The following is a 71,116-nucleotide window of genomic DNA, read 5'->3' as shown; positions in this document are numbered from 1 at the left end:
AGCTAATTTTTTTGTATTTTTAGTAGAGACAGGGTTTCACCATGTTGACCAGGATGGTCTTGATCTCTTGACCTCGTGATCCACCCGCCTCGGCCTCCCAAAGTGCTGGGATTACAGGCTTGAGCCACCGCGCCCGGCCCAAGTTTACTATTTTTATGATATCTAGATGAAAGCTACTTCGGTGGGGCTCGGAGATTCACGCCTGTAATCTAAGCAATTTGGGAGGCCAAAGTAGGAGGATCTCGTAAGCCCAGGAGTTTGAGACCAGCCTGAGCAGCATGGTGAAACCTAGTCTCTATAAAAAATACAAAAATTAGCCAGGCTTGCTGGTGCTTGCCTTTAGTCCCAACAAGGCAGGAGGCTGAGGTGGGCGGATCACTTGAGCACAGGAAGTTGAGGCTACAGTGATCTATAATTGTGCCAATGCACTCCACCCTGGGCAACAGAGTGAGACCCTATCTCAAAAAATAAATAAATAAATAATTTTTTTAAAAAAAGAGAAATTATGGCCAGGTGAGGTGGCTCACACCTGTAATCCCAGCACTTTGGGAGGCCGAGGGAGGTGGATCACCTGTGGTTGGGATTTCAAGAATAGTATGACCAACATGGAGAAATCCCATCTCTACTAAAAATACAAAATTAGCTGGTCGGGGTGGTGCATGACCCTAATTTTAGCTACTTGGGAGGCTGAGGCAGGAGAATCGCTTGAACCCAGGAGGCGGAGGTTGCAGTGCGCTGAGATCGTGCCATTGCACTCCAGCCTGGGCAACAAGAGTGAAACTCCATCTCAAAATAAGAAAAAAAGAATTATCCCATATAAATCATTAGCTCTAGATGAATTAAAATATGTACTTCAAAATAACTTAGAAATTTATCCCAATGTTGTCATAGTTTGTAAAATCCTTTTTTTTTTTTTTTTTTTTTAAATGACAGAGTCTCACTCTGTCACCCAGGCTGGAGTGCAGTGGTGGCACCATCCTGGCTTACTGCAACCTCTGCCTCCTGGGTTCAAGAGATTCTCCTACCGCAGCCTCCCCAGCAGCTGGTCATAGTCTGTAAAATGCTCTTAATAGCTCCAGTAACCATTGTATCAGCGGAAAGATGATTCTTACAATTACAAATTATATAGTTAGGCTGGGCGCGGTGGCTCATGCCTATAATCCCAGTACTTTGGGAGCCGAGTCAGGTGGATTACGAAGTCAAGAGATCCAGACCATCCTGGTCAACATGGTGAAACCCTGTCTCTACTAAAAATACAAAAAATAGCTGGGCATGGTGGTATGCACCTGTAGTCCCAGCTACTTGGGAGGCTGAGGCAGGAGAATTGCTTGAACCCAGGAGGCAGAGGTTGCGGTGAGCCGAGATCGCACCATTGCACCCAGCCCGGGGAACAAGAGCAAAACTCTGTCTTTTATACAGCTGGGCAAAGTGGCTCATGCCTGTAATCCCAACACTTTGGGAGGCCAAGGCTGGTGGATCACCTGAGGTCAGGAGTTCGAGACTAACCTGCCAAACATAGTGAAACCCTGCGTCTACTAAAAATACAAAAATTAGCTGGGCCTAGGCAGGTGCCTGTAATCCCAGCTATTCTGGAAGCTGAGGCAGGAGAATTGCTTGAACCTGGGAGGGAGAGATTGCAGTGATCCAAGATTGTGCCTCTGTACTCCAGCCTGGGCAACAGAGTGAGACTCCATCTCACAAATAAAATAAAATAAAAATTATTAAAAATTATTCACATTCTTGCATTTGCTGGAGTTGAGGTTGCTTTCAATTACATCGATTGAAACTGAAGTTGCTAAAAGTAAACATTTTGATGACCTAATAAATGAATTTGAAGAAAAGCAAGCCAGAAAAATCTTATGATCACATCAAGGTATTACATTAATAAAGTATTATTTGTTGTTATTCTATAAAATTATGACACCAAATATGTTTTTGCAATAAATTTCTATTTTTCGTCAGGTATCACTACTTATCTGATTATGTTTTATGAGTAATAAAATATTTTTAAAGAAAAATGCTGGCCGGGTGTGGTGGCTCATGCCTATAATCCCAGCACTTTGGGAGGCTGAGGTGGGTGGATCACAAGGTCAGGGGTTCGAGACAAGCCTGGCCAAAATGGTGAAACCCTCTCTCTACTAAAAATACAAAAATTAGCTGGGCATGGTGGTGCGTGCCTGTAGTCTCAGCTACTCAGGAGGCTGAGGCAGGAGAATTGCTTGAACTCAGAGGCAGAGGTTGCAGTGAGCCGAGATCATGCCACTGCACTCCAGCCTGGGTGATAGAACAAGACTCTGTCTCAATAAAAAAAAAGAAAAGAAAAAGAAAAATTGTTTTTTGTACAAGATCCTTACATTTTCTTTTCTTTTTTCTGTTTGTAAACGTTTTTTATTTTTTAAATTTTCTTTTCTTTCTTTCTTTTTTTTTTTTTTTAGATGGAGTCTCAGTCAGTCAGTCAGGCTGGAGTGCAGTGGTGCTATCTTGGCTCACTGCAACCTCCGCCTCCCAAGTTTAAGCGATTCTCCTGCCTCAGCCTCTTGAATAGCTGAAACTACAGGCACATGCCACCATGCCCAGCTAATTTTTGTATTTTTAGTAGAGATGGGGTTTCACTATGTTGTCCAGCCTGGTCTCAAACTCCTGACCTCAGGTGACCCACTCGCCTCAGCCTCCCAAAGTGCTGGGATTACAGCCATGAGCCACCTTGCCCAGCCAATCTTCACATTTTCACTTTGCAATGCACCAAGGAAATTACGTAGCTATCTCTGAATGCATGGCATGCATACCAATCACGATTCTACCAGAAAAAGAACCAGTAGTGTGTGTGTGTGTGTGTGTGTGTGTGTGTGTGTGTGTCTGTGTGTGTAAGTTTATAAACTTATTGCAAGGAATTGTTTGTTACCTTTCATAATTGTGGGGGCTGGTTAAGCAAGTCTGAAACCTTGAGCAGGTCCTTAGTCTGGAAACTCAGGCAAAAGCTAAAACTGTAGCCCAAGGTTAGAATTTCTCCTTCCTTAGAGAAACTTCCATTTTGCTCTTAGGCCATTCAACTGGTTGAATAAAGTCCACCCAGATAATTAATGGATGATAGTCACCTTTACTTAAAGTCAACTGTAGATGCTTATCCTATCTATAAAATTTCTCCAGCAATTTTTTTTCTAGCAACACCTAAATCAGTGTTTGATTAAACTGGGTACTATAGCCTCGGGAGGTCAACACAATTAACCATTACAGCATGGGATGATGACATGATGATTCCTGAAAATATGAGCTATGTTGTTTTGGATGAAAGAGCTTGAAAAGGGCAAGGCTTTGAGAATTCAAGAACTTGCCTGATGTGATAATAAAGATAGCCAAAGACAAGATAATTTCAGCTGGGTGCACTGGCTCATGCCTGTAACCCGGCACTTTAGGAGGCTGAGGTGGGTGGACTATAAGGTCAGGGGTTCGAGACCAGCCTGGTCAAAATGGCAAGATCTTGCCTCTACTAAAAATTCAAAAATTAGCCAGGTATGGTGGCAAGCACCTGTAATCTTAGCTACTCGGAATGCTGAGGCAGGAGAATCACTTGAACACGAGAGGCAGAGGTTGCAGTGGGCCAAAATCGTGCCACTGTACTCCAGCTTGGGCTACAGAGTAAGACTCTATCTCAAAAACACACACACACACACACACACACACACACACACAAGATGATTCCTTCTAGTACTTCTAGTAGCACTGGAGAATAGAAGAATATTTCAGTAAGAGTAAGAAAATGTTGCCAACCATTGTCATTAATTCCTGTATCCTCGCACTTTGGGAGGCCAAGGCAAGAAGATTGCTTGAGCCTATGAGTTTAAAACCAGCCTGGGCAACATGGCAAGACCCCATCTCTACAAAAAATTTAAAATGTTAGCCAGGCATGGTGGTTCACCTGTAGCCACAGCTACTTGGGAAACAGGTGGGGGTGATTGCTTGAGCCTGAGAGATTGAGGTTGCACTGAACCATGATCATGCCACTGAACTCTAGCCTGGTGACAGAGCAAAATATTGTTAAAAGAAGAAGAAGGAGGAGGAGGAGGGAGGAAGAGGAGGAGAAGGAGGAGAAAGGAGGAGGAAGAGGAGGAAGGAGGAGAGGGAGGAGGAAGGAGGGAGGAGGAGGAAGGAGGAAGAAGAAGAAGGAGGAGGAAGGAGGAAGTAGAAGAAGAAGGAGGAGGAAGGAAGAAGAGGAGGAGGAGGAAGGAGGACGAGGAGGAAGGAGAAGGAGAAAATGACAGTGAATTGAACTCTCAAAGAATAGAGATCCAGAGAAGTTCCACAATAACCATAAAAGAACTGATCTGTTCATACATACAACCATAAATCATTAATTTACAATAAAATTAAACTAAAAAAAAAAAAAACAAAGAAGAACTGCTCTCTTGCAACCGCCTGGCAGACAAAGCCCCAAATTTAATTTTGCAGATTATAGAATTACAACACAACACACAACTTCATCAAATCTTTCATGTTTTTTTTTGTTTGTTTGTTTGTTTGTTTCTTTTTTTTTTTTTTTTTTGAGACGGAGTTTCGCTCTTGTTACCCAGGCTGGAGTGCAATGGCGCGATCTCGGCTCACCGCAACCTCCGCCTCCTGGGTTCAGGCAATTCTCCTGCCTCAGCCTCCTGAATAGCTGGGATTACAGGCACGCGCCACCATGCCCAGCTAATTTTTTGTATTTTTAGTAGAGACGGGGTTTCGCCATGTTGACCAGGATGGTCTCGATCTCTCGACCTCGTGATCCACCCGCCTCAGCCTCCCAAAGTGCTGGGATTACAGGCTTGAGCCACCGCGCCCGGCTAAATCTTTCATGTTAAGATGAGGGTATTGGAAAGGAAGTAAACTCTTAGACGTGGGTTGGGGATATTTGCGTGGACTCAGGCGAAGCTGGGGATCTTATACCCCCAAGTTCCTCTGACCCTCCCTTGCCAGTGAAGACAGAACTCCCTCACTGTCTCAGGAAACTGGTTTCCCTTGTTTAAACGTCTCCCAAGGCTGTAACCTTGCAAGGGGATGCCTGTTCTCCTGAAGACCATCCCTGCCTGCCTCCATAAACCAGTGCACTCCCCGAGTGCCCTGAGGAGAAAATTAAAACATGTGTTCCAAGTAGATAAGGCTTTACATACCGAAATAATTGCTAAATCTTGCAAGTTGGTATTAACAGGAACCTGAGAAACTTGTGGGAATGCATTGAAGTGTTAAAGGAATATGCAATGTAACACTGACTGGCAAATCTTACCAGTACAAGCCTTTGACTAAAGATCCTGAGTTTAATGGTCAAACTGGAGCAGCTGGAGATGGCTCTAAGTATTTGCTTAATTAGTTCACAGAAACCTTGACTGAGGATTGAGCGTGGTGATTACTTGGAAAGAAGGCATCTTGGTTCTAATTCTATTTGAGATTAATTTTTAAATATTCAGAAATGATTTTTGAAATATAGACATAACATGATTATTATAAATAATACCAGGTTATATATTATTTAGAAGATACTTTATTTTATTTTTTGAGATGGAATCTAGTTCTGTTGCCCAGCTGGAGTGCAGTAATGTGATCTTAATTTACTGCAACCTCCACCTCTCAGATTCAAGCAGTTCTTCCTGCCTCAGCCTCCCGAGTAGCTGGGATTACAGGCGCCCACCACCATGCCCAGCTAATTATTGTATTTTTTAGTAAAGATGGGATTTCAGCATGTTTGCCAGGCTGATCTTGAACTCCTGACCTCAGGTAATCCAGCTGCCTCAGCCTCCCAAAGTGCTGGGATTACAGGCATGAGCCACCATGCCCAGGCCTTTTCTTTTCTTTTTTAATAGAGAAGGGGTCTCACTGTGTTGCCCAAGCATGTCTCAAACTCCTGGATTCAAGCAACTGTCCAGCCTTGGCCTCCCAAAATATTGGGATTACAGGTGTGAACCACCATGCCAAGCCATAAGTACTTTTTTGAGAAATCTTTTTTTTTTTTTTTTTTTTTTCTTGAGACAGAGTCTTGTTCTGTCACCCAGGCTGGAGTGCAGTGGCACAATCTTGGCCCTCTGCAACCTCCACCGTCCAGGTTCAAGTGATTCTCTTGCCTCAGCCTCTCTAAGTAGCTGGGATCACAGCTGCCTAACAACACACCCAGCTAATTTTTTTGTATTTTTAGTAGAGACAGAGTTTTGCCATGTTGGCCAGGCTGGTCCCGATCTCCTGACCTCAGGTGATCTGCCCACCTTGGCCTCCCAAAATGTTAGGATTACAGGTGTGAGCCACTGTGCCTAGCCAATAAATCTTTTTTAATTGCCAAAGATTATAAAGAATAACGGATATTGGCCAGGTGCAGTGGTTCATGCGTGTAATCCCAGCACTTTGGGAGGCCAAGGGGGGTGGATCACAAGGTCAGGAGATGGAGATCATCCTGGTTACTACTAAAAAAAAAAAAAAAATTAGCTGGACATGGTGGTGTGCACCTGTAGTCTCAGCTACTCAGGAGGCTGAGGCATGAGAATCACTTGAACCCAGGAGGCAGAGATTGCAGTGAGCCAAGATCATCCCACTGCACTACAGCCTGGGCAACAGAGTGAGATTCCAACTCAAAAATAATAATAATAATAATAATAATAATGGGTATTGTTGATTTATCTCTCACTATGCTATCAAACTATCACAAGTTTGATCTATTTTTTTAGGCTTTTGATTTATTACTCAAAAAACTTTGCTTTTTAAATTTAACTTTCTGACTCTGTGCTCAAGCACAACACCTTCGTGATTTTCTGCTCCTTGATAAGGAAAACAAGCTAGATCCTGTTGTAGACACATTTAGCACACATGAAACCACGGTTGGCCCTCCTGACATTATTTTGTTTTAGACAATCTCATAAGAACTTTAGGTCTTATAGCATGAACCCCTGGAAGTCAGCCTGGGCACATGCCACATGTGGATTTTGGTGCTTTCCCAACCTTCTTGGTATCAAGGTAAACAAGCCTATTATCAGAGGGTTCAAGAGAGACCAACAGAAAACTTTCCCTTTGCCCTCTGAAAAATCAACTCACAAAAGGAAGTTTAACAGTATATTTTGCCGGGTGTGGTGGCGCATGCCTGTAATCCCAGCTACTCGGGAGGCTGAGGTGGGAGGATCGCTTGAGCCCAGGAGTTCTGGGTTGTAGTGCATTATGCTGGGTGTCCACATTAAGTTTGGCATCAATATGGTGACCTCCCGGGAGTGGGGGACCCCCAGCTTGCCTAAGGAAGGGTGAACCGGCCCAGGTCAGAAACAGAGCAGGTCAAAACTCCTGTGCTGATCAGTAGTGGGATCGCAGGCCTGTGAATAGCCACTGCACTCTAGCCTAGGCAACATAGCGAGACACCGTCTCTAAAAAAAAAAAAAAAAAAAAGTATATTTCGTGCTGCTTGTAATGTAATATCACAGACAGACTGGGTAACCCATCATGAACACAAATCTATTGGTCACGGCCCTGATACTGGGAAGTACAAGACTGAGGGGCTGGCATTTGGCAAGAGGTTTCCTACTCCATCATTCCATAGTGGAAAGGCAAGAGTGGGAGTGTAATATTGTATATATTAATAGATAGGTTTACATTCAAAGCTCCTGGATCATGACTCCCATAGCTCTTGTTACTATGCTGAGGCATTTTGGGCCTCCGAAAACAGAATCTCTCTCTCTCTCTCTCACCCTCTGTTGCCCTCCTTTCACTTACTTCATTCTTGCCCCAAGCCAAGACTCTTCTCTTGCCTTTTTGTCTTGAAGCTGATCATAAAGAAATTATCAAACCTACCTGGTCTGCCTGTAGGTCATAATACCCTCAATTCAGAAGGGGTTCTGCTCCATACCCTGGAGGAAGGAATGCTGCTCAGGAACCCCAAGATGAATCTGAACAGGCAGGCCTTGCTGAGTGTCCCTAAGTCTGTTAGTGTTAGATCATATACTTTTTGTCCAATCACATTTCCAAATGGTGGCCAGTCATGGCTATCAAGTGAAGTTTCCATAAAGGTCCAAGAGGGCAGGGTTTGCGGAGCTTCCAGAAAGCTGAACACACAGAGGTTCCCGGAGGGTGGTGCACTCCGGGAGGGGATGGAGGCTCTGTGCGCCTTCCCCAGTACCTCAACTGATATGTCTCTCCATCTGTATTCTTCGTAATATTCTTTATAATAAACTGGTAAACATAAGTGTCTCCCTGAGTCCTGAGAGCCATTCTAGCAAATTAATCACGCCCAAAGAGAGGGTTGTGGGAGCCCAGAGCTGGTCAGTCAGAAGTTCTGGAGGCCCAGGCTAGTGACTGGTGTCTGAAGTGAGGGAAGTCTTGGGGACTGAGCCCTCGCCTGTGGGATCTGAACTATCTCCAAGCAGATAGTGTCCGAATTGAATTGGAGGACACCCAGATGGTGTCTGCTGCAAACGTGATTGCTTACTTGGTGTGTGGGAAAAAACATCCACACATTTGATCACAAAAGTCTTCTGTGTTGATGATTGTTGTGGTGTGAGAGCACAGAAAAAACAGTTTGAGTTTTTCCACACTTGGAGAGGCAGGGGAGAGAGAGAGAGAGACTCAGGGAGAGGGAGAGAGGGAAGGAGAGAGAGAGAGAGATTCAGTGAGAGGGAGAGGGAGAGGGGGAGGGGGAGAGAGAGAGAGAGAGAGAGAAAGAGAGAGAGAGGAGGTAAAAATTTTTTTTTTTAATAATAAGGAACCCACTCCCATGGTAGCGGCATTAATCCATTTTTGAGTGTGGTGCCCTTATGACCCAAATACTTCCCATAAAGGCGCACCTCCCAACAGCATTGATTTGGTGCATAAAGTTGTAGGGTTCAGCCTTACAGTGTCCTTTGAGCCCCTCTCTGCTGGTGTGGAGAAGAGAAACCATAGAAATAAAAGACACAAGACACAGAGACAGAGAAAAGAGAGTTTGGGCTCAGGGGTCCACTGCTAACCAAAGCTCGGAGTCCAGCAGTGGCCCCGAGTGTCTGCACACTCTGACTTTCATTGAGTACAAAACTGGGGGCAGGGTAGGTAGGGCGTGGCATTGGTGGTCAGTGGTAGGGTCAAGTACATCATGTGGCATATAGGTAGGGGCCAAGGCCTTCTAGTAGCCGAGATGAGGTAAGGAGCATAATGCGTCAGCACTTTTCCATACTTGTCAAAAAAGAACGAAGACATTAAGATTTATATTACTTTTACTGATTATCTCTTCTAAGAAAAAAGGAACCAGGTGCAGAAGCAGAACATGAGAGTGGACATGGGACGTGACCACTGAAGCACAGCATCATATAGAGACAATGAAGCCCCTGGGTGTCTGTGGGCTTCCCTGACAGCCGTCAGGCTTATTGTGGGAGCTTGAAGGAACAGAGTTTTCTCTTAACTCGCCCTAGGAAGGCAACGTCTCAGCCATCTTGGACATCTCCTTCCCTAGCTGGCTAAACAGCGGGCGCTTTCCCAGCGCTGGTGCTGCCACACAGCCGAGGCGCCCTCCAGCAGCCCTTACAATGGTGTGACAGAGGACTTAAAGTGTCTTGCCTTGGGATCATTCCTTTCACAATGTCACCCCAGGTTCACACTTCGACACCTGAAAGGCATTGGTAAAACAACTAAGATCATCTATGAATAACTAAGATCTCATATGAATAAGATCACCTATGAATAATTACTATGATTATATCTCTAGTTATTTTCTTCTTCATTATTCATAGGAGAATGTAATATTGGGGTTCAGGGGTGCTCCCTCAGTTTCCCTGAGAGGACATTTCTCCAGGTTCTTGGTCAATCACTCCCCAGGAATGGGTGAGGAGACTACAGCGCAGTGCGCAATAAATACCGGACTTAAGAAGTGTTATAGAAAGTGATTTTATGGCCGGGTGCGGTGGCTTAAGCCTGTAATCCCAGCACTTTGGGAGGCTGAGGTGGGTGGATCACGAGGTCAAGAGATGGAGACCACCCTGGTCAACATGGTGAAACCCCGTCTCTACTAAAATACAAAAAAAATTAGCTGGTCATGGTGGTGCATGCCTGTAATCCCAGCTATTCATGAGGCTGAGGCAGGAGAATTGCCTGAACCCACGAGGCGGAGGTTGCGGTGAGCCGAGATCGCGCCATTGCACTCCAGCCTGGGTAACAAGAGCGAAACTCCATCTCAAAAAAAAAAAACAAAGCGATTTTATTTTATTTTATTTTTTAGTTTTTAGTTTTTTGAGACAGAGTTTCGCTCTTGTTACCCAGGCTGGAGTGCAATGGCGCGATCTCGGCTCACCACAACCTCCGCCTCCTGGGTTCAGGCAATTCTCCTGCCTCAGCCTCATGAGTAGCTGGGATTACAGGCACGCGCCACCATGCCCAGCTAATTTTTTTTGTATTTTAGTAGAGACGGGGTTTCACCATGTTGACCAGGATGGTCTCTATCTCTCGACCTCATGATCCACCTACCTTGGCCTCCCAAAGTGCTGGGATTACAGGCTTGAGCCACCACGCCTGGCCCACGAAAGTGATTTTACTTATTTAGAGAGAGAGAACCCAGAGAAGGAGAGAGAAAGAAACAGCTAACTCTCACACTGAGTGAGAACAAGAAAAGCCGCTCTCACACTGAGTGAGAAGGGTTCCCAGAGGGGGAAAACCCGAGAAGGAAAACTCCTCTCACACGGAGTGAGAGAATCCAGAAAGATGGAATCCAGGAGCGGAAACGATATCTTGGGGTTTAAAAGGAGAAGACAGGCTTCCACGAGAGAGTGTGGAAGGGGGCTCCAGAGGGAAAATCCTGGATAGAGAAAAACAGTTTCCACGAGAGTGTTCCTGGAAGGGGATCCAAACATGGAGTCCGAAGGCGTGTGGAAGAAGGGGACTTTTAACCTGGGAGGAACCCCCACCTTCTCTAAGACCCCTGGCCAATAAAAGGAGTTCCTTTAAACTTCCCCTGGGGTGACTGACTCTTAGTTTCTTTTTGTGCCCCCGAAATTCAAACATAAACCATTACATCTCCCGGATGGAGAGAGATGGGAGGGGAAGCGTGGGGCTAGGAAGTTCTTGCTCTTAAAACTAGGCCGCATGGTAGACCCGGAAAGAGAACACATTCCCTCAAGAAAAGGCTGAGGCTTCTGGCTCCTGCCTTAGCACTTATGGGGTCTTCTCCCCACAACAAGTTTCCAACACACAACTTTGGGGGACACATTCAAACCACAGCAAAAACATAGGTGAAATTTAATTTCACATCATGGTGTTGAAAACAGATTAAAACCAAAGAATCAAGCTCGCTCTTATGTTCTGATATATGAATGTGTTCATTTTATCCTTAAAAAGTAATGTAGTTGGTGCAGTGGCTCATGCCTGTAATCCCAGAACGTTGGGAGGCCAAGACAGACAGATCACCTGAGGTCAGGAGTTCGAGACCAGCCTGACCAACATGGAGAAACCTCATCTTTACCAAAAATACAAAATTAGCTGGGCATGGTGGCACATGCCTGTAATCTCAGCTACTTGGGAGGCTGAGGCACGAGAATCGCTTGAACCCGGGAGGCAGAGGTTGCAGTGAGCCTAGATCACGCCATTGCACTCCAGCCTGAGCTGCAGAGGGAGACTCTGTTCCAAAAAAAAAAGAAAGAAAGTACACATGCATATCAAAACACTTTCACTGAACATAGATGCCATTACATTCTCTTAGTTACATTACAAAGTAAACAGTAGGTTCATAAACATTGTCTTATTACATATCAACTGAAAAAAAAAATATATATATATATCCAAAAAAAAAGTCTTTGAATACACATGGGAATAGAATGTGCCTGCATTAAGAGCAGAGCTTTTATAGGACTGCCTGTCTCCAGCTGGCTCCTGGAACTACTGAAAGCAGCTGCTACCCTCAGAAAGACAAGATGGTCTTGTTAATTATTTCAGTGGACTCATGAATCTCATTGTCCTTGATCAACAGCAGAGCTACATGGTGATGCTGCCATGGGTTGGCTTGGCCAGAAGTCCATTATCTCGAAGTCATAGACACCTTCCAAGCATCACAATCTTGGTTTCTTTAACAATAGCGTTTAATAATCCTTTTCCTCTTACAGCAGTTACAACATCAGAAGGTAGCTTCATGAGTTCATTTCTCAATACCCATTTTTTCTGCGTTTTCAGCAAAGTTTTCTTCTTCCAAAATCTCAAGGGCTCCAACAGCCACTTGAGAGCCTAGCGGGTTGCCACCATAAGTGGACCCATGTTCCCCTGGCTTAATGGTCAGCATTATGTCATCATCACACAGCACCGCAGACACAGGGGATAAGCCCCCAGGAAGGGCCTTTCCAAGGAAGACTATATCAGGTCCGACATTTTCATGACCAACAGCCAGCCATCTACCAGTTCCGGCCAATTTCATCAGTATTTCATCAGCAATAAACAGAATCTAGTGCCTGGTACGGAGCTCTCGCACTCCCATTAGGTAACCTGGATCCAGAACAACAATACCTGTACTTGCTTCACCCTGAATTGGACCTGAAAAGCATGCTCCAGCGCAGGCAGATCAGCATGGGGAATGGTGCCAAATCCCAGCATAAACGGTCCAAAACCATCGCAATTCGTCGGCTCCGTGAAACTGAACGTAGCAAATAACGTCCTACCCCAAAAGTTTCCAGCTGCAAAAACAACCTTTGCTTTGTATTTCTAAATGCCCTTCATGGTATAACCCCACCTATGAGCTAGTTTACAGGCAGTCTCTGCAGCTTCCATGCCTATATTCATAGGAAGAACTTTGTGGTAGTTGAAATGTTTAGTAATATACTCCTCGTATTCACCAAGCATGTTATTATAGAAAGCTCTAGAGGTTAAGGTCAGTTTTTCCACTTGATTCTTTAGAGCATTCACAATCTTGGGGTAACAATGCCCTTGGCTGACAGCACTGTAAGAACTCGGGAAGTCAAAATATTTTCTGCCTTCTACATCTCATAAGTAAATACTATCTATTTTTCCTTCCCACGGTTCAGACTAGAATACATATATATATACATATATATATGTGTGTGTGTATATATATATGTATATATATGTGTGTGTATATATATATATATATATATTTTTTTTTTTTTTTTTTTTTGAGGCTGAGTTTCTCTTGTTGCCAGGCAATGACACGATTTCCGCTCACTGCAACTTCCGCCTCCCAGACTCAAGCAGTTCTCCTGAGTAGCTGGGATGACAGACATGAGCCACCATGCCCAGCTAATTTTGTATTTTTAGCAGAAACAGGATTTCTCCATGTTGGTCAGGTTGGTCTCAGACTCCTGACATCAGGTGATCTGCTTGCCTGAGCCTCCCAAAATGCTGAGATTACAGATGTGAGCCACTGTGCCCCACCTAGAATACAGATTTTTAACCCAAGATACAGGGATGGTCTTCAGAGGGTCCAAAATCTCATGACAGCACCTGACCATCCAGGACACACGGCGGCTACAAAGCACAGCCTATTTTTTTTCTTATTTCAAAGCTGGTTCGTTCTTTCTTTCTTTCTTTTTTTTTTTTTTTTTTTTTTTTTGAGACAAAGTTTTGCTTTTTCACCAAGGCTGGAGTGCATCTTAGCTCACTGCAACATCTGCCTCCTGGATTCAAACAATTCTCTTGCCTGAGCCTCCTGAGTAGCTGGGACTACAGGCATGTGCTACCATGCCTGGCTAATTTTTGTATTTTTAGTAGAGATGGGATTTCACCATGTTAGCCAGGCTTGTCTCAAACTCCTGACCTCAAGTGATTTGTCCATCACACCCTCCTAAAGTGCTGAGATTACAGGCATCAGCCACGTGCCCAGCCCTAAGTTGGTTCTTTTTTTTTTTATGGACACGAAGGCTCACTCTGTTGCCCAGGCTGAAGTGCAATGGCGCCATCTTGGCTCACTGCAACCTCTGCCTCCAGGTTCAAGGGATTATCTTGCCTCAGCGTCCTAACAACACCCGGCTGATTTTTGTATTTTTAGTAGAGACAGGATTTCACCACGTTGGCCAGGCTGGTCTTGAACTCCTGAGCTTAAGCAATCCTCCTGCCTTGGCCTCCCAAAGTGCTTGGATTACAGGCATGAGCCAATACACCTGACAACCTCTCTTTTTTTTAATCATCTTATATTTCATTTCAAAATTTCTTTTCTGGCCGGGCATGGTGGCTCACACCTGTAATTCCAGCACTTTGGGAGGACAAGGCAGGTTGGTCACTTGAGGTCAGGAGTTCAAGGCTAGCCTGATCAACATGATGAAACCCCTTCCCTACTAAAAATACAAAAATTAGCCAGCCTAGTGGCAGGAGCCTGTAGTCCAAGCTACTTGGGAGGCTGAGGCAGGAGAATCACTTGAACATAGGAGGCAAGGTTGCAGTGAGCTGAGATTGTGCCACTGCACTCCATTCTGGGCAACATGGCGAGACTCTCAAACAAAAACATAATCTCTTTTCTGAATGAAAATTGAAATAAGCATCAGCTTGATAGTGGAACAAATCAACTTTGTTTTTGTTTTGTAGCACATTGTATTTATTATCTTTTTAAAGACATCCAATATTTTCCCACACAGGATCTACTAAAAATGACAATAAAGAAGTCTCGTAATTTGTCAACAGAAAACACTAGCCTTATTTTAAAGATTGAAATTTTTCTACCACGATATATTTTTGTTATTAGAGTAATACCACTAAAAGATGGAGAGGGAGTGTTCTAGTAACATTTTTGTAGTTAGACTCTCCTTTGCAGAAAGAACACATGAGAACAAGGTGCAGTGACTCATGCCTATAATCTTAGCACTTTGGGAAGCTGAAGCAGGAGGAATGCTTGACCCCAGGAGTTAGAGACCAGGGCAACACAGGGAAACTCCTGTCTTTAAAAAAAAAAAAAAGATAAAAATTGGCTGGTTTGGTGGCTCACACTTGAAATCTCAGCACATTGAGAGGCCAAGGTGGGCAAATAACTTGAGGCCAGAAGTTTGAAACCAGTCTGGCCAAACATGGGAAACCTCGTCTCTATTAAAAATACAAAAATTAGCCGGGTGTGGTGGTGCACACCTGTAGTCTCAGCTACTCAGGAGGCTGAGGCACAAGAATCACTTGAATCCAGGAGGTGGAGGCTGCAGTGAGCCAGATCACACCACTGTACTCCAGCCTGAGTGACAGAGTGAGACTCTGTCTCAGAAAAAAAAAAAAAAAAAACTAAACAAAGAAAGCAAAATATGAATAAGTAAGTCCTGTCCATGGATATCAAAGATGTCCTCCATCTCCCACTGAATGGCATTTTCAGGATGGCCCTTCATTCAGTGACAGAGTCAAAGCTTGGACATAGCACTGGGTTAAATGCTGTCCCCATAACATTTATGTTTATCTGGAACCTGTGAATTCGACCTTTTTGGGAATAGGCTATTTGCAGATGTACTCAAGTTAAACTGAGGTTATGCTGGACTAGGGTGGACCCTAAATCCATTATGACTAGTGTCTGTGGAATAAGACGGAAGTTTGTTTACACAGATGCAGAGGGAAGACGGCCGCGTGGAGACAGAGATTTGAGTTATGCTGCCATAAAGCAAGGACTGCCGAGCCTGCAGGCAACACCAGAACCTGGAATCTGCACAGAAGGACTCTCCCCTGTGGGCTGCAGAGAGATCACCGCCCTCCAGACATCTTGATTTCAGACTTCTGGCCTCCAGGACTGTGAGCTAATCAGTTCCTGTTGTTAGAAGCCACCCGGTTTGTGGCAATTTGTGACAGCAGCCTGAAGAAACTGCCACAGGCATCAATCAGGCTTTTCTCATACCGTATCAGGAGGAGGCAGGCAACCCTTCCTTAGTCTGCCTGCATTCTCATCCAACAGAGAGAAGTTTGATAGTTTTTATTTATTTATTTTGAAATGAGACAAGGTCTCTTTGCCCAGGCTGTAGTGCAGTGGTGCAACCATAGCTCCCTGCAGCCTCAAACTCCTAGGCTAAAGGCCTTGAGCGCTTCCAGCCTCATCCTCCTGAGTAATAGGGATCAGGGAGCATGTCACCATGCCTGGCTAATTTTATAATTTTTGTAGAGACAGGGTCTCAATCTGTTGCCCAAGCTGGTCTCAAACTCCTTCCTCAAGCAGTTCTTTTACATTGGCCTCCCAAAATGTTGAGATTACAGGCTTGAGCCCCTGTGCCTTTCTAGAAGTCTGATTTTGTTTGTTTGCTGGGGTGCAGTAGCACAATCTCAGCTCATTGCAACCTCCTCCTTCTGGGTTCAAGTGATCGTTGTGCCTCAACCACTCCAGTAGCTGGGATTACAGGCACCCACCACCATATCCAGGTAATTTTTGCTTTTTTTTTTTTTTTTTTTTTTTTTTTTGCTTAGAGTTCTTATAATTTTTTTTTTATTTTTTTTTTTATGTTTTTATTGAGACGGAGTGTCGCTCTTGTTATCCAGGCTGGAGTGCAATGGCGCGGTCTCAGCTCACTGCAACCTCTGCCTCCTGGGTTCAGGCAATTCTCCTGCCTCAGCCTCCTGAGTAGCTGGGATTACAGGCATGTGCCACCATGCCCAGCTAATTTTTTGTATTTTTAGTAGAGACAGGGTTTCACCATGTTGACCAGGATGGTCTCGATCTCTTGACCTCGTGATCCACCCGCCTCAGCCTCCCAAAGCTGAGATTACAGGCTTGAGTCACCGTGCCTGGCCCAAGAGCTTTTTTTAAAACAGAACTCTAGCAATCTTTTTTTTTTATTATTCATTTTTATTTTTTTATTTTTTGAGAAGGAGTTTCGCTCTTGTTACCCAGGCTGGAGTGCAATGGCGCGATCTCGGCTCACCGCAACCTCCGCCTCCTGGGCTCAGGCATTTCTCCTGCCTCAGCCTCCTAAGTATCTGGGATTACAGGCACGCGCCACCACGCCCAGCTAGTTTTTTTTGTATTTTTAGTAGAGATGGGGTTTCACCATGTTGACCAGGATGGTCTCAATCTCTCGACCTTGTGATCCACCCGCCTCGGCCTCCCAAAGTGCTGGGATTACAGGCTTGAGCCACCGCGCCAGGCAAACTTTTTTTTTTTTTTTTTTTTTTTTTTTTTTTTTAAGACAGAGTCTCACTCTGCCATCAGGCTGGAGTGCAATGGCGCCATCTCGGCTCACTCTGACTCTGGCAACCTCTGACTCCCTAGTTCAAGGGATTCTCCTGTCTCAGCCCACCTCTAGTAGCTGGATTACAGGCACGTACCACCATGCCCAGGTGATCCGCCTGCCTCGGCCTCCCAAAAGGCTGAGATTACAGGTTTGAGCCACCATGGCTGGCTTTGTTTTTTTTTTTTTGATGGAGTTTTATTTTTTTTGCCCAGGCTGGAGTGCAATGGCCCGATCTCGTCTCACTGCAACCGCCGTTTCCCGGGTTCAAGTTATTCTCCTGCCTCAGCCTCCGGAGTAGGATTACAGGCATGTGCCACCATGCCTGACTAATTTTGTATTTTTAGTAGAGATGGGGTTTCTCCATGTTGGACAGGCTGGTCTCCAACCCCTGACCCCAGGTAATCCGCCCATCTCGGCCTCCCAAAGTGTTGGGATTACAGGCATGAGCCACTGCGCCTGGCTTGCAAACTTCTATAACATAATAATTTTTTTTTTTTTTTTTTTTTTTTTTAAGACAGGGTCTCTCTTTGTTACCCAGGCTGGAGTGCAGTTTCAGGAACATGACTCACTGCATCTTCAACCTCTACAGACTCAGATGATCCTCCCTACCAACTACAGGCCTGCGCCACTAGGCCTGGCTAATTTGTTTTTGTTTTTGGAGATGGAGTCTCACTCTGTTGCCCAGTCTCACTCTGTCTCACTCTGTTACCCAGGCTGGAGTGCAGTGGTGCCATCTAGGCTCACCACAACCTTCACCTCCAGGGTTCAAGCAATTCTGCCTCGGCCTCCTGAGTTGCTGGGACTACAGGCACATGTCATAAAGCCTGGCTAATTTTTCGTATTTTTCTAGAGTCAGAGTTTCACAGTGTTGCCCAGGCTGATGTCGAACTCCCCTGAGCTCAGGAAATCTGCCCGCCTCTGCCTCCCAAAGTGCTAGGATTACAGGTGTGAGCCACCACGCTCAGCCTATGCCTGACTAATTTTTATATTTTGGGCAGAGATGGGCTCTCTCCATGTTGCCCAGGCTGGTCTTGAGCTTCTGAGTTCTAGTTATCTAGAACTCAGCCTGCCTCGGCCTGCCAAAGTGCTGGGATTACAGGCATGACCCATAATGATTTTTGTTGTTGTTGTTGTTTTGTTTTGAGAGGGAGTCTGGCTCTGTCCACGAGGCTGGAGTTTAGTGGCTCAATCTCAGCTCAGTGCAATCTCCACCTCTGGGGTTGAAGCCATTCTCTGTCTCAGCCTCCCAAGTAGCTGGGATTACAGGTGCCTGCCACCACACACGGCTAATTTTTTGTGTGTATTTTTAGTAGAGTCGGGGTTTCACCATCTTCGCCAGGCTGGTCTTGAACTCCTGACCTCATGATCCACCCACCTTGGCCTCCCAAAATGCTGGGATTACAGGCATAAGCCACCGTGCCTGGCCCATAATGAATTTTTAATATGTATTGCATAGCTATTCATGTTTAGACTTCCTGGTCACCTCCTTCAACAACTGGGAAATAATCGGTTTTGGAACCCATAGTCATATCAAATAAAGGCTCATTCTCTTGCCTTATCTTAGAAATAAAATAAAGAGCTGGGCGCAGTGGCTCACATCTGTAATCCTAGCACTTTGGGAGGCTGAGGTGGATGGATCACCTGAGGTCCAGAGTTCAAGACCAGCCTGGCCATCATGGTGAAAGCCCATCTTTAAAAAAAAAAGAAGAAGAAGAAGAAACAAAATAAAATAATAATAAATACAAAGAATTTCTAGCTTTGATCGCCATACTTATTCATTTTTACACCATACTTCTTATGTAAATTTCATAATGTCAGTGTAAGAGTTGATTTTCATACTTCGGCCTAACACTCTGCCTTATAGTTTCTCAATAAATATTTTTTGAATGAACAAAAGTTTTAATTAATTAATTAGTTCTAAACCTAAGCTTATTCTGGGATGTGGAAGGAAGTAACGAGAAAATTCAGATACAAGTAACCTTATCAGTCTTTCTTTTTTTTTGAACTTGCATCACTGGCTAATTAAGCACATCTTTTTTTTTTTTTTTTTAAGTGTCTGTGTGATTCACTTTATTGCAATATTCACTTTATTGTGGGGTGGTCTGAAATTGAATCTGCAATATATTTGAGGTATGCCTGTGTACAACAGCATTTCTATTTTTCCTTCTCTCTCTCTCTTTTTTTTTTTTTTCTCGAGACAGTCTCACTCTGCAACCCAAGCTCGAGTTCAGTGGTATGATCTCAACTCACTGCAACCTCCACCTCCCAGGTACAAGCAGTTCTCCTGCTTGAAAACAGGTGGCGTGCACCACCACATTCAGCTAATTTTTGGTTTTGTTTTGTTTTAAGATGGAGTCTCGCTCTGTCGCCAGGCTGGAGTGCAGTGGCGCAATCTCGGCTCACTGCAACCTCCACCTCCTGAGTTCAAGTGATTCTCCTGCCTCAGCCTCCTGAGTAGCTGGGACTACAGGCATGTGCCACCATGCCCAGCTAATTTTTGTATTTTTAGTAGAGACAGGGTTTCACCCTATTGGCCAGGATGTTCTTCATCTCTTGACCTTGTGATCCACCCGCCTTGGCCTCCCACAGTGCTGGAATTACAGGTGTGAGCCACTGTGCCTAGCCATTTTTGTATTTTTTTAGTCGAGATAGGGTTTCACTGTGTTAGGCCAGGTTGGTCTTGAACTCCTCACCTCAAGGGATCCTCTTGCCTCAGCCTCCTAAAGTGTTGGGATTACAGGCGTGAGCCACTGCACTGGCCTAATCACATCATTCTTAAACTACCTGACCTTTTGGAACTAACAATTGCAGCTAGGAATTTTCTATTTTGCCTCTCTGTCCACAATACTGCATTATCTACATAATATTGCAGCTCTTCCATTATATTGTGGAATGGCTGTAAAGCAGCCCAAAGTTCAATGTCAAGTGTCATCTGATACCGCATCGCACAACTAAACCCCATGTTACTTAGCAGCATTTCCCTGCCCTGCTCTCCCAGCTCCTGTTGGGAAGCCTGCTCTGAAACTGTGGAACCTGGGAGGGGTGAAGGAAAATGCAGGAATTTTCAAAGGCGGTAGATGGCTTTTGGTTTTGAAGAGTGGTTTTTGTTTTTCTTTCTTCCTCTTTTTCTTTATTAATGGATTAGAATGTATAAATTGGCTTACTGCACAATGAAGATTCAGAACAGAAACACGTTTAACTAGAATAGTATCCTTCAGCACTGATGGTGCCACACCTTTATTGCTAAAGACTTGCTGTTGGGAAATGCGGATACTTCCCTTCTTACACTTCGGGTTACAGCCCTGTCCAGTTAAGCAATACAGTACTGCACACTGGAGACCTGAATTTAAATGAGTTACAACTAACTTTTATATAGGGCAGCAAGGTCCATGAAAGGAAAAATAAATGAGTACAAAGGATAAAAGAATCACTGCTTTTTTTTTTTTTTTTTTTTTTCTTGAGACAGAGTCTCACTCTGTCACCTAGGCTGGAATGCAGTGGCGCAATCTCCACTCACTGCAACCTCCACATCCTGGGTTCAAGTGATTCTCCTGCTTCAGCCTCCTGAGTAGCTGAGATTACAGACACCCACCATTATCCCTGGCTAATCTTTGCATTTTTGTGGAGATGGGATTTCACCATGTTGGTCAGGCCGGTCTTGAATGCCTGACCTCAGGTGATCCACCCATCTCAGCCTTCCAAAGTGCTGGGATTACAGGTATGAGCCATGGTGCCCGGCCCTTTCTTTTTTGAGTCAGAGTCTCGGTCTTTCACTCAGACTGGAATGCAGTGGCGCCATCTCGGTTCACTGAAACCTCCACCTCCCTAGTTCAAGAGAGCATCACTCCTCTCTATATAACATCTGGTATAATTATAATTCTGAGGGGATGAAGCAAATATATAAACACCAGCCTATTTGGACAAAGCTAAGCTAAAATTACTGTAACACCTTGTTCACGTAATTGAGTTCTTTAAAAAATTAAGCTATAAAATATCTATTGGTTAATAATTAAAATAGAAATTATAACAATTAGTCATATGTAATTAAATTCATAGTAAAATACTTGAATTTTTTGTTGTTGTTGCCCAGGCTGGAGTGCAATGGTGTGATCTCGGCTCACCACAACCTCCACCTCCTGGGTTTAAGTGATTCTCCTGCCTCATCCTCCTGAGTAGCTGAGATTACAGGTGCCTGCCACCACACCTTGCTAATTTCTGTATTTTAGTAGAGATGGGGTTTCACCATGTTGGTCAGGCTGGTCCCACACTGCCGACCTCAAGTGATCCGCCTACCTCAGCCTCCCAAAGTGTTGGGATTACAGGTGTAAGCCACGGCACCTGGCCAATACTTGAATTTTTTTTTTTTTTTTTTAAGTCGGGGAAAGCGAGAGTGCAGTCCGCACTACCACATATTGTGCAGTCTAGTTTCCCACATTTAAAGAAATCACAGGGGTCAACACACTGGAGTGCAATGGATAAGCCTTACCCTAGGAAAACCACTTTGTGATCACGGTATCTTCCCTACCAGGTAACAATACTTGAATTTTTAACTGCTAAAGGCAGAAATGATTTATTTCCTTTCATCCAAAATGATTTTTATTTTTCATCTACCTTTTTACATAATGTTTTTTTTACATCTCTTAGTAGCTGGTATGTAGCTAGTATTTAATAATTGTAAACAGTGTTGGAAATAGTTGTTGGAAATAGATGCTTGGTGCCACAAAAAAAAATTAGCACTGAGACGAAGGATCTTTCAGCAACGCAATTCTTACTTCCTGGACTGCAGGAAGGGTACTCTCACTAGCCATCTTGCCACGAGAGTACAAAGAACAAAAGGAATCCGCACAAACTTATTCCTCTTACCCATTTGGGGTCGTCCTTACTGCTGTGTCTGCTCTCCGTCGGCTGGAGCCAAACCTCACAATCTAAACTAAAATCCAATTAACTAACAACTTAAAACTTTTCTAAACAGGTAAAAGCAATGGAGAGCTGGAACATGCCTGTGAGCATGTCCAGCATAGATCTCTTGGTTAAAGTACAAGAACATAGAGTGCACTATGTGCCTGTAAGCACAGCATGTCTAACAGCTACATAGGATAGGGCTTAACAAAGTTATTAGCATACTTATTATTTAACAAGAAAGAAAACTTTAAAAAGGAACTTTGTTACTTCCCACAACAGTATAACCAATACCTATAAATAAATGCATGTTTTTATGATGTTGGAATGGAATTGAACATCATTTTTTCTTCTTTTTTTTCTTTTTTCATACCTCCTTCACAGAAGAAAGTCATTTTTTTAAAAGCTACTTTAGCGTTTTTGATGTGCTCTTGTGAGATTTGGGTCTTTTCCTAAGTTGGCACTCAACAAGGAGAAAGTCATGTTCAGTTCGAGCCCCAAGATTGTGAAGCCCAATGGCCAGAAGCCAGACGAATTCGAGTCCGGCATCTCCCAGGCTCTTCTGGAGCTGGAGATGAACTCGGACCTCAAGGCTCAGCTCAAGGAGCTGAATATTACAGCATCCAAGGAAATTGAAGTTGGTGGTGGCTGGAAAGCTATCATAATCTTTGTTCCTGTTCCTCAACTAAAATCTTTCCAGGAAATCCAAGTCCGGCTAGTACGCGAATTGGAGAAAAAATTCAGTGGGAAGCATGTTGTCTTTATCACTCAGAGGAGAATTCTGCTGAAGCCAACTCAAAAAAGCCATATAAAAAATAAGTAAAAGCGTCCCAGGAGCCTTACACTGACAGTTGTACATGATGCAATCCTTGAGGACCTAGTCTTCCCAAGCAAAACTGTGGGCAAGAGAATCCATGTGAAACGGGATGGCAGCCGGCTCATAAAGGTTCATTTGGACAAAGCACCGCCGAACAATGTGGAACACAAGGCTGAAACTTTTTCTGGTGTCTGTAAGAAACTCACGAGCAAGGATGTTAATTTTGAATTCCCAGAGTTTCATTTGTAAACAGAATGACTAAATAAAAAATATATTCACAGTAAAAAAAAAAAAAAAAGACTGGGCACAGTGGCTCACGCCTGTAATTCTAGCACTTTGGGAGGCCGAGGTGGGTGGATCACCTGAGGTCAGGAGTTCAAGACCAGCCTGGCCATCATGGTGAAACCCCATCTTTAAAAAAAAAAAAAAGCTACTTTGAAAGTATATGTGTTGTGGCCGGGTGTGGTGGCTCATGCTGGTAATCCCAGCACTTTGGGAGGCTGAGGTGGATGTATCACCTGAGGTCGGAAGTTCAAGACCAGCCTGACCAACAAGGTAAAATCCTATCTCTATTAAAATAAAAAAAAATTAGCGAGGCATGGTGGCAGGTACCTGTAATCCTGCTACTCTGGAGGCTGAAGCAGGAAAATCGCTTGAACCTGGGATGCAGAGGTTGCAGTGAGCCAAGATCATGCCATTGCACTCCAGCCTGGGTGATAGAGCAAGACTGTGTCTCGATAAAAAAGAAGTATAAGTGTTGTAATATGACCAGATACCAAAGTACCCACAATTTTCTGACATGTGCCCATTAAAAAAAGGTATCTTAGTGCTAAGGTACCACCTGATTCCAGAAGAAAAAAAAAAGGTTTCTACTTTTATACTGGTGACAATAGTGACATTCTCTTTCAATGTTTGTAATTCTTGCATTCTGTGGAATAATACTCATTAGTTGAGTTTCTATTGAAATGTAGAAATTCCTGGTTTCAAGAAGTTTATGTATTTAGTATTCAAAGGATCCTGATTTTTGTGCTTTCTTATTTCATAGTGTAAATACACAGTATATATGAGATTTTGCCAAGTTGAAAACTACAGTTGTGGATTGCAAATAAATAATGCTAAACAAGTTACATGTAAAATGAGAAGGTCAGGTGTATTTATGAATATCTACTTGGGTAGATTCTGTTCACATTCTCTAATTGCATGACTTAAAGTTCTCTCTCTCTCTTTTTTAACTGAGAAAAAGACAGGGCAGATGGGGGGTATTACTATGTTGTCCAGGCTGTTCTTGAATTCCCGGCCTCAAGGGATCCTCTGGCCTTGGCCTCCCAAATTGCTAGGACTACAAGCATGAGCTACCATGCGTGACCTTTGTCAGCTTTTTAAGAACCTTGAGATCAAAGAAATGAAAAATTTCTGAAAATTTCCATATGTACTTAAAACTCTGTAACTATATACTATATATTAAATCTACCAAAAAATTGATGGTTAGAAACCTGCAACCAAGAATTAATAGCCTTATTTTATTAAAATGTACCAAAACAATTAGAAAAACATGGTAAATAGCTTTTAAACAAAATTTTCTCATAAATTATAGTTTAATACAATTATAAATTAATAAATGGCATAAGTTACATAGATTATTCATCACGTGGCTGATTATCTGGTTTCTTCCAAAGGCTGCCACAATTGCTGCAGGCCAGGCTGAGGCTTGAAGAACCCCCAAATTCCTATATCTAGAAGGATCTGGTTGTCTCTTGTCTAGGACATTTTAAGGAAATGTATTCTCCCTATTTCCCTGCTCCTAGCAATTTACACAGATTACAGGGAATCCATAGGATCTGGAGGCTGAGAGAGAGGTGCTAAAAGGTAGAATGACAAGAATGGACTTTTAAAAACTGTTGAATCAGGTATTTTTTGGTTACGAGTAAAGAAAGCTATCCTAACCCAATTTAAAAAGGGGACGATCAGCCAGGCGCAGTGATGCATGCCTATAATCCTAACACTTTGAGAGGCCAAGGAGAGTGGATCACTTGAGTCCAGGAGTTGGAGACCAGACCTGGCAACATAGCAAGACCCCAACTCCAAAAAAATTTAAAAATTAGTCAAGTGCGATAGTGCACACCTATAGCCCCAGCTACTCTGGTGACTGAGGTAGGAGGATCGTTTGAGCCTGGGAGGTTGAGGTTGCACTGAGCCATGATTACACCACTGAACTCTAGCCTGGGCAACAGAGCAAGACCTTGTCTCAAAAGATAAATAAAAAATAATTAATTATTTAAAAGAGGATGGTAAGAAATCCAGAATGGAAGCTCACAGATCCCAAGTAGAAGTCATAAAAGTCAAAGTTGTCAGATCACCACCCTCTCCACCTTTCTCTGGGCTTGTGTGGTTTCTGCATCTGTTGGCACATCCAGCCTATGGCTTATCTCTGATGACTGGATTTCTCCATTTACGAGCACGCATACACCAAAAAATGGCTGCCCCTCCTCACACTACCTGACTCTCCAGTTCTAGTGTCTTCCACTGAGCTACTGACTCAAAGTCAAAGTCTCTAGGTTCAAATTAGCAAGCAAAAGAATCAGATTGGTGCTCATGAAAGCAACACATATACTAAAATTGGACAAATACAGAGAAGATTAACATAGTCACTGAGCAACAATGACACCCAAATTTGTAAGGCATCCCATGTGAAGGGGGAAGAAAGCATCTGAATGGATTAGGTGTTCTTCTGTGATCCAATCAGCTGTGGCTATGGAGACAAGGTCTAAAGGTGGGTAGCGTAACTGTCTCTGCCAGGGACTCTACGGTAGGGCAAATTTTCTATGATGGGGAAGTGGATAGAAATTAGTATCTCAAATTCCTAGACATCAGATAAGTTGAAATGGACTTTCTGAGTTGGACTTTTCAGGCTCTGTCTCTCGAGTTGGAAGTTCAGGCTCTGGAGGGAAGAAGGGGTCAAATCATATCAATTTATTCTCCTTATTCCAAAAAGAGGGCAGGATTTTGGTGTGTGGCAAATACAGCCTGGTTTATTAAAAATTACAGTGGTCGCTGGGCGCAGTGGCTCACTCCTGTAATCCCAACAGTTTGGGAGGCCAAGGCAGGCAGATAACGAGGTTAGGAGTTCAAGACCAGCCTGGCCAACATAGTGAAACCTAGTCTCTACTAAAAATACAAAAAAGTATCTGAGCATGGTGAGGCAGGAGAATCGCTTGAACCTGGGAGGTGGAGGTTGCAGTGAGCCAAGATCGAGCCATTGCACTCCATCCCAGGCAACAGAGCGAGACTCGGTCTCAAAAAAAAAAAAGAAAAAAAAATTGGAGTGATCTGGCCAGGCACGGTGGTTTATGCCTGTAATCTTAGCACTTTGGAGGGCCAAGGCATGTGGATCACTTGAGGTCAGGAGTTCAAGACCAGCCTGGCCAATATGGTGAAATCCTGTCTGTACTAAAAATGGGAAAGTTAGCTGGGCATGGTGAGAGCACACATGTAATTCCAGCTACTCAGGAGGCTGAGGCAGGAGAATTGCTTGAAGCCAGGAGGCGAAGGTTGCAGTGAGCTGAGACTGCCTGCCACAGCATTCCAGCCTGGGCAACAAAGTGAGATTCTGTCTTTGAAAAAAAAAAAAAAAAGAAAGAAAGAAAGGAAAAAAAAAGGAGTGGTCCAAGATCAGTGCATTGGTAGAAAAAAAAAATTGGGGTGGGGGGTAAGTGTTCCCAACTACCCCTGTAGCTTCTAGAATGATTGGAAGTTTTAAGTACCAACTAAAACCTGTGTCCAGATAGCAGAAAACCTTCTTCAGCTCCACATAAAAATATCAGATAGACAGACAGATAGATAGACAGATAGAGTTAGACAGGTTCTTCCTCTGTCACCCAGACTGGAAAGCAGTAGACTGACCACAGCTCACTATAGCCTGGAACTTCTGTACTCAAGCTATCCATCAGCCTCATCCTCCCAAGTAGCTGGGATTACAAGCGCTTGCCACCATGCCCTGACGATTTTTTTTTTTTTTTTTTTTTTTTTTTTCCTTTTTAGTAGAGACTTGGTTTTGCTATGTTGCCCAGGCTGGTTTTAAACTCCTGGACTCAAGTGATCCTCCCATCTTGACATCCCAAAATGCTGGGATTACAGCTGCGAACCACCATGCCCAGACCACATAAAAGTATCCTGAAAGGGCCCAGTGCAGTGGTTCACGCCTGTAATCCCAGCACTTTGGAAGGCCGAGGCGGGCGGATCCTGAGGTCAGGAGTTCGAGACCAGCTGGATCAACATGGTGAAACCCCGTCTCAACTAAAATACAGAAATTAGCTGTGCATCGCCGGCCTGTAATCCCAGCTATTCAGGAGGCTGAGGCAGGAGAATCGCTTGAACCCGGGAGTAAGAAGTTGCAGTGAGCCGAGATCAGGCCACAGCACTCCAGCCTGGGCGACAAAGTGACACCCCGTCTCTCTCTCTCTCTTTCTCTTTCTCTTTCTTTCTCTCTCTCTCTCTCTCTCTCTCGCTCTCGCTCTCTCTCTCTCTCTGTCTGTCTCTTTCTGTCTTCTGAGAGGAGTGCATCCCAGCCCCCGCGCCCACCAGCCATAAGCTCCACGCAGCTCAACAAGGACCCCTTGTACCGGCTGTCAGCTGAGGTCAAGAACCGCTCCTGTCCAAATATGACCCCCAGAAGGAGGCAGAGCTTCGCAGCTGGATCGAGGAACTCGCCAGCTTCTCCATGGGCCCCGACTTAGGGCCTGAAGGACGTGATTATCTTATGTACGCTCATAAACAAGCTATAGCCGGGCTCAGTCCCTAGGATCAACCGCTCCATGCAGAACTGGCACCAGCTAGAAAACCTCTCCAACTTCATCAAGGCCGTGGTCAGCTACGGCAAGAACCCCATGGACGCATTCGAGGCCAGTGACCTGTTGGAGAGTGGGAACTCGACGCAGGTGCCGGTGTCTCTTCCCGCCCTAAGGGGGAAGGCCAAGACTCAGGGTCTGCATCGTGGGGTGGACATTGTCATCAAGTACCCGGAGAAGCAGGAGCCAAACTTCCACGACGCTGCCTTGAAGGCCGGCCAGTAAGTCACCGGGCTCCAGATGGACACCAACAAATGCACCAGCCAGTCAGGTGTGACCGCCTACCGCCTACTGCGCAAGAAGGCAGCTCTACGACCCCCCATGGACCACTGGACCATCAGCCTCCGGATGGATACAAACAAGTATGTCAGTCAAGTGGGCATGACGGCTCCCGGGACCCAGGGTCACATCCACGACACCAAGCTGGGAACCTACAAGTGTGACAACTCCTCCATGTTCCTTGCAGATGGGCTACGTGCAGGGTGCCAACGAGAGCGGCCAGGTCTTTGGCCTGGGCCGGCAGATAGATGATCCCAAGTACTGCCTGCAAGGCACAGTGGCCGGCCGGGATCCCTCTGGCAACTGCGGGAGGTCCCTGAATATCCCCCTTACTATCAGGAGGAGGCGAGTTACTGAGGCTCCCAGCACGCTCTCTCCCCACATCGTCTCCCCATCGGGGTTTTTTGGTTTATCTGTGTTTTCATCTTTTTTTTTTTTTTTTTTTTTAAGCCTGTTCAGTGCTGCCAATCAACCGAGGGTCTGTGAGTGGCGGCATTGGATCAGGCAGCAAGGCTTTGTTCCCCCTTGCCTTGGTCCTTCGCAGGACTGAGCCACCGGGCTGTAGGGGAAGGGGTCGAGGCCGTATCCGGATACGTGTAGGGTGAGGGTCTCTGCTGGCATGTCCAGGTTGCGGGGCAAGCTGTGCTGGGGAGAAGAGACCTGGGCTTGGAGGGAACTGGTCCGCAAAGGTTTCCGGTTGCCTGCTTCTTCCCCTTTTGTCAGCTGATCAGTTTGTGGTTTCTGTATCTGCAAAAGTTTCAGGAAGTATTAACACAAGAAAAATACATTTTTTTCCCCGAAGTAGGAGCCAGGGACAGTGGAGACAGTGCTAGGAAATGAGTCCCCTGGGAAAGGGGACCTGGACACGATGCTAAATATCTCAGGCTCCCAAGTGGCTGGGTTTCCCTAGGACCCTCCGACCAACAGACCTCAGACCCTCCGACCTGTGCCGGGCCGGGTGGGGAAAGTGAGGCCGGTACAAGGAAGTGGAATTCTGAGTTGTTGGGGCTAAGCCTGACCCTCTCCACTCTAACGCCCCCCACCCCCAACCCCAACTGTGGCCTCAGTAGGTTTTTGTTGTTGTTGTTGTTGTCCAGGCTAGAGTGCAGTGGCCGATCTTGGCCTCCACCTCCTGGGCTCAAGCGACTCTCCTGCCTCAGCCTCCCAAGTAGTTGGGACTACAGGTGCTCCACCATGCCTGGCTAAGTTTTGCATTTTTAGTAGAGATGGGGTTTCACCATGTTGGTCAGGCTGGTCTCAAACTCCTGTCCTCCGGTGATCTTCGCGTCTTGGCTTCCCCAAGTGCTGGAATTGCAGGCGTAAGTCACTGCACCCAGCCCCTCAGTAGGTTTTAAGAAGCCCCCAGCCTGCCTTCTCCCCTTCTGGGCTGACTAGCTATACTGCTGTCTCCCCCGGCCACATGCCCTGCCAAGTACTGCACAGGGACACCCACCCAGAGTCCCTGCTCTATGAGATGATGTGAAATACAACTGTCGACCAAACACAATAAAACTTGTTTATAAGAAGGAAAAAACCAATATCCTGAGAGAAAATATATTTATAGTCATAGTTTATTGTTCCAATTATTCCAGTTTTTCTCCTTCTCAAATAAGAAGAGTGTAGAATAAGCCATGAACAGAAGTTAACTATTTAATATTTTCATTCTAGTGTCCTAATAATAATATCATTCTATGTGATTAAAAAAAAACACAGCACTTTGGGAGCAAATCACTTGAGGTCAGGAGTTTGAGACCAGTGTGGCCAACATGGTGAAACCCCATCTCTACTAAAAATACAAAAATGAGCCAGGCATTGTGGCGTGTACGCATAAGTTCCAGCTACTTGGGAGACTGAGGCAATAGAACCGCTTGAACCTGGGAAGCGGAGCTTGCAGTAAGCCAAGATCGCACTATTGCCCTCCAGCCTGAGCAATAGAGTGAGACTCCATCTCACAAAATAAAATAAAATAGGCCAGGTGCAGTGGCTCATGCCTGTAATCCCAGCACTTTGGGAGGTCAGGGTGGGTTGATCACCTGAGGTAAGGAGTTCGAGACCAGCCTGGCCAACATGGTGAAACCCCATCTTTACTAAAATTACAAAATTAGCCAGGCATGGTGTTGGTACATGCCTGTGATCCCAGCTACTTGGGAGGCTGAGGCAGGAGAATCACTTGAACCTGGGAGGCTGAAGTTGTGGTGAGCCAAGATCATGCCACTGCACTTCAGCCTCTTGCTCTTGCAACAAAGTGAGACTCCATTGCAAAATAATAATAATAACAAATTAAATTAGTTAAATTAAATGAAAAACAAAATAATTTTTACTCAAGATGTTAAAGGTGTTGCTCCATTGTCTTTAAGTTTCCAATGTTGCTGTTGAGAAGTTTAAGGTATTCTGATTCTTTATCCTTTTATTGTGACCTATTAAAAGTTAAAAAAAATTTTTTTAAGACAGAGTCTCACTTCGTTGCTAATTTTTGTATTTTTAGTAGAGATGGGTTTTACAATGCTGGCCAGGCTAGTCTCTAACTCCTGACCTCAGATGATCTGCCCGCCTCGGCCTCCCAAAGTGCTAGGATTACAGGTGTGAGCCACTGCACCTGGCCAGAAACTTATGTTCTTCTGTTCTGAAATTTTTTATTGTATTATTTCTTTGAAAATTACTTCCTTTCTTTTCATTTCTTGAACTCTTATTATCTGGATATGGGGACTCGTTGACTAATTTTCCTTTCATGTCTCTCCTGTTTTTCATCTCTGACTTGTCCAACTTTCTTGGAAAGTTCTTTAAATTTCTCTCTCACTTTAAACTTTCTGGGGTTTTTTTTTTTGAGACAGAGTCTTGATTTGTCACCCAGGCTGGAGTGTAGTGGTGTAACCATGACTCACCACAGCCTCAAACGTCTAGATTCAAGCAATCTTCCTTCCTCAGCCTTTGGAGTAGCTGGGACTATATGCAGGTGCCACCATGCTCTGCTAATTTTTTTGTAATTTTGTAGAGATCCAATTTTCAAAAAATCTCAACAATCCTAGCTTTAACTTCCTAGCACTCTTTTTTGTTCTTTGAATTCTCCTTATTCATAGTGTTCTGGTTTTATATGATTGCTCAGTTTGGTTTTTTTTTTTTTTTTTTTTTTTTTTTTGAGACGGAGTTTCGCTCTTGTTACCCAGGCTGGAGTGCAATGGCGCGATCTCGGCTCACCGCAACCTCCGCCTCCTGGGTTCAGGCAATTCTCCTGCCTCAGCCTCCGGAGTAGCTGGGATTACAGGCACGCGCCACCATGCCCAGCTAATTTTTTTTGTATTTTTAGTAGAGACGGGGTTTCACTGTGTTGACCAGGATGGTCTCGATCTCTTGACCTCGTGATCCACCCGCCTCGGCCTCCCAAAGTGCTGGGATTACAGGCTTGAGCCACCGCGCCCGGCTCAGTTTGGTTTTTATGGATAGAGTGTTTTCTCTTATTTGGATGGAGTATAACTATCGTCTTTTATCTTTAGAAGTTTACGTCTACTTCCTGCATTATTTCTGTTTCCTCTGATTTCCTTTTTTGCCTATTTACTTTTTTTGTTTTTGAGACAGAGTCTTGCTTTGTTGCCCAGACTTGAGGGCAGTGTTGAGATTTCAGCTCACTGCAACCTCCACCTCCCGGTTGAAGCAATTCTCCTGCCTCAGCTTCCTGAGTAGCTGGGATTACTAGCATGTGCCATCATGCCTGGCTAATTTTTGTATTTTCAGTAGAGATGGGGTTTCACCATGTTGGCCAGGCTGGTCTCAAATGCCTGGCCTCAAGTGATCTGCCCACCTTGGCCTCCCAAAGTGCTGGGATTACTGGCATGAGCCACTGCACTTGGCCTATTTACTTCGATTTCTCTCTTTTTTTTTTTTTTTTCGGAATGAGTCTCTGTCACCCAGACTGGAGTGCAGTAGCTGCATCTCGGTTCACTGCAAACGCCACCTCCAGAGCTCAAGCAGTTCTGCCTCAGCCTCCCGAGTAGCTGGGATTACAGGCGCTTGACACTGTGCCTAGCTAATTTTTGTATTTTTAGTAGAGACAGGGTTTCACCATGTTGGCCAGGCTGGTCTTGAACTCTTGACCTCAGGTGATTTGCCTGTCTCGGCTTCTCCAAATGCTGGGATTACAGGTGTGACCCACCACACCCAGCCTGATTCTGTTTTCTATAGTTACACATTAGATTTTGAGAAGGTAGGGTGTATACGCCTGATTTATCCAAGAATTTATAAATTACACTTTCTAAAAAACTTACTTCCTGTAACTCTTGACTTTAAAACTTACCATGCAGCACTTTCGGAGGCCAAGGCAGGCAGATCACGAGATCAAGAGATGGAGATCATTCTGGCCAACATGGTGAAACCCATCTCTACTAAAAATACAAAAATTAGCCGGGCATGGTGGCACGCCTGTAGTCCTAGCTGAGGTAGGAGAATCGCTTGAACCCAGGAGGTGGAGGTTTCAGTGAGCTGAGATTGCACCACTGCACTCCAGCCTGGCAACAGAGTGAGACTTTGTCTCAAAAAAAACAAAAAACAAAACAAAACAAAACAACAAAAAAACTTACCACGAGGCAGATGGTGTAACCTGGAGTGTCAGAAGCTCATTGAAGGCCTGGTGAGAGACAATGGCCAAGAACAAATGAAGAAGGCAGAAGTCCCCAGGAATGTGTTTCACACAGCCAGCCAAAAAAACCTAAAGGCCAAAAACAAAGCAAAACCAGTTGCCACTAATACATATATATATTTTTTGAGATGTCGTTTCACTCTTGTTGCCCAGGCTAGAGTGCAATGGCGTAATCTCGGCTCACTGCAACCTCTGCCTCCCGGGTTCAAGCAATTCTCTTGCCTCAGCCTCCCAAGTAGCTAGGAACAGGTATGCACTACCAAGGCTATCCAATTTTGTATTTTTAATAGAGATGGGGTTTCACCATGGTGGCCAGGTTGGTCTTGAACTCCTGACCTCAGGTGATCTGCCCACATTGGCTTTCCAAAGTGCTGGGATTATAGGCGTAAGGCACCACACCCAGCCTGAGTTACCACTAATTTTAAAAAGATGAACATTGTAAATGATGAAAAAATTAGCAGAGTACATAAAGCTTTTGTAAATATACAAAAGGAACTTGCACACTTCTCAAAAGGCCTTTTTTTTTGAGACGGAGTTTCGCTCTTGTTGCCCAGGCTGGAGTGCAATGGCGTGATCTCGGCTCACCGCAACCCCCGCCTCCTGGGTTCAGGCAATTCTCCTGCCTCAGCCTCCTGAGTAGCTGGGATTACAGGCACGCGCCACCATGTCCAGCTAATTTTTTTTGTATTTTAGTAGAGACGGGGTTTCACCATGTTGACCAGGATAGTCTCGATCTCTTGACCTCGTGATCCACCCGCCTCGGCCTCCCAAAGTGCTGGGATTACAGGCTTGAGCCACCGTGCCCGGCCATTCAAAAGGCCTTTTTTTAACCTCTCCAAAAAGAACTGATTCCTCAGCAGTGTCATGAAAGTAAACCAGTTAGTGTCGACAAAGCTACAAAATTAATGGCTCAGTTGTAATACAGTGATGGTGCATCTACCAAAAGACCAATAAATCATAAATGTTTTATTTAAAAAAACTTACCATTAGCAATAAACTCAGTAACTGAATTCGTATAAATATTTGTCCTCAGAAAACATGGGCTTTTAAATTTTAATCTGACTGATGTTTTGAGATAGTGATTGATGAGACCCCAGTCATGGGGTGGGACCCCAGTGATAGTGATTAATGGGACCTCCTAACTTTCTACCTTTGTCTATGAGTGGTCTAGAAAGACTAGGGAAGTATTAGGAGTTTTGGGGACTTCGAGCTTCGAGCTACAGCTATAAAAAGCGGTTAGAAGCTATAGTCAGGTTGGGTGTGGTAGCTCACGCCTGTAATCCAAGCACTTTGGAGGCCAAGGCGGGCGGATCACCTGAGGTCGGGAGTTCAAGACCAGCCTGACCAACATGGTGAAACCCCGTCTTTAAAAAAAAAAGAAGCTACAGTCAATAAATAATTTTGTAAACTCTAACTAGCATGACCCATAGACCCAGCAAGAGGGGCCCCTGCCCTTAACCCGGCATGTCACAAACCCCAAAATGCATTTCTTAAATAACACACAGACACCTTTGTTACTTGGAATTCAGCATACAGGCTGGCATTGTGTGACTTACAAACTTAAATATCCACTCCAGACCCCAGGGAAACACTTCACATCACTTGCTCTGTGTCTACAAAACAAAAGGCAACCGAATACAAATGACATAAAGCTTAATGGTTTCTGCTGCTGTCGAAGAAAGAGAAAGACCTTGCTTTGGAATGTGAGGAGGATTCCGAACAGCAGAAACAGATAAGAGAAAAGACAAAATAATTAGCTTGTCAAATAAATTTCTTCTTCTCAGTGTGAATGCAATAGCTTTTGGCCTAATAGAGTATCTTTTCCTAGTGTCAAGCATTTCTTGCTTCTCTTAGGACACTAGACATACTCACAAATTAGGGTTGAATTTCAGATGGGTAGCTGAGGAACATTTTGCAAAACTGAGCACTTTTATATTATTCCTAAATGTTTGTATAGATAAAGTGTGATATTGATTCTTTACATTTGTAGCAAAAGGGACATGGAACATTAGAATTGCAGATTTTTTTTTTTTTTTTTTTTTTTTTTTTTTTTTTTTTTTTGAGTCTCTGTTGCACAAGTTGGAGTGTAGTGGCACGATCTCAGCTCACTGTAACCTCTCCCTCCTGGGTTAAAACTATTTTCCTGCCTCAGCCTCCTGAGTAGCTGGGATTACAGGTGCCTGCCACCACGCCCAGCTAATTTTTGTATTTTCAGTAGAGATGAGATTTTACCTTGTTGGCTAGACTGGTTTTGAACTCCTGACCCCAGTTGATCTGCCCGTCTTGGCTTCCCAAAGTGCTGGGATTACAGGTGTGAGCTGCCATGCCTGGTTTTCATTACATTTTCAAAAAAATAAATTAAAAAACTTTAGCCTTATCTACATAATTTTAAGTTTTGTTATTAAACTTTAGTTCATGGCCAGGCATGGTGGCTCACACCTGTAATCCAAGCACTTTGGAGCCAAGGCGGGCGGATCACCTGAGGTTGGGAGTTCAAGACCAGCCTGACCAACATGGTGAAACCCCGTCTTAGAAAAATAAACTATGGACTGAGTGCCAGAACTTAAAGAAAAAAAAGAAAATAATAAAATAAAATAAAAATAAATAAAAAATTTTTAGTTCATTTATTGTTTTAAAGTTTTAGTAGATAATCATCATAGTTTTTATGATTAATCATTAATCATAATCTGAAAATAATTCGGTGATTATTTTACAATTTCTGTAAAATAATGTAAATGTAATATAAAATGTAAATGTAAAGTTTTGTTTACATTCGCTTTAATTCATATTTATATACTGTAGGGGAAAAGGCCTTCTGAAGGCTCACTGAAAATCACTGTCATAGGGCAGTTTAATAGAACAGGCATACAAATGTATTTAACAATTACACGATGAGCACCAGAGGAAAATCACAGAGTGATTGCCCACCCTCATTGTAGTTCAGAAGCTTATAAACCATACTAGCAAAACAGGTTGTGGAAGTAGGGAGAATTCTGTTACTAGGGAGAATGAATGGATTAGAGAACAGAGATTAAATTGTATATTATCCTGTGAAAAGCTCTGTTCTGGTGTAGTTATATTCTTGGTCATCCAGGGAGGAAAAAAATTGTTTGTTTGTTTGTTTGTTTGTTTTTTGATGGTCTAGATCTCTGGAAGATAAAGAAACTCCAATTTTACAGAGAGTGGAGGTAGGGAGGGGGGTAAGTCAGAGAGACCTTGAGGCTTCCTCAGTTCACCAAGCCATATATGGTGCTATTGGTTTCTGAGCTCCAACAACACTTTCATTTTCATTTTCTTTTTTTGAGACGGAGTTTTGCCCTTGTCGCTCAGGCTGGAGTGTAATGCTGCAGTCTCAGCTCACTGCAACCTCTGCCTCCCGGGTTCAAGCCATTTTCCTGCCTCAGCCTCCCAAGTAGCTGGGATTACAGGCCCCTGCCACCATGCCCAGCTAATTTTTTTGTATTTTTAGTAGAGATAGGGTTTCACCATTTTTGTCAGCTTGAACTCCTGACCTCAGGTGATCCACCCGCCTCGGCCTCCCAAAGTGCTGGGATTGTAGGTATGAGCCACCACACCCGGCCTCCAACAACACTTTCTAAACAATTACTTTTTGCTTTCCTTTTTTTAGAGACAGTCTCGTTCTCTTGCACAGGCTGAGAACAGTGAACTCAAGGCTGCTCTTGAGTACAGTGGCTCAATCATAGCTCACTGTAACCTCAAATTCCTAGTTTCTGAGCAATCCTCCTGCCTCAGCCTCCCAAGTAGCTGGGATGAGCCACCGTGCCAGCCCAATTACTGTTTAATCATTTAACTAACAGAATAAGCATAGTTGAGATTATAACATAAAAAGTAAATACAGGCTAGGTGTGGTGGCTCATGCCTGTAATCCCAGCACTTTGGGAGGCTGAGAGGGAGGATCACTTGAGGTCAGTAGTTCAAGACCAGCCTGGCCAACATGGCAAAACCGCATCTGTACTAAAAATACAACAATTAGCCAGGCATGTTGGCTGGTGCCTGTAGTCCCAGCTACTCCAGCAGCTGAAGCTAGAGAATCGCTTGAACCCGGGAGGAAGAGGTTGCAGTGAGCCAAGATTGTGCCACTGCACTCCAGTCTGGGCAACAGAGTGAGACTCTGACTCAAAAAAAAAAAAAAAAAAAAAAAAGTAAGTACAAAAGTAAAATTCCAAAAACAATTAAACAATTTCAAAAGAAAAAATAAATTTAAAAACATTCATAGAGGTTGTCTGATTAAATACTTTAAAGCTGAAATAATGAAAGTGTTCATGAATCACATAAAATTTGCAAACAGCACTTACAAATTTTTTGCTTACTGAATATTTAATTACTGATGAAAATGAGTAATTGCTGATGGAAAATTACATTGGCATATTTTGCCAGGACAATGGTCAACCACACTGCTTATAAATGGCCTTGTCCATTTCCATTAGGCTCATTGTTCATCTTTTCTTTTCTTATTTATTGTTTGTTTATAGAGATGGGGTCTGGCTATGTTGACCAGGCTGGCCTTGATCTCCTGGCCTCAAGTGACTGTTCTGCCTTGGTCTCTCAAACTGCTGGGATTACAGGTGTGAGCCACCACACCTGGCCTGTCTTTTCTCATTTTTAATCCTATATCTTCTGTTAAATATTTAATTCATCCTAGGAAACATTATCACTAAGTGTGTTATATTCTGAGCCTTTTATTCTCTATTAGTTTCACTTTCTTCTGTTACTTGTCTTTCACCTATGTCTGATAAACTGAAATACAATACTGAACATTGAGGAGAGTCATATCAAATAAAATTGTATTTTCACTTCTGGTATATCTCCTCTATCCACACTAGTTACACCAAAGAAGACAAACAGCTTTTGGGACAGGTTATACATAGGCACTTTTGTTTCATAGTTTAATTTAAAACTTACATTAACGTAATTCAATGTAATCTGAGGCATTACAGTGTTGTTTCTTTCTTCATTACTTTTGCTTCTGTTTCTTCTGTATTTTGCAGTAACAATACCGTATCTTTACATGGTGTTTTACAATTTCTAAAGCACTTTTCTCACTTATAATCTCTGAAGTCCCACAACAGCCTTGGGCAGTAGGACTTGCACTGACATTAGAGAAAACTATGTTTTCTTTTCCTTTCTCCTTTTTTAAATAGAGATGGCAGTCTCACTATGTTGCCCAGGCTGGTGTAGAACTCCTGGGCTTAACACAGTCCTCTATTCTTTGCCCCCCAAAGGGATGAAATTACAGGCATTAGCCACTGTGCCTGGCAAAGAAAACCATGTTTTCAATACCATCAATGTGACAGATTTGTAAAACCAAAGGCATACTAGTAAACTTTTAATAATCGGTAAATGTTTGACAATTACCTAGCTGAGGATATGGAGAACCCTGATTATAGAGTCTGCCGATTTCACTGACCTAAATACTCACAGCATGGCTAGTTTCAAACCACCACTGGGATGTCAACTGACTACCAAAATTTCTGAGAATGTAACAATTAGCTCTCACAAACCGGAGGAAGCCAGTTCTAGCACACTTCTTAATCACTTTAAATTGAATCTAAGGCCCGGTGTGGTGGCTCATGCTTGTAATGCCAGCTCCCTGGGAGGTCAAAGTGGGCAGATCATCAGTCCAGGAGTTCAAGACCAGCCTAGGGAACATGGTGAAACCAGGTGTCTACTAAAAATACATAAATTAACCAGGCATGGTGGCGCTTGCCTGTAGTCCCAGCTATTTGGGAGACTGAGGCGGGAGAATCACTTTAGCCCGGGGAAGTCGAGGCTGCAGTGAGTTGAGATAGAGCCACTGCACCCCAGCTCGGATGACAGAGTAAGACCCTGTCTCAAAACAAAAACAATAACAAAACAAAACAGTTTCCATATCTTGTTTTTATAATAAAAGTAGTTTTTGTCCCTTTCTTTTTTTCTTCTTCCAGGCTAGACCGTGGACAGATTAAGCCAGTTTTAACAATGAGAATAAAGATTTTACTCTATGGTCAAAATGGGTTAGAAGGGGGCCCAGCGTGGTGGCTCACACCTGTAATACTAGCACTTTGGGAGGCCGAGGTGGGTGGATCACCTGAGGTCAGGAGTTCAAGACCAGCCTGGCCATCATGGTGAAACCCCCATCTTAAAAAAAAAATGGGTTACAAGGAACCTGGTTCCCTGAATGATCTCATGGAACAGAGCTGCCCACTCGGCCCTAGACTACTTGCCTACCTCTGTACTGTTATGTGAGAGAGAAATAAACCTTAATCTTTGAGTTACTGTATTTGGAGATCTCTTTGCTATAGTAGCTCAGTGACCTCTCAGAAGAGGCAACATTTAAGCTAAGATCTAAATGCCAAGAATGAACAAGCCATACCAAGAGGAGAGAAAGAACATTTCAGATAAATGAAAATGACCTAAAGGCTGGAGTACAGAAAGTGAATGGTAGAGATAAGGTTGAAGGAGAATTAATTCAGGACCAAATCACTTAGGGATTTGAAGGCCAGGGTAAGAAATTTTGATTTTAAGTGTAATGAGAAACCGTTGGAGAATTTTAATAAGTGTCATAATTGGACTTACATTTTAAAATCATCATTCTATCTTGGGCTATGGAGACACTCAAACAAATAAAAACAAAACAAAAAAAACAATCACTCTAGCTGTTCTGTGTTCAATCAAGTGAGGTGGCAAAGTGAAGACAAAGACTACTATAGTTAGAAAGCTACTGCAGAAGTCCGGGGGAGCTAATTTTATGCTCTGAACCAGGGTGATGGTAGAAGTAAAGACAGAAGAAATTCTTGAAATGTTTTAGAAATATCAGCACAGCTAATGATAAGCTGGATGTAGGACAATGCAGGAAAGAGTGGAATCGTTGATGATTTTGAGTTTAAATAACTACTATTTAATGAAGTGATTTGTTGTGTAAAGGGTAGACCATAAAGAGGTAAGAAAAGATGAGTAGAGACAGAGAGGTCAGTGGGAAGCTTGAGTTGAGGATAGCTGGGTTTTTGTTAGTTTTTTTGTGTGTTTGTGGGGAGGAGGCAGATTGTGCTATGAAAAAGAACAGCTCTTTTCTAACAATAGTAACTTCTATATGCTTGTTAGGCGTTCAAATAGTGAGACAAGTCTCTCAAAGGACTGAAATTCAAGGATGATGTTTGGGCTGGAGATATAAATTTGAAAGTAATTAATATTACAGGTGGGTCATAAAGCCATGGACTGGATGAGGTAGGTCACCTAGGGAGAAAATGCATATAGAAGAGAGGAGTAGCCAAGAGCACTGCAGCATTGGGAAGAAAATTCAGATGTACAAGGAAAACCAAAAAAATAGATGTCAGGCCAGGCGCGGTAGCTCACGCCTATAATCCCAGCACTTTGGGAGGCCGAGGCAGGTGGATCACGAGGTCGAGAGATCGAGACCATCCTGGTCAACATGGTGAAACCCCGTCTCTACTAAAAATACAAAAAATTAGCTGGGCATGGTGGCGCATGCCTGTAGTCCCAGCTACTAGGGAGGCTGAGGCAGGAGAATTGCTTGAACCCAGGAGGCGGAGGTTGCGGTGAGCTGAGATCGTGCCATTGCACTCCAGCCTGGGTAACAAGAGCGAAACTCCGTCTCAAAAAAAAAAAAAGAGAGAGATGTCAGAAAAGCCTGGAGACTCATTTCCAGAAGGAAGGCATAGTTAATTGTGTCACAAGCTATTGAAAGATTGAGTAAATGGGGATTGAGACCGTTCATTGGTCTCAGTGGCTTTGGCAACCACTGGCTTTGGCAAGAAGTGGGCCTTGAAAAGTGCCATTTCAGCTAGGAATAAATACCCATTTGGAGAATTTGAAGGAGCGATAAGGAGGCAGAGACCATGAGTATAAACATGTCTTTACATCTTTTAGGGAGTTTTGCTGTTAAGGGAAGCAGAGAAATTGGGTGACAGCTGAAGGTAGAAGTGGGGTCAAGTAAGGATTTTTTAAAATGTGAGTAAGAAGGCCGGGCGCGGTGGCTCAAGCCTGTAATCCCAGCACTTTGGGAGGCCAGGGCGGGTGGATCACGAGGTCAAGAGATTTTGACCATCCTGGTCAACATGGTGAAACCCCGTCTCTACTAAAAATACAAAAAAAAATTCGCTGGGCATGGTGGTGCATGTCTGTAATCCCAGCTACTCAGGAGGCTGAGGCAGGAGAATTGCCTGAACCCAGGAGGCAGAGGTTGCGGTGAGCCGAGATCGCGCCATTGCACTCCAGCCTGGGTAACAAGAGCGAAACTCCATCTCAAAAAATAAAAATAAAAAATAAAAAATAAAATAAAAAAAATAAAATGTGAGTAAGATCTTAATAGGAATGATTACTGAAGAGAATAAAGGGAAGGGGTACAATCAGAGATAACTTAAGAAGGCCTAGAGGATGGGAGTACTTTTAAGTGTTTTATGTGTGCAAAGTGCTATGTCCAATGAGCCATTTTAAAAAAACTGGAAATGTGGGGAAAAAATGGTCACTCTTGATATAAATGGGGCTGAGAAAGGAAATCAGTTTAGAAATAATGATAAATGTATTTCAGACATATTGAGTTCAGGAAAATATTCAAGCAAAGATTAACTAACCAACTTAGTACAAGGGATTTTTATTTTTATTATTTCTACAATCTGAAGAGAAACTAGAGTATACAAGAAATTTTGAGCTTCAAGATAACAAGAAAAATGATATATTTTACAAAGGACCAATCCAGTTGGTAGAGTCTATTTAAATTATCCCATATCAAATTAACAAGGATTTACTTTGCCAAGATTCTTGGCACTTTTATATTAACTTAAATTGCACTGGGAAAAAGCATAATAGTAGTTGAGAAGCAACTAATTATAAGCAATTATAAGCCAAATTATGTTTATACCACAATTAGTGTTTGAGGTGGTTTAGTAGGCAGATTCTTCAATAAGCAACCGTCAAATAATTGAACAGCTTGTAAAACACAGAAATACTTTATCTTTATTCCAAGTAGAGTAACCACATTCTTTTATCGTTATAAAATAAGCAACATTTATTATCTTTTGTCCTAATCCGCAGTTTGAATTGGATGCTTATAGAACATGGCAAGAGTAGTACATGTGCCTAGCTCACAACATAGCTTCTTTCAACAGATTTCACCGACGCATGAATCCACGTTATTGTAAAACGGTGCTGTTATGCAGGGTATCTAGAGTACAAACCCAAACCATGTCTTTTTCAGTGGATTTTTCCTGTTGACATTATCTTATTGCACTTTGGGGAAGTTGTTTTCTAAGGATGATAATGAAAATTCTTTTTGCCTTGTAACAATAGCAATTTTTATGTCAGCTTGGGTTTTTTTCTCCCATAATTCAAAGTAAAAGTCATAACTTTGTTACTGCAATTTTGCCATCTGAGGTTAAACTGTTTTCCATGGCTTGACAACTATTTTATACTCAATATTGATTAATGAAATATTAGACTGACAGTTTTTTAAGTTACCATCAGGAATCCCTGTTATATTAATTTTCAGGTAAATCCTTCTTAAGTACATGAGAAGACAGCACTGTAAATTTTGGTGGGGGGTGGGTAAGGAGAACTTCTATCAATTAATACATCAGCTTGATAAAATTCAAAGAAAAACATGATCAAATGAGTTCAGATTATATTTAGCACATTCAGTTTCTAGAAGTAGTAGTTTTGCTGAAGAAATTCCCACCAGTTGACCTAATGGAGCAATACAATTGCCAGTGCTTCCCGGCGGCTGCTGCGCTCAGCCAACTGCGGGGCACGGCGAGTCACACGGTGGGAGGTGGGTAGAGCCGGAGCCCTCCAAGGCTGGGCGCCACGTTGCTTTTCTCTTCTGAAATGGGAAGACAATGCTTCTGGCTATTGTATAAACCAGCCAAGGACTGCATTCATTCGCTCATCAGCCAAGGCGTGAGCAGAATTAAAGCGCTTTCTTGTTCGACCCCTGGCAACGTGCGCGTCACGGACAAATGTTTAGTTTTAACGCCTGACTGCGTTCGCCTTGGGAAAACACACTTTAAAGAATGGCCAACTATCTCAGCAGTCGCGGTGAACTGCACAAGATCAAAACCACAACGCCAACCCAGCGCTGGCCACCGTCCCCGCTGAACCCCACCAACACCCCTAAGGACCCACCCATGTTTTCTGCTAACCATTTTTTTTTTTTTCTAAACAAGCTCTGCAGAGCCTTTCCTTATTCCGTTCCCGCTCTCCCCACCCACTCTGCATTCGATCCGAGGTTACCAGTCCCCAGCCGGACATCACAGCACCGACTCCCACTTACGGGCCAGGGACAGCCCGAGCCGCAGCGCAGTGGGCAGCTCCCGGCGCTCTCCACAGGCCCTCGGCCAGCCAGCCACCACTCGACCGCGAGTGATTGACAGGTGGCGGCACCTATGGGCTATGAAGGCGGGACTATGCGTCACTTCCTGGCTCTTTGGGGCTGCTGGGGTATATAAACTCGGTGCTCACGCAGCGCCCTTGCTTACACAGTATGGCCGGCGATATTAGCTAGCGCTCGCTCTACTCTCTCTAACGGGGAAGCAGCAGCGGAATACAAGAGACTGAACTGTATCTGCCTCTATTTCCAAAAGACTCACGTTCAACTTTCGCTCACACAAAGCCGGGAAAATTTTATTAGTCCTTTTTTAAAAAAGTTAATATAAAATTATAGCAAAAAAAAAAAAAAAAGGAACCTGAACTTTAGTAACACAGCTGGAACAATCCGCAGCGGCGGCGGCAGCGGCGGGAGAAGAGGTTTAATTTAGTTGATTTTCTGTGGTTGTTGGTTGTTCGCTAGTCTCACGGTGATGGAAGCTGCACATTTTTTCGAAGGGACCGAGAAGCTGCTGGAGGTTTGGTTCTCCCGGCAGCAGCCCGACGCAAACCAAGGATCTGGGGATCTTCGCACTATCCCAAGGTGGGTCCCCAGGGCGCTCGCTGACATCCGGGCCTGGGGACTGTCGCCGCCGCCGAGGCACCAGTCACGGGCGGGGCCCGGGTTCCCGCAGCCTTCAGGTGGGGGCAGGTCTGCGGGTAGGGATCCCTTCGGCGGCCTTGGAAGGTGCGCGGTTTGGGGGAGATCGGCCGTGTCCACGCGGGCCGGATCCGGCTTCTCCCGCCGTAGTTGCCGCGCCTAGCACTGCCCTGGGGGAGGGGAGGAGGCCGGCGCGGCCGCGTGCTCAGGTAACGTCCCGCGCGGGGCGGCGGGCGGCGCGGCCCGGGGTGGTTTTGCGGCCCGCGCCTCCGGACTTGCCCCTTGGTAGTAGTTGGCGGCAGGGGCCCCAGGTGGGGGTCGGGGGCTCCTGCGCGGGTTCCCTCCGGCAGGTGTGGCTCGGCGGGCTTAGTCAGGCGCTAATTCGGGCGTGCCCGCCTCGGGGAATGGAGGGCGGGAGTGGCGCTCGTTCTTGCCGCGGGCGCGGACCGAAGGGGCCCCCCCGGCCTGGTTTGAGGGGCTAGCGAGCAGGCCTCCCACCGGCGGTGGCCGCGAGCAGCATGTGGCGCTCGAGCGGCGGGGATTGGGCGGGAGCAGTCGTGTCGCAGTGGCTGGGCCCCACCGCTGCCCTAACGTGCTCTGCGCCAGAGCCTTTTCGGGGCGGCTGGGCAGACGGCGCAGTCCCCGGGGCGGCCCCCGACACGGCCGCGGAGCCCACCGAGGGTTGCTCACCAGTCTCTTGACCTTGGTTTGAGTAACCTGCTCCGGAGCCGGCGGGAGCGGGGAGAGCGGGGCTGGAGAGGTTCGGGTGGAGGGAGGCCCGCCTAGCCCAGGACATAATGCCTTAAGCTTGAGCAAAGGAATCTGGGGCCCACTCCCACCGCGGGCCATCAGGCGGGAGAGAATAAGCTGACGGCGCCGAAGAGGCGTTTTAGTTGGTATTACTGTGGAAATCCAAACTTAAGTGAAAACACAGAGATCCCCTGGCTGCCTGGGCCTTGTTCCCGGCGGCGGTCGCACCAGTAGCCACCCATTGCCTGCCTAGGCCCTGCCACCGGATCCTCGGCTCCTCTGCGCACAAGTGCGGCGAGAGTGGCCGTGTGGCCGAGTAGCCGGCGTTGCCTGCTTCATTGAGAGGCGGCGACCAATGAGCTCCTGGGCTCGACCCAGAGCCTGGCCCCAGGGTGTGGGCCAATGGGCGTTTTAGGAATGTTGGCTGCTCTCGGAGCTGTCCCTTGACAAAAAGCAACTGGAAAAGGGAATCCAGGCAGACACGTGCTACCGAGACTTTAAGGCACGATGGGAAGCCCAGTTTCTAGCAGTACATCTTGAACGATTCCATTGTAGAAAATGGAATAGGTCTAATTTTTCAAGCTTCGTGTGACACTGAAATTCTCTGCAGTGCTTGCTACGTGCGAGGCTCACGTGTAGATTATAGGAAGCGGTGCTTTGGTCATGGAGAAGCTTAGTATTCGTTTCGCTGATGAGAAGCTAATATTTTTGATAGGCGTTTGGTAAAGCGATTGTGATCAGGATTATTACCTAGAAAATCTTGGCAAGGAAGAAAATGGGTAATTAATAACAGTCCTAGAAAATGAGTTACAGAAATTGTCACTTCGGCTTTTTAAATGTTTGAGCCCTTAAATAATTAGTAAGTACGTGTTCTTAATAAAGGGAAGAAGTTTGTGTTCTCCCCAAGTTCTTGGCGGTTTGGCTCTTTAGAGTTTCCTGAGTCAAAGCAGAGGGAGGGGGGAGAGGCTTTTGAAAAAGCAGCCTGCTCTCTTTAAATGTTTAAGAACCATTTTTACTTTACTTTAATCAGCCGAAATTGTTTTTCAGTGTGGCTCCTAAAATCATGGCCGAAGTTAAACCTTGAAGGATAAAATATTTCCTTGAGTAGAGTTCATGATTTAGTGCCATCCATGTTGTGGACATGTAACATTCATTGTAACTGTTGTAGATAAAGCAAGTTAAGCAAGAACTGAAGAATCTCTTGATTTAACGAAGAGGTCCAGTGGTGACCTTTGTAGGAACATTTTTCAGTGACCACTCAAGTCGTTATTTATTTACCAGGTTGTTAAACAAACAAAAAAACCCCTGAAATAGATGTTCGATGAATCACCTAAAATCAACAGCCTGGCAAAGAGAGTATCATCGATGGAGTCTGGTTTGTGGGGACGTGGGGTGCCAGCCCGAGACCCCAGGAAAGGATAATCGGTCATCTACAAGAATAAAGCGTGACATGTTTTACTCAAATGACATGATTAAGTGCACAACCTCTGGAATAACAAGACTTGAATTCAGCATTTAATAGCTGTGTAAGCTGTTTCCTCGTCTCTAAAATGGAGGCAATAATGGTACATAGCTCCTGGAAGAAGTGTTACCAGTCTGTTTATAAAGCATTATAAACACATGGACATAGAAGGGATTAAGAGAGTGAGAGCCTTAAATGTCCAAAGGGAGCATTAGTATCCATGCTATAAGGCAAGGATAACAAGATAGGGATATTAGGGAGAAAAAAAATCCTGGAAAAATAGCTTTCTAAAACTAACGCAGGAAGAAATAGAAAACCTAAAATAGTCCTAGAGCACCTAAATAACTTGAATCAGTCATTAATCATCTAGGCCCAGATGGTTTTTATGGAGTGTTCTAAATAATTCAAGGGAGAAAATATCCAACCCTTTTCACTCATTCTTCTGAGAAGCAGAGGGAACGTACTTCTGTTTGCTCATCCCAAAGTCTGAAATACTTTTTTCTCCTAAACGATATTTACCTTTCATATTTAGATTTGCAATCCATCTGGAATTGATTTTGTGTGTGGTATGAGGGAATAAAATTCACTTTAAGCAAACTTGGCTCATCAGTCCGAGCTTTAATGCCAAGTTAAGCTGGAATCCTTTCTGAATGTACACCTTTTACTAAACACTGCTTCCCTCTTGAAGACCATTTAAGATAATTTATCTTAGTAAGTGAACAAATTATGTAATACTGAGAAATTTAACAAAGAAAAATCGTGTATGATATAGCTTGAGTTAAACAATACTGTTGGTGAAAAGCAGCAGTCCAGGTGTATCCAGATGAATAAAGGACAATTAAGGGAGAGGCAGTTTCTTAGGGGTAACTGGCAGTTTTCTCTAATTTTTCGGATTTTAGGCACGTTGAATAAAAATCAGTGACCATTTAAAAAATTGTTTGGTTATTATATCAAAGTGCTGTACCAAACAAAAGCTTTTTATAAGAAATGGCAGCTTTAGGGAGGGTGAGAGTATTAAGGAGGAAGTCTGTTAGAAAATAGAAAATTTTGCTAAGAGTGATTTTTCAGGACTGGAAATCCTTTTTGCTTTAGACAGCATCACAGAGCTGAGCTATTTTTAGTAGTTAGGTGGGTTTAGATGGGAAATTGTAATGGAGGTGGAAAGGATGAAAGGTTAGAGGTTTTTTATTTTTATAGTTCTACATGAACATATGAAAACTAGAACTGGTGGGATGTACAGCTGTTACTGTGTTTTACTCAGATTTTATAAACTAAAACATAATTTTTCGTAAAGGATTGGGGCAGTTGCAAAGATAGTCATACCTCAGCGTAACTTTCCCCAAACTCATGCCTTATTTGACTACATCGTCACGCAGTATTACACTATCAATAATTTACATTGAAGGAATTTACCACCCATTGCCAAAAAACCTTTTAGTACAATGTTTTGGGGTGTAGAAATGCTTCCTACTAAAGAATTAAGCTTCTCATTACATTCCTCCTAGCAGTTTCAAAAAGGTTTCCGGGCTGGGCTTGGTGGCTCATGTCTAATCCCAGCACTGTAAGAGGCCAAGGAGTTTGAGACTAGTCTGGGCAACATAGTGAAATCTTGACTGTACAAAAAAATTGAAAAATTATGCGTGCATGGTGGTCTATCCTGGTGCATGTCTGCAGTCCAGCTACTCAGGGGGCTGAGGTGGGAGGATTTTTTTTGAGCCATTGGGAGGCCAAGACTGCAGCGAAATGAGATTGCACCACTGCTCTCCATCTGGGTGACAGAGTGAGACCCTGTCTCAACAACAAAAAGATTTCAACTGTTTACAAACCATGTGTCTTTAAGAAGCACATATTGAGAGTAGCAGAAAACTGAGAGGAGTAATTATACTGATTGGGGGTAAAAATTTGAGATAGAGAAACAATAATGTGATTATAATAGTGTAGCTGCATTCTGGGTTCCTATCTTTGCACAAAAGGAGGCTTATTTCTCTGGGTATCTGAATTGACTGACCCAGGAAGGCATCCTCAGAATCGTAACTTGTGGTCAGTCTAGCTTTACTCAAGAATAATTTGGTTTTAGGATGCTTTTGGCCCAAAGACTGCTTACTACCTGGGGTAGAGGCACCCTGATGAATGTACCACATGTAATGAGAGTCTCTAAAACCTAAAAATATGAGGTAAGATCAGAATTGGGAAACTGCAGTGACTTTGAATAAATGACACGAACTCTGAAACCAGTCAGTTTTACATTAGGGAGTAATCAGTAATCTAATAACCTGGAAGCTTTTTAAATAAAAATCTCCTGGTATCCTCAGAAGGTGTCTGACCTAACTGGATATGGGGATAGGATCCATGTATTTACTTTTCAGGTGATTAGAGCATAACCCTGCACTAATGGATTCCTTCTATATTTAAGTCCTTTGTCTTATTTTTTGGGGGGGGACAGTCTGTCACCCAGGCTGGAGTGCAGTGGTGCCATCTCTGCGCACTGCAACCTCCACCTCCCAGGTTTAAGCTATTCTCCTGCCTCGGGCTCTCTAGTAGCTGGCACTACAGGTATGCACCGTCACGCCCAGCTAATTTTTATATTTTTAGTAAAGACAGAGTTTGGCCATGTTGGCCAGGCTGGTCTCAGATTTCTCCTGACTTCAAGTGATTGAGCCATCGTACCTGGCTCTTTTGTCTATATTTTAATTACTTTTGTTGAGTTGTGTGTAGGTGTTTCTTTTACTTTAAATATTGACCCCGTAATGTTTAGGTCCTTGATCCATTTTGAGTTAATTTTTGTTTATGATATAAGGTTAAAGTCCAACTTAATTTTATTTGGATGTGGACATCCATTTTCCCCAGCACCATTTTTGGAAGAGACTGTTTTTCCCTGTTATGTAGTCTTGGGACACTTGTTCAAGATACTTGACCTCAGTCATTTACTACTACTTTTTTTGAGACAGAGTTGCTTTGTCTCCCAGACTGGAGTGTAATGGCATGATCTCAGCACACTGCAACCTCTGTTTCCTAGCTTCCAGTGATTCTCCTGCCTCAGCCTCCCAAGTAGCTGGGACTACAGACCTGTGCCACCATATCTGGCTAATTTTTTTTTTTTTTTTTTTTTTTTTTGAGACAGAGTTTCGCTCTTGTTACCCAGGCTGGAGTGCAATGGCGCGATCTCGGCTCACCGCAACCTCCGCCTCCTGGGTTCAGGCAATTCTCCTGCCTCAGCCTCCTGAGTAGCTGGGATTATAGGCGTGCACCAGCATGCCCAGCTAATTTTTTGTATTTTTAGTAGATACGGGGTTTCACCGTGTTGACCAGGATGGTCTTGATCTCTTGACCTTGTGATCCACCCGCCTCGGCCTCCCAAAGTGCTGGGGTTACAGGCGTGAGCCACCGTGCCCAGCCGAATTTTTGTATTTTTAATAGAGATGGGGTTTCAATCAGGCAACATAGAGGTCTTGTTATAATTATCTTGTCCCTTGCTAAGTTTTATTTTTATTAGACCTCAGCCTCTAAGAAAACATTTTAAATATAAAATGTAGCATGCCACCAAAGTGTTGCTTTTCAGACATACAATTCATGTGCTGTTATTAATACAGAACATCGATTTCTTTGGGATCATTTATCATGATCTCTGATTATATTTAATATTTTAGTACCTACTCTTTAAGTGAAATTAGGGTATCTCAACCTCAGCATTCTTGACATTTTGGTTCAGATAATTTATTGTTGTTAGTGATTATCCAGTTAATTCTAACCTGTGTAGCAGTGTCCCTGGCCTCTATCCACTACATGCTGGCAACACCACTACCACCCCAGTTGTAATAAAAAAATGTCTCCAGGTGTTGCCACATGTCTCCTGGGTGGCAAATTATCACAAGTTGAGAACCACTGAGTTAGATCAAAGAAGTGGCATTTAAGATGAGAAAAAGGGGTGGGAGGGAGGAACGAAAAAAATAAAAAGATGAGAAAAAGGAATTCAAATCAGAAAATACTCGTTTTACATATTTCTTTGTGTTTTTATGAGCACCTAAGAATCTCGTGGTTGAGGCCAGGCATGGTGGTGCAGACCTGTAATCCCAGCACTTTGGGAGGCTGAGGCAGGTGGATCACTTGATGTCAGGAGTTTGCGACCAGCCTAGCCAACATGGTGAAACCCTGTCTCTACTAAAAATAAAAAAATAAGAAAAATAGCTGGGCATGGTGGCACATGCCTGTAATTCCAGCTACTCGGGAGGCTGAGGCAGGAGAAGCGCTTGAACCTGGGAGGTGGAGGTTGCAGTGAGCTAATACCGTGCCGCTGCATTCCAGCCTGGGTGACAAAAGAAAGAAAAAGAAAAAAAAGAATTGTGTGCTTAAATAACTTTATGATAATTTCTAATGACTAGATCAGTATTTTGTGGTCTTTAATGTGAACAAATCCCAAAGTCACCTTGCTATCTTGCTTGTCTTGATTCAACTTTATAACCATCACCTGGATTTACTGAATTCTGTTTAAATAGCAAGGATTGCCAAATTGATCTATTTGAATAGAATAGTATGGTTTTTGTTTTTGTTGTTGTTTTTGTTTTTGAGACAGAGTCTCACTCTCACCCAGCCTGGAGTGCTGTGGCACAATCTCAGTTCACTGCAACCTCCACCTCCCAAGTTCAATCAATTCTCCTGCCTTAGCCTCCCAAGTAGCTAGGATTACAGGCACGTGCCATCACTCTCAGCTAGTTTTTGTATTTTTAGTAGAGATGAGGTTTTACTATATTGGCCTGGCTGGTCTCAGAACTCCTGACCTCCAGTGATCCACCCACCTCAGCCTCCCAAAATGCTGGGATTTACAGGCATGAATGAGCTACCGCGCCCAGTCTTAATATTGTCTAGTGTTGTAATTATAGATATGTGATTTAGAAAACAGCTCTGTCAACTGTATAAAGTACTTTGTCTTTTCCATGATTAATTTGATCAGAAAGCAGAGCACTGAAAATCTTTCCACCAAAACAAGAGTCCGAAAACTTTTTGTAAAGGACTGGAGAGTAAATTTTAAATTTTGCAAGGCAGACAGTCTGTGTTGCAGCTACTCAACCCTGCCCTCATAGGAAGAAAATAACCATAGACAATGTATAAATGAATGAGTGTGGCTAGGTTCCTAAGCTTTATTTACAAAAGCAGGCCATTTTTCCCACAGAAATGTGATAGAAATAATTTATGCTGAAATTTTCAGCTGTTGCAGAGTTGGTTTTTCACCTATTTTATGTACACCTATACTATTGTATTGACCTGTTTTTCTTTTGCTGGCTTTTTTTTTTTTTTTTTTTTTTTGAGATGGATTCTTGCCCTGTTACCCAGGCTGGAGTGCAATGGCACGGTCTCAGCTCACTGCCACCACCGCCTCCTGGATTCAAGCAATTCTGCTGCCTCAGCCTCCACAGGTAGCTGGGACTACAGGCACATGCCACCACGCCTGGCTAATTTTTGTATTTTTAGTAAAGACAGGGTTTCACTGTGTTGGCCAGGCCGGTGTTGAACTCCTGACGTCGTGATCCTCCCGCCTCAGCCTCCCAGAGTTCGGATTACAGATGTGATCCAGCCATCTTAATCATTTTTCTTACTGTCATCTTTCTTGCCCTCTGATTTGTTTTTGCTGACCCTAGCAACTCTGTTAAGATATGCCTTTATAATCACTAGGTTAGTTAATCTGTTTGTCCTAAGGTGCTTAAACAAATTGCGTTCTTTGATACTACGACTGAAAAATTGACTACTGGAGCATTATTATTAGTTGGAAAGGTTTGGATGGAGAATTTTATTAACTGATGATGAATGGGTGTAAGAGTATTTTGAAGCCAGATGGGTTGGCATGTGCCTATAATCCTAGCACTTTAGAAGGCCAGGGTGGGAGGATCACATTAGTCTAGGAGTTTGAGGCCAACCTGGCCAAGATAGACCTCATCTCTCCAAAAAGTTAAAAGAATATTAGCAAGGTATGGTGACACGTGCCTGTGGTCCCAGTTACTTGGGAGACTGGGGTGGGAGGATCTCTTTGAGCCTGGGAGGCCAGGGCTGCAGTGAGCTGTAGATTGTGCTGTTGTTCTCCAGCCTGGATGACATCGAGACTGGCTCAAAAGACAAAAGTTAAGGTTATTTCTTTCTGCCATTATAGAAAAAGCATGCTACACTGTCTTCACTTATTAAAATGCAATTAATAGGCCGGGCGCGGTGGCTCAAGCCTGTAATCCCAGCACGTTGGGAGGCCGAGGCGGGTGGATCACGAGGTCGAGAGATCGAGACCATCCTGGTCAACATGGTGAAACCCCGTCTCTACTAAAAATACAAAAAATTAGCTGGGCATGGTGGTGCGTGCCTATAATCCCAGCTACTCAGGAGGCTGAGGCAGGAGAATTGCCTGAACCCAGGAGGCGGAGATTGCGGTGAGCCGAGATCGCGCCATTGCACTCCAGCCTGGGTAACAAGAGCGAAACTCTGTCTCAAAAAAAAAAAAAAAAAAAAAAAAAAAAAAAAAAAATGCAATTAATAAACCTTGGACAGATTGCATTGTTGAGCAGCTATCGAAGGACTCTGAGAAGTAAATTTTAGCAGGTGCATTGGAAAGCTAGAACTTTAAATTCCACTGAACCAGCAGTGAGTTTCCTGTTTTTTTTCCTCTCTGGTATCTCCTGGGCTTGCCAGAAACCCAGAATTGAACAGTAGGGGCAGGCAAAAATAGTTCTAAGAAAGGCTCTCTAGTTCTGGTCTGCAAAGAAAGAGAGGCCCCGTTTTAGTCAGAGGGGGGAAATCTCTTTTTTGCTTTTGTTTTGTGTTGTTCTGTTGCCCTAACCCCCTTGTGGGTCTTCAGCAGCTGTGGTAGTTAGGCAGGTGCCTAAAATGACAAGAGAAGGGAATCCCTTTTTAAACTAGAGGGGCTGGGCGCAGTGGCTCACGTCTGTAGTCCCAGCACTTTAGGAGGCCAAGACAGGCGGATCATGAGGTCAAGAGATCAAGGCCATCCTGGCCAACATGGTGAAACCACGTCTCTACTAAAAAATAGAAAAATTAGCTGGGCATGGTGGCGCGCGCCTGTAGTTGGACCTGTAGTCCCAGCTACTAGGGAGGCTGAGGCAGTAGAATTGCTTGAACCCAAGAGGCGGAGATTGCAGTGAGCTGAGATTGCGCCACTGCACTCCAGCCTGGCGCCTGGCGACAGAACAAGACTCTGTCTCAAAACAAAAAGTAAACTAGAGGACCTATGGTCCCAAGAGCAAAGAGTATCACAGTGGAATCTCTAGGTGGTCCTCTCTTTATCTTGCTCCTCTCCTCACTTGGCCCTAGAGGGAGACACAGTCACATGCAGTCTGCTGTAGAGTAGAGATACTAAATCCCTGTTTTTTGTTTGTTTTTTGTTTTTTGAGAGGGTCTCTCTGTTGCCCAGGCTGGAGTGAGGTGGTACAGTCATATATCTTACTGAAGCCTCAAAGTCCTGGGCTTATGGAATTCTCCTACCTCAGCCTTCTGAGTAGCTGGGATCACAGGCATGCGCCACCACACCTGGCTAATTTTTTTATACTTTTTTTTGTAGAAACAGGGTCTCACTATATTGCCCAAGCTTAAAGCCCTGTTTTTATAGATAGTGGATGAAGAAGAGTCCTTCTCCTATTCCCTATGTGAATCAGGCATTGTCAGAGACTATGGCAAGTTGAAGAAAGCAAATCTAAAAGTTTAATATGAACATTCCTGGGCCGTTTTGCGTGGATCTCACCCCAAACAGCACATCAGAAGCTTTGAAACTACAACATACGATAGACTGCCTCTCTAGGGCCAGCCTGGCCATTGGGTGGCAAATAAGTGGGGCAGATGCAAATAGCATAGCAAAGGATTTCATAACAAATCTGACATTGGAACTGTAACACAACCTACAAAAGTTGAGTAAAAACTTGAAGCCTGAACCAAACGAGATTGATTGTCTGCTAAAAGTTTTTAAAAATCAAGACCTAGAATGGTGTAACATGATCAAAATATCCAGGATGCAATCCTAAATTAATTAACATACCAAAAACCAGGAAAATCTCAACATCTCAAAGGAAAAGACAGCAGACATCAACCTCAAGGGGACACAGACCAACATTTTAAAGTAGCTGTGTCATAATCATTCTACAAGTTGTAAGGGGTGAATACTTCTAAGAGAGTCTTGCTCTGTTGTCTTGGCTGGAGTGTAGTGATGTGATCATGGTTCCCTGCATCCTCTACCTCCTGGGCTCAAGGAATCTTCCCACATCAGTTTACCAAGTAGCTGGGACCACAGGCCTGCACAATTAGCCCAGCTACCCCTTTTTAAATTTTATTTTTAAGAGACTGGGTATTGCTGTGTTTCCCAGGCTGGTCTCGAACTCCTAACCTTGTTGTCCCTCCTTCAGGGGATCTCTGAACCACGATGCCTGGCCATAACAGCCTTGAAAAAAAAGGGAGAGAGAGAGAGGCCGGGCGCGGCGGCTTACGCCTATAATCCCAGCACTTTGGGAGGCCAAGGCAGGTGGATCACGAGGTCAGGAGATTGAGTCCATCCTGGCCAACATGGTGAAACCCTGCCTATCTCTACTAAAAATACAAAAATTAACTGGGTGCATAGCTGGGAGGCTGAGGCAGGAGAGTCTCTTGAGCCCAGGAGGTGGAGGTTGCAGTGAACTGAGATCCTGCCACTGCACTTCAGCCTGGTGACAGCGCGAGAGTCTATCTCAAAAAGAAAGGAAAAGATTGTTTAGTTCAGCCATGGGACATGTTTAAAAGTCTTAATAGAAATGGTGAATATAATGGAGAAAGGGAGGGTGGGATTTGCTAGTGTCCACTGGATAAAAAAATATATGCAAGAATGCTGACTTGTACTTGGAAGTCAGTAGGTGATTATGCAGGTTGCATTATCGATAGATCTGAATTAGATAAGCTCTTAACAAAAAAAATCTTAAATTTTACTTAATGCTTCTAATACTTAATGATAGTGAGTATTTTTATTTACTTTCTTTTTTTTTTTTTTTTTGAGACGGAGTTTTCACTCTTGTTACCTAGGCTGGAGTGCAATGGCGCGATCTCAGCTCACCGCAACCTCCGCCTCCTGGGTTCAGGCAATTCTCCTGCCTCAGCCTCCTGAGTAGCTGTGATTACAGGCACGTGCCACCATGCCCAGCTAATTTTTTGTATTTTTAGTAGAGACGGGGTTTCACCATGTTGACCAGGATGGTCTCGATCTCTCGACCTCGTGATCCACCCGCCTCGGCATCCCAAAGTGCTGGGATTACAGGCTTGAGCCACCGCGCCCGGCTTTATTTACTTTCATATTCAGGATTTGGACTCTATAGTACATAATTTTTGTACAAATTTTGTAAATTTATCTTAGTCAAGTGAAGCAGGATTTCATTCCCACCAATAAAGTTATTTATTTTTGAGATGGAGTTTTGCTCTTGTCACCCAGGCTGGCGTACAGTGGTGTGATTTCAGCTCACTGCAACCTCCATCTCCCATGTTGGATCTCCTACATGCCTCAGCCTCCCAAGTAGCGGGCATTACAGGTGCCTGCTACCATGCCTGGCTAATTTTTGTATTTTTAGTAGAGATGGGGTTTCTCCATGTTGGCCAGGCTGTTCTCAAACTCCTGACCTCAGGTAATCTACTTGACTTGGCCTCCCAAAGAGTTGGGATTACAAGCGTGAGCCACTGCTACCAGCCAAATTTTTTTTTTTTTAAGAGGGAGTCTCCCTCTGTTGCCCAAGCTGGAATGCAGTGGTAAGATCTCAGATCACTGCAACCTCCACCTTCCGGGTTTAAGTGATTTTTCTGCCATCAGCCTCTGGAGTAGCTGGGATTACAGGTGTGTCCCATCATACAAGCCATGGGTAATTTCAAGGGTTGTCACAGTATATGTCCCGCATATGTATTCTTTCCATATATGAACAAATTGTTAGCACTTTTTTTAAAGAACTTTACAGTTTTTTAATAGCTCTTTTTAAAAAGTTGCTTAGTAATGTTAGTCAAACACAGGAACTCAGCTCTGTAATCATTAGCAAGCCTAACACATTAAAGATTTTTGAATGGGTATGGGTATGCAGATGGGTCAGATGGGTCAATAAGAGTTTCTTACAGCAAAGTGGTGAGACAGACACAAAATTCTACCAGACTTGTTTGCTTTTTAATACAAACGAATAAAACATTCTGCTGTTGGATTTCTCTTAAAAGGTCTTACCTGGTTAAGAAATTATTTGCTGGCTGGGCACGGTGGCTCACACCTGTGATCCCAGCACTTTGGGAGGCTGAGGTAGGCAGATCGTTGAGGCCAGGAGCTGGAGACCAGCCTGGCCAACATGGTGAAACCCTCTCGCTACTAAAAATAGAAAAATTAGACGTGGTGGCATGTACCTGTAATCCCAGCTGCTTGGGAGGTGGAGGTTGCAGTGAGCAATATCATGCCACTGCAGTGCAGCCTGGGTGACAGAGCCTGACTTAGTCTCAAAAAACAAATGATTTGCCATTTTTGTGAAATGGCCTGTTAGATATCATAGGGCTTAAAATTTTTTCTTCTTTTTTTAAAGACCAGGGTATTCCTCTGTTGTCCAGGGTGTTGCTTGAACTCCTGAGCTCAAGCCATCCCAATCCCAATGCTAGGATTACAGGCGTGAGCCTCCATGCCCAGCGTTAAAAATTTCTTTTTCTTTTCTTTTCTTTTCTTTTTTTTTTTTTTGATATGGAGTCTTGCTCTGTCCCCCAGGCCGGAGTGCAGTGGCACAATCTCAGCTCCCTGCAACCTCCGCCTCCCAAAGTGCTGGGATTACAGGTATGACCCACCACGCCTGGCCTAAAAAATGTTTCTGCTAACCTGGCAAACAGCTCGGCATGGTGGCCACATGCTTGTGGTTCTAGTTACCTGAGAGACTGAGGCAAGAGAAATGCTTGAGCCTGGGAGGTCAAGGCTGAAGTGAGCCATGATTGCACCACTGCATTCCAACTGGGCAACAGAGTAAGACCCTGTCTTAGAAAATAATGACAATATCTGGTCATGTTAAGCTGTTGCATGGAATGCATTGCCTTTTTATAATGGGCACACTAATGAAACAATCAGCACTTTCCTAATTCTAACTCAAGCAAATTTAGTTTGTTCGTGTCTATATGACCTCCATTGCTATGGTTGCTTGTACTGCACATTTCCTTTTAAATGGGCTTTCTCGTTGCATTTGGAGAGCTGCATAGTATTCCCAAAATCTTCTAGGTGTGCTTGTAATTGGCAAAGTCATTCTAGTGTTTTGTGAATGCTACAAGAGTAACACCACTCACTCTGTCCAGACAGGCAGACAAGCTTTTAAATCTCTGTGGCAATTAGATTGGTAAAATTATGCTCCTCTTTTAAGTCTTTCTTAAGGTTAAAAAATTGCAAATTTTATAGACAAAGTATACCATTGAATTTCTATAATCATTGATGAGTTAATGGCTTACCTTGGTTTATGGACCTTTTAACATTCTCTTGCCTGTTTTTCTTTTAGTAATTTCTAAATACATAGTATAATGACCTATTGTTTTTTCATGTATAGCATAATATACCTATCCTTTATCTGGATATGCCAACATAGACTATTTTGCAACAAACTAAATGTTGGTCTTCATAAAAGAAGCTGGAACAATATTAATTAAAAATGTGGTCTTCATGGGAGAATGTGAGCTTTGAAATTTTTATGAGTAGGCAGGTACTGTTGTGGATTAATCATACTTTTTTTGTTGAATGATAGATCTGAGTGGGACATACTTTTGAAGGATGTGCAATGTTCAATCATAAGTGTGACAAAAACTGACAAGCAGGAAGCTTATGTACTCAGGTAAGTCCTGTAAAATAAGTGTTAGGTAGCTAATTTCAGTCCTAATGTTATGTGAAACAGTAAATTCTTCTCACTTGCAGTTATTTTTTTTTTTTACATTATTTTTAAGAACATGGTATAAAAGGAAATGTTCAGTGTAACGTGGGTGTTTCTAGGAAGTAGGTTTTGAAGCCTCACCAGATAGTTCAAGGTGGTTGCCATCTTTTCCTCCCAGTTAGTAAAGAAGGACCTCTTAATCAGAACAGTTCCGGCAGAGGGAAAGTTAGCTTCACTATACAAATATAGTTGCCTAATTGGTATGTAAAAGCTCATCGCCTTTTTTACAGTTGCAGAGTTAATTTATTCAACAAATACTTTGAATATTTACAGTATATATTGTGATAGGCCTTGCAGGGGGAGATACTGGATTAAACAGACCCTTCTTTTCCCTCTTTTTTTGGGGGGTAGGCCAGCCCTGGAGACCACAGTTGGGCAAGGGGGTAGGGCTGCCATGTCCCCGGCCTCGTCCCCTGCCTGGGCCGACTTTGGAGACAGGGTCTTACTCTGTACAGGCTGGAGTGCAGTGGCGCAGTCTTGTCTCACTGCAACCTCTGCTGCCCGGGTTCAAGCGATTCTTCTGCCTCAGCCTCCCAAGTAGCTGGGATTACAGGTGCCTGCCAATGCACCTGGCTAATTTTTATGTTTTTAGTAGAGATGGGGGTTTCACCATCTTGGCCAGGCTGGTCTTGAACTCCTGACCTTGTGAGCCATCGTGCCCAACCTCTTTTTTTTTTTAAACTAAGTTTGTATTATGAATATATGAATGTTCATCAAAATGCTTACTCTGTCAAGTCCAGCGGTAGTTTTGTGTAATAGAAAAAAGAAAAGAATAGTGATAATTGCTTTCTTGAGATCCTGATATTTAAAAGTACTAGCCAAAATTGTAAATGATAATTCAATTTGTTGATTGCACCTTCAGTAGTACATTAGTATTGTTATAATATTGTGACTTTTTTCAACTGCAGTGAGAGTAGCATGTTTGTCTCCAAGAGACGTTTCATTTTGAAGACATGTGGTACCACCCTCTTGCTGAAAGCACTGGTTCCCCTGTTGAAGCTTGCTAGGGATTACAGTGGGTTTGACTCAATTCAAGTAAGTAAGCAAACATTTAAATATATTTTCAGGCGTAAATGTTAAAGTTCTTATCCTGTAAAATATCAAGTAAATTTATGTACTTACTGCCTTTGTTAAAATGCATGCAAACACATAGTAAGGTGTTCATACCTTAGAGGTCTGATTCACAGGAACAGCAGAAAATATGAAGCAAGCAGATAATGAATTAGGATGAAATTCAAATGGGAGAAAGAAATGAAGAAGCCAGATACTTCAGTAGTTAATTTCTTGACATGGTTACTTATAATAATAAATAAATGGTAAGAAAAAAAGGAAAAGCAAGAAAAATGTTACTACCGAAATTGTCCAATCTTTATAATGAAGAGTTATGTTGAAGAGCAACAGTCAGTATTGAGTTAAATTCTCACACTTTTCAAGAACTAATTATTTTTTATTTTTTAAATTTTTTATTTTTTTATTTTTTTTTGAGACGGAGTTTCGCTCTTGGTTACCCAGGCTGGAGTGCAATGGCGCGATCTCGGCTCACCGCAACCTCCGCCTCCTGATTACAGGCATGTGCCACCATGCCCAGCTAATTTTTAGTATTTTTAGTAGAGACGGGGTCTCACCATGTTGACCAGGACAGTCTCGATCTCTTGACCTCGTGATCCACCCGCCTCGGCCTCCCAAAGTGCTGGGATTACAGGCTTGAGCCACCGTGCCTGGCAGAACTAATTGTTTTTACCTAGGGTATACTTTTCTGAGACTAGCAGTTATTGAATTTTAATCTTTTTTTTTTTTTTTTTTTTTTTTTTTTTTTTTTTCTTTTTTTTTGAGACAGAGTTTTGCTCTTGTTGCCCAGTTCCATGCAATGGCGCGATCTCGGCTCACTGCAACCTCTGCCTTCCGGGTTGAAGCAATTCTCTTGCCTCACCCTTCGAAGTAGCTGGGATTACAAGTGTCCACCATCATGCCTGGCTAATTTTTTTGTATTTTTAGTAGAGACAGGGTCTCACCATGTTGGCCAAGCTGGTCTCAAACTCCTGACCTCAGGTGTTCCACCTGCCTTGGCCTACTAAAGTGCTGGGATTACAGGCATGAACCACCACACTCAGACTGAAATTTAATCTTTAACTTCATAAGGAAAGGATGGATTGTCAGTACTCAATAGTTTTTGTTGTTACCTGTTGATCCTTGTAAGGAATCTAAAGCAATGTGTGCTTAAAAAAGATAGATGGGGCCTCAGTATGTTGCCCTGGCTGGACTCCCAGGCCAAGTGATCCTCCTACCTCAGCCTCCCAATAGCAGGGACTACAGGCATATGCCACCATGCCTAGCTAGACCTAACATATTTCCTGTTACAGAATTTCTAAATGTTGCGGTCTCAAAAATGTACATTAATGTATAGCTATATTAGAATCAGCTCAGGTAGCTAATTTGTGTACTTCAGAAGTGAAATACAGGGAGAAATAGTTGAGTTTTGATTTTGCCCAGTTTTGATATGTGGGAAATAGTGGATTCGTTTAGAAAAAATGATTGAATTCTACATGTAAAAGTTAATCTAAAAGTTATTTTATTTTTTTTATTTTTTTTAAATAAAGAGCTTCTTTTATTCTCGTAAGAATTTCATGAAGCCTTCTCACCAAGGGTACCCACACCGGAATTTCCAGGAAGAAATAGAGTTTCTTAATGCAATTTTCCCAAGTAAGTTTAAATAAAATATAAACCTGTTGTCTTCTTTATTTTTCTTTTATTTTATTTTCCCCCCTCCCCAATGTTGTCTTCTTAAAGATAGAAAGTGGAACCTCTAAGAGATCTTTCTATATATGAGAGCATACATATGCAGACATAGCACTCTACATACACTAATATTTGCTTTCCTTGTGGGTTTTTTGGTTTGTTTTAGATGGGGGTATTGCTCTGTCACCCATGCTGGTTCAGTGGTGTTAATCACAGCTTACTGCAGCCTCAACATCCCAGGCTCAAGTGATCCTCCAACCGCAGCCTCCCAAGTAGCTGGAGCTACGGGTGCACACCACCACACCTGGCCAATTTTTTTTTTTTTTTTTTTTTTTTTTTCTGTATTTTTAGTAGAGAAGGCTTTGCCATGTTGCCCAGGCCATTCTTGAACTCCTGGGCTCAAGTGATCCCACCTGCCTTGGCCTCCCAAAGTCCTAGAGTGTATCACAAGTCAGTGCTGTTTAAATGATGGATTTTATTTTATTTTTATTTTTTTCCATATAGGAATTGCTTGAGTTGGAATTTTAAAATGTAGGATTGATCAGCTGCTACCTCTGGGTTTTCATATAGCATAGAAGAGTTCATCTTCATTTGGCTGTCACCCTACTTTCTGTCTCACTCAGTGGTTCTGTTTGTGTTTTTGTTTGAGACAAGGTCTCACTCTGTCTGCCAGGCTGGAGAGCAGTGGCATCATTATAGCTCACCGAAATGTCAAATTCCTGGGTTCAAGCACCCATCTAATTTTTATTTTATTTTATTTTATTTTATTTTATTTATTTATTTTTGAGACGGAGTTTCACTCTTCTTGCCCAGGCTGGAGTGCAATGGCGCGATCTCAGCTCACCGCAACCTCCGCCTCCTGGTTTCAGGCAATTCTCCTGCCTCAGCCTCCTAAGTAGCTGGGATTACAGGCACGCGCCACCACGCCCAGCTAGTTTTTTGTATTTTTAGTAGAGACGGGGTTTCACCATGTTGACCAGGATGGTCTCGATCTCTCGACCTCGTGATCCACCCGCCTCGGCCTCCCAAAGTGCTGGGATTACAGGCTTGAGCCACCGTGCCCGGCCCTTTTTTTTAATTTTTAATAGAGACGGAGTCTCATTACGTTGCCCAGGCTGGTCTTGAACTCCTGACCGCTGGCAATCCTCCAGCCTCAGTGGTCCTTAACATATAGATCATAGTGTCCTTTGACAATATGAAGAGGATATGATTTCTTCCAGAAAAATGCCCAGTCCTCTGCTCCAACATTTTCTATAACAATTGACCTGGCTTTTTAAAAATTACTCAGTGTAAATTAGTGTTTCTTGAATGAAATTGGTAAGGGTTTCTTTCATCCTTTTAATAAGCTTTTATTTATAGAAGTCAGGGAACTAAAGGTTATCTAATAACATCCTTGCTTCCTATATAAGGCTGAAAACCTAGGATAATTTGGTAACTTTGCACAAAGTCACTCACAAGCATGAAAATCTAACTTAGTACATCTACTAATATGAAACCAAACTAGGCTAATCAGAGGGTTCGGTGTTTAGTGCAAATTATCCACCAAGTCAGTTGATTCTGCTTATCTGAGAATGCACCTACTGTTTCCTTTTCTTTCACTGATGACTTTTTTTGAGAAGGAATTTTGCTGTGTTGCCAGGCCGGAGTGTAGTGGAGCAATTTCAGCTCACTGCAACCCTTGCCTCCCAGGTTTAAACAATTCTCCTGCCTCAGCCTCCTGAGTAGCTGGGGCTACAGGCGCGCCACCATGCCCAGCTAATTTTTGTATTTTTAGTAGAGATAGGGTTTCATCATGTTGGCCTGGATGGTCTTGATATCTTGACCTTGTGATCCGCCCACCTTGGCCTTCCAAAGTGTGTTGGGATTACAGGTGTGAGCCACTGCACCCAACCCCTTTTTTTTTTTTTTTTTTTTTTTTTGAGACGGAGTTTCGCTCTTGTTACCCAGGCTGGAGTGCAATGGCGCGATCTCGGCTCACCGCAACCTCCGCCTCCTGGGTTCAGGCAATTCTCCTGCCTCAGCCTCCTGAGTAGCTAGGATTACAGGCACATGCCACCATGCCCAGCTAATTTTTTTTGTATTTTTAGTAGAGACGGGGTTTCACCATGTTGACCAGGATGGTCTCGATCTCTCGACCTTGTGATCCACCCGCCTCGGCCTCCCTAAGTGCTGGGATTACAGGCTTGAGCCACCGCGCCCGGCCTTTTTTTTTTTTTTTTGAGATGCAATCTCGCTCTGTCGCTCAGGCTGAAGTGCGGTAGCTTGAGATCTTGGCTCCCTGCAGCCTCTGCCTCTCAGGTTCAAGCATTCTCCTTCCTACCTCAGCCTGCTAAGTAGCTGGGATTACAGGCATGTGCTAACACGCGCAGGTAATTTTTGTATTTTTAGTAGGGACAGGTTTTCATCTTGGCCTTCCCCAAAGTGCTGGGATTATAGGCATGAGCCACTCCACCCAGCCCTCTGATTGGTGACATTTCCAATAGGTGGCAAATAGTATCATTGTGCTTACTGTGGGAGGGTAACCATCCGGTTAAATGGATGTGTTATATTTATTTTACATTGTCTTCCCTCAACAGATGGAGCAGCATATTGTATGGGACGTATGAATTCTGACTGTTGGTATGTTTAATGCAATATGCAATTTTGTAGATTTTTGTTGTCCTATGTAAGATTTAACTTACATTGCCAATTGTCATTCTTAGGAACTATTTTTAACTTTTATGTAGGTACTTATATACTCTGGATTTTCCAGAGAGTCGGGTAATCAGTCAGCCAGATCAAACTTTGGAAATTCTGATGAGTGAGCTTGACCCAGCAGTTATGGACCAGTTCTACATGAAAGATGGTGTTACTGCAAAGGATGTCACTCGTGTAAGCATTTTTAGTAATCATTGTTGCTAAATTCTTCTTCATGGGGACTAAATTTTATTTTTCGTTTTTTAAGTTCAGGGTTACAAGGGCAAGTTTGTTACATAGGTAAACTTGTGTCATGGGTGTTTGTCATACAGAGTATTTCATCACCCAAGTGTTAAGCCTACTACCCATTAGTTATTTTTCCTGCTCTTCTCCCTCCTCCCACCCTGGGACTAAATTTTGAACTCATTTGTTTTGATTTGTCAAACCAGGCGGCCCCAAACTACGGGCGCATGCGGCCCCCTGAGGCCATTTATCCGGCCCCCCTGCAACACTTCAGGAAGGGGCACCTCTTTCATTGGTGGTCAGTGAGAGGAGCACAGTATGTGGCGGCCCTCCAACGGTCTGAGGGACAGTGAACTGGCCCCCTGTGTCAAACCTTTGTTAAACTCAGTCTTTTTTCCCTTCAGGAGAGTGGAATTCGTGACCTGATACCAGGTTCTGTCATTGATGCCACAATGTTCAATCCTTGTGGGTATTCAATGAATGGAATGAAATCGGATGTGAGTAGCTATATATTGCTTCAATAATTATTTAAATATTTAAATGTGTGATACTCTTTCCATTCTTAACACTGTGAACTGTTTCTCTCAGGGAACTTATTGGACTATTCACATCACTCCAGAACCAGAATTTTCTTATGTTAGCTTTGAAACAAACTTAAGTCAGACCTCTTATGATGACCTGATCAGGAAAGTTGTAGAAGTCTTCAAACCAGGAAAATTTGTGACCACCTTGTTTGTTAATCAGGTAATTTGATTTTTTATTGACCATAAAATCTTTTTTTTTTTTTTTTTTTAACCCACACATCTATTCTCTGATGACCATAAAATCTTAAAGGAAATGAGAACAGTAAGGCCTAAGATGTATTCTAAGATAGCACATATACCCAGCCACTCAGATATCCAGAGGTAATATAATACTGTTTGAGGTTACTGGTAAATGAGAAGGTTTACGTGTTTCATCAGACTTCTATCAGTCTTTGTTTTCTATCTAGCCAAATTGATGGGTTTCTCCTGTCTTGCTAGTGACAGACCTGGTGGGAGGACCATAAGATGCCCCAGTCCCTCCAGCACATAAGAAGGCAGATAAAATAAGTCACATACCTTAGTTTCATTTAGATAAAAGTCTGTTAGTTAACTGTTTTGTTTGAAAATACTTCTGGATTGCAAACACTAATGATTATTTAATTTTCTCCCCAGAGTTCTAAGTGTCGCACAGTGCTTTCTTCGCCCCAGAAGATTGAAGGTTTTAAGCGTCTCGATTGCCAGAGTGCTATGTTCAATGATTACAATTTTGTTTTTACCAGTTTTGCTAAGAAGCAGCAACAACAGCAGAGTTGATTAAGAAAAATGAAGAAAAAACGCAAAAAGAGAACACACGTAGAAGGTGGTGGATGCTTTCTAGATGTCGATGCTGGGGGCAGTGCTTTCCATAACCACCACTGTGTAGTTGCAGAAAGCCCTAGATGTAATGATAGTGTAATCATTTTGAATTGTATGCATTATTATATCAAGGAGTTAGATATCTTGCATGAATGCTCTCTTCTGTGTTTAGGTATTCTCTGCCACTCTTGCTGTGAAATTGAAGTGCATGTAGAAAAAACCTTTTACTATATGAAACTTTACAACACTTGTGAAAGCAACTCAATTTGGTTTATGCACAGTGTAGTATTTCTCCAAGTATCATCCAAAATTCCCCACAGACAAGGCTTTCGTCCTCATTAGGTGTTGGCCTCAGCCTAACCATCTGGGACTGTTTTATTGCTGCCAGAATTTTACATCCAGTTACCTCCACTTTCTAGAACATATTCTTTACTAATGTTATTGAAACCAGTTTCTACTTCATACAGATGTTTTTTGAAACCGCAATTAAAATTCTTCTTCCATGAGTTGAGTCCTTAAGAAAATGATTCCAGTTACTTATTTTGCATATTTACTATTTTAACATTATTGGACCCTGCATTTGTAGTGCTTTGATTTCTTCCCTCTCCCTGGTGTCTCCCCCAAGACCCCAAATAAAGCAATACACTGTTAACACTGTGGGTTTATATACTAATTCTGTACCCCAGATGAGGAATGGGGGAGATGGTCCCTGGGCTTAACATTCTTTAAAGGGCATGGGAATTTAGCCTTATTTTTATTGTAATGTGCTCTTTTGGAAAGTAGTTGATTAGCAGGGATGACTCAGAGTCGTAGATTGAGATTAGAGTGTACTGGCTGAACTGTGGAAAACATAAACAATTCTGTGTTCCTCGGTAAATGAGATCAGTGTCTAATGAGTAGCACGCCTTTACTAACTTACTAAGTAGTGGTATAAAAGGATTTTTATTTAGTTAATTACCAGAGAGATTTAACATAATTTTGTTCTGGATTCAGTAAATCAAGTCAGCTTGGATCATTCACCTTAACTTCTCCTTTAACAACCGTTTCCATTAGTTTCCATTAAGTAGTGTTCTGTAAACTTTGATCCAAAGCAGAATCAACGTCTTTTCATCTTGTGACTTAAAGTTCTGTGACTGTGATGCATGTGAGTGTTCTGACTTCATCTGTTCCTCTAACTATGGTGTTTTCCTCACCATGGCATTCATAGGATGAAATGTGAATGACCAGAATGTGAATTGTCCAAATTCAGGTAAACATGAAGCAGAATACATGAATAAATAAGTAAAACATAACAAAATTCTAAAATACTCAATGGAAAATGTCTAGAAATACAGACTTTCAAGAGTTGGTATCTTTTAGGTATATTTGCAGATACTCTGGGATTTTAAGGAACTGAGAAAACAGCAAAGTTAACTGAATTTTATATTTATTGTCCTCTAAATATTTTGATAATTTCTGGATTGATGCAGTGATGTTTTTGTTCCTTCCGTATTTATAAATGAAACACCTTTTTTTAGTGTTTCTAAACCTAAAATCTACTTGGTTTGAAATCAAGTGGTTGGAACACTGTTTGACTTTTTATTTGAAGCATGTTGTTGATTGAAAGTTTCATTGAGGAAATTTTCAATCAGTGTGATCAATTTGATTCTGTAATGAGCACAGCATCTAGTATTTTGAGGTGCTGTTTTGAGGACCAATGCTCAAGGTGGACTTTGTTGATACATGATATCCCAATAGATTTGTTGACTTGAGGTCTGGAGGGTTTTTTCCTTTTTTTTCTAATAGAATTAAGAATTCTAATGTTGAAAAACTGCACAAAGTTGTGTGGGACAAAGCCTAGAAAGCAGAAATGTAGATTGAATCACCATCTAAAGCATGATGTGATAGAGGAGGGAAAGTTTGGTGCCATAATTTCTCCTTTCACTGGTGTTGGACTTTAAATCAGTTGAAATGTATTTCTGTACCACAATTTACGCTTCAATAAAAGTTTAATTGTCTAGTGACATTCAGAAACTTTTTCTTTTGCCCTGTTTTTTAAAGTAACCTACTTGACCAAATACTGTATATCTGAAGTTTAAAATCAATATAGCAATGTATATTTGTGAGTTTGGAGATAAAAGGTTGAAAGGGTTAGGTCCTAACCTTTATTACAGATTAGACTCTTGAAACATTGGTTGAGGATGATCAAACTAAGTTTCCTTATTTCATTCATGGCTATTTCCGTTAAGTAGAAAAGAATTATCAGCTCGATAATTTTTTTTATTTTTCTAACTTAAGGTCTTGTTCTGTTGTCCAGGCTGGAGTGCAGTGGCTTTTCACAGGTGCAGTCATAGCATATACTGCTTCCTTGAACTCCTAGGCTCAAGCAGTCCTGCAGATTTCCAAGTAGCTGGGACTGGGGCTTCTGCCATCATGCCTGACTTATTTTCTTTATTTGGCAACATTTTAGTTCTGCTGTCAAATAGGTAATAAGCTGAAAATCTTAAGAAAATGTATATTCTGATCTTTTTCAGAATATGCTTCAGTTAGAAAATATTTCCTCAATTTTCATTAAAAACAGATGGTGTTCTCAGAAAAGCAAAATGTCATATATCTGTGCAATAGGTATTTGCAAGATTCATTTGCCAAAAACAGGTGAGTGAAGGACGTCAGGAGTTCATTAATGAGCAGTCATGAAGTTTCCATCTTAGACACGTAAGTGAAAAATGTGATGATATTTTATTCTGGATGGACAATTGTGATGGATTTTTTGGGTTCCAGGCTTCAGGCTTTACATTCGCATCCACCTTGCCCTTCCTCTTGTCATAATGGAAGAGGTGCTGCTCATTTGGATTCCATCCTTTCCTGCTTTCAGAGACTCCTGTGATTTCCTAAAACATTTCCATTAGTTTGTTTTACTTTTCTGATTTTCTTCACTTAGGGCCCTCCACAGGCCTCGTTGCTAGTGCCTTGAATGATGGCAAGGGTCCCCCCAAAAAATGTTGAGATGTTCTTGCTCTGTCACCCAGGCTGGAGTGCACTGGCGCAATCTCAGCTTGCTGCAACCTCCGCCTGCTAGGTTCAAGTGATTCTCATGCCGCAGTCACCCAAGTAGCTGGGACTGGGACTACAGTGATGTGCCATCATACCTGGCTAATTTTTGTGTTTTTAGTAGAGACAAGGTTTCACCATGTCAGCCAGGCTGGTATTGAACTCCTGACCTCAGGCAATCTGCCCACCTTGGCCTCCCAGGGTGCTAGAATTACAGGCGTGAGCCACTGCATCTGGTCAAGTGTCCAAATTCTTATTCCAAAACTGAACTTTGGATCAGACACTATGGCTTATACCTGTAATCCCAAAAGTTTGGGAGGCCGAAGTGGGAGGATTTCTTGAGCCCAGGAATTTGAGGCCAGCCTGAGCAACAAAGTGAGCTCCCATCTCTATAATAAATAAGAGATCGAGGCTGCAGTGAGCTGTGATCACACCACTACTACAGCTCGAGCAAAAGTAAGACCCTGTCTCAAAAACAAAAAGCATGACCTTTGTGCAGTAGCCACCATTTTCCCAAATTCTCAACAGAACCCTATGGTGAAATTTGAAGCACAAAGCTAGAGGTCTTTGACTTCAAGGTGGCAAGAGAAGCTTCAAATAGATGTCAAGGGGTGTCTGGTAAATTGTTGGATATATATGGAGCCCAGACAGATTTTAGATTTGTAAACAACATCTTAATTTGGAGATTGTTTTTTGAATTGAGATAGTCTCCATCGCCTAGGCTGGAGCGCAGTAGCGCTATTTCGGCTCACTCTGCAACCTCCACCTCCTGAGTTAAGTGATTCTTCTGCCTCAGCCTCCCGAGTAGCTGGGATGACAAATGCCCACCACCATGCCTAGCTAATTTTTTGTGGTTTTAATAGACGAGGGGTTTCACCATGTTGGTCAGGCTGGTCTAGATCTCCTGACTTCAGGCGATCCACCGGCCTCAGCCTCCCAAAGTACAGGGATTACAGGCGTGAGCCACCGCTCCCAGCCTTAACATGGAGAATTTTCAAACATACAAAGTACAATAAACCTTTATATACAAGTTTCAACACCATTCTAGTTTGGCCTATCTGTCTACTAACTACATGCCCATCTTCTTAAGTAAAATTTATTTGAATTGAAATACATAAATCCAGCTAGGTGTGGTAGCTCACGCCTGTAATCCTAACACTTTGGGAGGCTGAGGCAGGTGGATCACCTGAGGTCAGGAGTTTGACACCAGCCTGGCCAACATGGCGAAACCCTGTCTCTACTAAAAATATAAAAATTAGCAAAGCATGGTAGTATGTGCCTGCAATCCCAGCTACTTGGAAGGCTGAAGCAGAAGAATCACTTGAACCCGAGAGGCGGAGGTTGCGGTGGAGCCAAGATTGTGCCACTGCACTCTAACCTGGGCGGCAGAGTGAGAAATCTCAAAAAAAACAAAAACCTAAGTTATAATTATACGGTAAACGGTTCTCCTTCGCCCACACGTTACCAGGACAAAAGCTCACTTATCTCTACCCAGGCAATTAAGCAATACCCCCACCACCACACTGAAATGTTTTCATCATGGACTGGGGTTCATTTATTTTCTTTCCCTGGAACTTTGTAATTCAGCATAAATATTGTTAAGGTTCAATGATCCCTATTACTGAGTAGGAGTCTATTGTATGAATATACTATAATTTGTTCAACTGTTTTCCCTTTAGTGAACATTTTATTGGTTTCTAGTTTTTGGCAAGTGTGAGTAAAGCTGCTATGAATATTTGCACACAAGTATTGTGACTTCTGGGTGTGTCGTGGTATCTTTTGTGGTTTCAGTCTACATTTCTTGATGACTAATGAACATATTCTCATGTGTTTATTGGCCATTAATGTGTCTCTGAGTTTGAGTGTATATTTTTAAATTAGGTTGGTTTTTATTACCAAGTTATAGGAACTCTGTATTTCAAATAAAATTTCTTGTCAGTTATTTTGCAAATATCTTCCCCATTGTGTGTGTCTTCACTCTTGGTTTTTTGTGTGTCTTAAACAGAAGTTTCCACTGGAGTCTATTTATCAATTTTTTAAATGGACTTTTTTTCTAAATAAATCTGCCTACCTCCAGATTGTTATGGTGGTATTATTTTCTCATAAAATGTTTAAACTTTTATGTTTAGGTCTATTATCTCAGGTTTCTGCATGTATTGTAAGGTAGGGTTTGAGGTTCATTTTCTTACCCCATCAAGTCATTCTAACGCTGTGGCAAAGACTCTTCTCCATCTACTTCTGGAGTGTTTTTTGTTTTGTTTTGAGACAGAATCTCACTCTGTCACCCAGGCTGGAGTGCAGTGGCTCACTGCAACCTCTGTCTCCCCGGTTCAAGTCATCCTTCTGCCTCAGCCTCCTACGTAGCTGGGGCTCCAGGCACATACCACCGCACCCGGCTAATTTTCATATATTTTTTAAATTTTATTTTTTGAAGCCCAAGACCAATAATTTTCTTTTTTAAAAAATTAGAGTCAGAGTTTCGCCGTGTTGGCCAGGCTGGTCTCCAACTCCTGGCCTCAAGTGATCCACTTGCCTCAGCCTCAAAGGGCTGGGATTACAGGTGAGAGCTGCTGTGCCCGGCCTCCTGGAGTGTATTCTCTTTCATTGATTGACTTTTATCTGTCCATTTGCCAATATAACAGATTGCTAAGCTTTAAAGTCTTGAAGTCAAGTGGTCTACTTTTGTTTCATTTACAGATTACTTTGTCCTTTAGACTGAAATAAATACAATAATAAACCTGTCAATTTCCATTTTTTTAAAGCCTGATGGGATTGATATTAGAATTGAGTTGAACTGTTTCTTTGGGTGTTTTGGGTTTTTTTTTTTTCCCCTCCCCTGAGAAGGAGTCCCGTTCTGTCACCCAGGCTGGAGTGTAGTGGCACAATCCTGGAATCTCAACTCATTGCAACCTCTGCCTCCCGAATTCAAGCAATTCTCTGCCTCAGCCTCCGGAGTAGCTGGGATTACAAGCACCTGCCACCACACCCGGCTGATTTTTCCAACTAATTTTTTGTATTTTTAGTAGAGATGGGGTTTCACCATGTTGGCCAGGCTGGTCTTGAACTTCTGACCTTGTAAGCCAACTGCCTCTGCCTCTGGGATTACAGGTGTCCACCATCACACCTGGCTAATTTGTGTGTGTGTGTGTGTGTGTGTGTGTATTTTTAGCAGATACAGGGTTTCATTCACCATGTTGGCCAGGAGGGTCTGGAACTCCTGACCTCAGGTGATCCACCCTCCTTGGCCCTCCTAAGTGCTGGGATTACAAGCACAAGCCACCGTGCCCGGCGAGTTTGTTAATTCCTAAGCAGTTTTTGGATGCTAGTCTAAATGGAATTGGTTTCTTTTTCCAACTGTTGCTAGTTTATAGAAAAGCAACTTAAAAATTTT

At 43.2% G+C, this 71,116-nt stretch overlaps 1 protein-coding gene, 2 non-coding genes and 4 pseudogenes across 3 annotated transcripts; 5 read left to right on the top strand and 2 right to left on the bottom strand.

Moving 5' to 3' along the window:
- Positions 1–11,857: 11,857 nt before the first annotated feature.
- Positions 11,858–12,801, bottom strand: LOC104652641 (ornithine aminotransferase, mitochondrial pseudogene; annotated as a pseudogene).
- An 8,656-nt stretch (positions 12,802–21,457) lies between these two features.
- On the bottom strand, positions 21,458–21,617 carry LOC120363522 (U1 spliceosomal RNA). Its single transcript, XR_005579061.1, has one exon. It is a non-coding gene; the product is annotated as a U1 spliceosomal RNA (small nuclear RNA).
- A 722-nt stretch (positions 21,618–22,339) lies between these two features.
- On the top strand, positions 22,340–23,165 carry LOC120360114 (small ribosomal subunit protein eS7-like; annotated as a pseudogene).
- A 2,218-nt stretch (positions 23,166–25,383) lies between these two features.
- Positions 25,384–25,490, top strand: LOC120363452 (U6 spliceosomal RNA). Its single transcript, XR_005579001.1, has one exon. It is a non-coding gene; the product is annotated as a U6 spliceosomal RNA (small nuclear RNA).
- LOC104652648 (calponin-2 pseudogene) lies at positions 25,456–28,277 on the top strand (annotated as a pseudogene).
- A 4,274-nt stretch (positions 28,278–32,551) lies between these two features.
- Positions 32,552–33,470, top strand: LOC120363245 (ribosomal biogenesis factor-like; annotated as a pseudogene).
- A 9,564-nt stretch (positions 33,471–43,034) lies between these two features.
- Positions 43,035–69,679, top strand: AMD1 (adenosylmethionine decarboxylase 1). The gene is made up of 9 exons (XM_003935968.4): positions 43,035–43,471; positions 57,479–57,565; positions 58,570–58,696; positions 60,259–60,361; positions 62,974–63,016; positions 63,124–63,268; positions 63,721–63,813; positions 63,905–64,060; positions 64,513–69,679. Exons 1-9 carry the CDS (start codon positions 43,362–43,364, stop codon positions 64,651–64,653), a joined length of 1,005 nt encoding a protein of 334 aa, XP_003936017.1. The 5' UTR covers positions 43,035–43,361; the 3' UTR covers positions 64,654–69,679.
- Positions 69,680–71,116: the final 1,437 nt, after the last annotated feature.

The sequence above is a fragment of the Saimiri boliviensis genome, chromosome 4, assembly GCF_048565385.1.
Source record: "Saimiri boliviensis isolate mSaiBol1 chromosome 4, mSaiBol1.pri, whole genome shotgun sequence".
In the NCBI taxonomy this organism is placed as follows: domain Eukaryota; kingdom Metazoa; phylum Chordata; class Mammalia; order Primates; family Cebidae; genus Saimiri; species Saimiri boliviensis.
The sequence above is the reverse complement of the archived record's forward strand: the minus strand, read 5'-3'. Positions and strand labels throughout refer to the sequence as shown.

Excerpts from the sequence above, each read along its gene's own strand:
- AMD1 (XM_003935968.4), top strand. The coding sequence starts at position 43,362 with ATGGAAGCTGCACATTTTTTCGAAGGGACCGAGAAGCTGCTGGAGGTT. Across the intron at positions 58,697-60,258 it reads GTGGGTTTGACTCAATTCAA|AGCTTCTTTTATTCTCGTAA; the intron begins GTAAGTAAGCAA and ends TTTTAAATAAAG. Across the intron at positions 63,814-63,904 it reads TGAATGGAATGAAATCGGAT|GGAACTTATTGGACTATTCA; the intron begins GTGAGTAGCTAT and ends TGTTTCTCTCAG.